This window comes from Microchirus variegatus (genome assembly GCF_963457635.1).
Source record: "Microchirus variegatus genome assembly, chromosome: 4".
NCBI lineage: Eukaryota > Metazoa > Chordata > Actinopteri > Pleuronectiformes > Soleidae > Microchirus > Microchirus variegatus.
In genome coordinates this window covers 3,024,197-3,096,285 of record NC_139805.1, presented here as the reverse complement: position 1 = coordinate 3,096,285, position 72,089 = coordinate 3,024,197, and the positions used below count along the sequence as shown (strand labels likewise).

At 40.7% G+C, this 72,089-nt stretch overlaps 2 protein-coding genes across 2 annotated transcripts in view; both read right to left on the bottom strand.

The window, feature by feature from the left end:
• Positions 1 to 8,339, bottom strand: part of gmds (GDP-mannose 4,6-dehydratase) — a gene marked incomplete at its 5' end in the record, with an annotated part of 150,298 nt that extends 141,959 nt beyond the window's left edge. Inside the window, one exon of the mRNA XM_083887734.1 lies at positions 8,229 to 8,339. Within this exon, the coding sequence (XP_083743860.1) occupies positions 8,229 to 8,339 (111 nt within the window). The remainder of the gene's footprint in view (positions 1 to 8,228) is intronic.
• A 12,697-nt stretch (positions 8,340 to 21,036) lies between these two features.
• On the bottom strand, positions 21,037 to 41,690 carry mylk4b (myosin light chain kinase family, member 4b; the record flags this gene model as incomplete). Its single annotated transcript, XM_083887733.1, has 13 exons — positions 21,037 to 21,137; positions 21,260 to 21,308; positions 25,003 to 25,234; positions 25,325 to 25,453; positions 25,546 to 25,616; positions 28,722 to 28,863; positions 28,936 to 29,045; positions 29,877 to 29,970; positions 31,391 to 31,496; positions 32,194 to 32,420; positions 32,698 to 32,989; positions 37,072 to 37,153; positions 41,151 to 41,690. 12 exons carry the CDS (start codon positions 41,688 to 41,690, stop codon positions 21,264 to 21,266), a joined length of 2,070 nt encoding a protein of 689 aa, XP_083743859.1. The 3' UTR covers positions 21,037 to 21,137; positions 21,260 to 21,263.
• Between the last annotated feature and the right edge of the window lie 30,399 nt (positions 41,691 to 72,089).

Genomic DNA, 72,089 nt, shown 5'->3' with positions numbered 1-72,089 from the left:
GCAAATAACATTTACAAAGCAAGATCAAAATGCAGAATCAAGGCATGTTTAGAATAGATAAAAAATGTGCGATTAATTGTGATTAATCGCGAGTTAACTATGACATTAATGCGATTAATTGCGATTAAATATTTTAACCGTTTGACAGCACTAGTTTAGTTGAATTTAAAAATGTTTAAATTTGAAAATAAACTCACAAATTACTTGAATACATTCTCTTTTTGAAGACCTAGTCTGAAATTTATGGATTTGATCAATTTTGAAAGAATAATAATAGGATAATGTCAACGTGGTGTAACCATAAAAACTTGGTACCAAATACTTAAACTTGTTCAAAAGGTGAAAATCTCAATAAAACACATTATCATCTAGTTTGGCATATTCCTACATTTGTGTTATTTAACAATGAATAGAATATATGGAACACCATTGTTCTGAATATTATAACGAATTTGGGGAATTTTGTCTGTCAATTCAACTTCCTAAATTGTCAAGGCGGTGTAACCGACATTCAAGGACCTTTTTTGTTCATTTGTGTAAGAAGACCATGTGGCAGGAAATGATATCACAAAGAAGGACCCCTGATGAGCCTAACTGCTGCATGTAGTGCTGAAACGATTGATCGATGAATCGATTATTAATCGATTACTAAATTAATCGGCAACTTTTTTGATAATCGATAATCGGTTTGAAGCTTTTTTCATGATTAAAATAAGATTTCTGATTGTTTTAGTTTTAAAACAAGACTTTCGAGAACGTCGTCATTTCCAGGTTTCACAAACAACGCTTTTTTTTTTACATTTTCTGACATTTTCTGGACCAACCGATTCATCGATTAATCGAGAAAATAATCGACCGATTAATCGATTACGAAAATAATCGTTAGTTGCAGCTCTAGCTGCATGAAGAGGTAAGTAGCTCTCTCTGAAATCTTGATTATGTGACATTTTTAGGGTATAGTCAGGTGTGCTTAGAGTTGCATGTCAAATGGTATGACCCTAGGAAATCATTTATAATTCATAATAACTGTAAAATAAGTATCTAATAAGTAATATCTTTCTGTGTCCCGGAATGCAGTTTTAAGATATTTTGATGCAAGAAATGTTGTCATTTAGAATTTAAAAATGTGGTTTGTGTATTAAAATATGACGTAACCGGTGTAACCGGTTTTTCGGGTGAATATTTGTTTTCTCTCCTGCTATGTTCTGGCGAAATGCATTGTGGGATACATGGCTTTTTCCGGACATGCTACCACTAATGGACCAGACTAGATCCGCGTTAGCCCCGCCCACTGACTGACGGACGAGTTTGACAGATAAAATAAATTCATGATGCTGTGCAACACAGGACCATGAAATAATTAATTAAATAGTAAAATAATTATATATGTTTTTTTACATAAACTGAATTGGTATGTTTATTAATGAATGACACATTTACTTAATTAATGACACACTTAAGTAATTATTCATTGGTGTATTTATTTATTAAATTTCAGCACTTTCCATCCTCCCTAGTTTTCTGCTCCTGCTTGTTTGATTGGTGTTTTAACTGAGTTTGGTGAACATAATGTTTTTCATAAGCTTATAGTCCAGTTTCTGACCTTTCTGTGGGTATACAACAGCATGTCTGCGTTTAAAGTTAGACATGTAATCAATCACAGTTACCGTGTATTTAGACACAGCAATCATTTTAAATGTTATGCATAATTATGTAAAAAGTATCATTCCCTCTCATGTCACTAATCATATCGCAATCGCAATTTCTGTCAACACGATCGCAATTAAATATTTATTCAATATCGTTGAGCCCTAGTCTCAACTGCCATAAAAAAACGTAAGACAATGTGTGACTGTAAAATGACCACGTCAGGCACTGTTTAAACTGGTTTAAAGCAATCATTCTGTACAAACACTGCAACAATCGTCTGAAACAGTGAGAGCAGTCGGAAAGTGCAAACATCCGCTTAGTTCACCATAAGTATACACTCCCCTAACTTAAGGCAAACAGATCCATGTCCTGCAACCGGATCTGGATCCTGATCTCCACTTCTAATTACTTTTTTCTTGGGCCATATACAGTTAGGTCCATAAATATTTGGACATCGACACCTAAAAAGTGGGAGGCACATATAGAAAGTGTTGTAATTCCTACACCGTTCACTTGATTTGGATGTAAATACCCTCAAATTAAAGCTGAAAGTGTACCATTAGAGCACATCTTGTTCGTTTCATTTCAAATCCATTGTAGTGGTGCATAGAGCCAAAATAAAGAGAACTGTGTCGATGTCCAAATATTTATGGACCTAACTGTGTAAAATCTGTCCTTCACTTTCTCAGTTATGCTCCTCACAAACAGACACACGCAGGCAAAACACAACCTTCTTGACAGAGAACGCAATGGTCAAATATGCCCCAGGGAATATATGATACGTTTATGAGTATAAAGTAGGGCTGGGTGATAATACAATAATGATATGTTTGGCGATTAGGGATGTAACAATGCATCGTGACACGATTAAAAATCGGTACAAATGCGTGACGATTTGCACCGGTTGACAGAAAAAATTAATCGCGAATGCGAGAGAAGTGGGATGTGTTCTTTTTCTTCTTTCTTTTTTTTTTTAGAAATAGGTTACGTTATCTTGAAAAAAGTCACTGGTTGGTGACTCGCGTCACTACGTAGGTACGGGGCACAGAACGAGGGAAGACATGGTGACGGTAGGCAACAACTTTGAGATAGAGGATGCACCGAGCTGTTTAAAATCACCCGTGTGGCGGCATTTTGGATTCCCTACGTACACAAATACAACCCGGTGAGAAATGGACAGACAAAACCAAAACAGCATGTAAATATTGCAAGAGACTGCTAACATAATGCTAATATTGACTGCTAATAACAAACTGCTAATATTATTAGCGGCAACATGAGCAACATGCAGCAGCATATTAGCCGCCACCACAGTGAGAAGCATAGTAACGTTACGCCACCTCGTGAGCTGCCAAACTATAATACGTCATATCTTAATACACACAGCACATGTTTAGACTCTAAATCGCCAAGTTCTCGCCTCAAATTATCTTAAAACTGCTTTCCGTGGCCAATCCACTCCTGGACCAATGTCACGTACGAATTACGCCAGACGACCGTATCCACCAAGAACCTACTACTTATTATCAACAAACTTATTGTACCATCTTCATCGTGCACACCCCCTGGATTATGCACGCTGTAAGGCACTACTATCAACTTCATTTGCTGCTATATGTGGAGATGGCACCCTGTGACATTTTATTGGTCATTATCATATCATTAATGTTATTAACAGGTCCAACCCCTGATTTTTTCTGATTATTCTTATTGTTTGTGTAGACATACCTGATTTCAGACTGGACTGAGTATTATAGTATTATAATATCTGCATTGAAGCCCCTTTAACAGCTATTTACAGGTGCATCTCAATAAATTAGAATGTAGTGGAAACGTTCATTTATTTCAGTAATTCAACTCAAATGGTGAAACTTGTGTATTATATACATTCAATATACACATACTGAAGTAGTTTAAGTATTTGGTTCTTTCAATTGTGACGATTGTGGCTCACATTTAGCAAGAACCTAAAATTCAATATCTCAAAAAATTAGAATATGGTGAAAAAGTTCACTATTGCAACTTTATAATGTCACATGCCAATCAGCTAATCAACTAAAAAATACCTGCAAAGTTTTCCTGAGCCTTCATAATGGTCTTTCAGTTTGATTCATAAGGCTGCACAATCATGGAGAAGACTGCTGATCTGACAGTCGTCCAGAAGACAATCATTGACACCATTAAGGAGGGTAAGCCACAAAAATCAATCTCCAAAGAAGCTGTTCACAGAGTGCATGTTAACAGAAAGCTGAGTGGAAGGAAAAAGTGTGTAAAAAAGATGCCCAACCAACCGAGAGAACCACAGCCTTGAGAGGCTGTTGTGTCTGTGTGTTGGTCCACTGTGTTCTTTGAAAACCAAAGTCACTGCATCTGTTTACCAAGACATTTTAGTGCACTAAAAGTTGGTTAAATGACCATGGTGTTGATGTGCTTGACTGGCCAGCAAACTCACCAGACCTGAACCCCATAGAGAATCTATGGGGTATTGTCAAGAGGAAAATGAAAAACAAGAGACCAAAAAATGCAGATGAGCTGAAGGCCACTGTCAAACAAATCTGGGCTTCCATATCACCTCAGCAGTGCCACAGACTGATCACCTCCATGCAACGCTGAACTGAGGCAGTAATTAAAGCAAATGGAGCTCCAACCAAGTATCGAGTAGATATAACTGAACACATTTTCCAGAAGACCAACGGTGGTTGTTGTTGTTTTTTTAATGGTGTATTCGAATTTTTTTAGATACTGAATTTTGCTTTCTTGCTAAAATCATCACAATTAAAAGAACCTAAGACTTAAAGGGATACTTCACCGATTTGAATGTGGCTTTGTATTGCTAGAATAGCAGTAGTATTTTTTTAGAAAATGTGCTTCCCTCCCTCAGTTTTTCCCTGACTTGTAAAAAAATCTGTTTTCCCTTATCCAAATGTGCCCTACTGTGAGTCAAATGGCGCGTTTTGCATCACAGTAGGGCAAATTTTGAAAATGGAAAACAGATTTTTTTACAACTCAGTGAAAAACTGAGGGAGGGAAGCACATTTTCTAAAAAATACTACTGCAATTCTAGCAATACAAAGCCACATTCAAATCAGTGAAGTATACCTTTAAACTACTTCAGTCTGTGTGTATTGAATTTATATAACAGTTAATTTTAATTTAATTACTGAAATAAATGAACTTTTCCACAATATTTTTATTAACTTTTAACTTGTTTTCATGATTAATGTTATTTCATTCATTTGGAATAAAAAAAATGTTTTGACTTCATACCTTTTTTGTTAGTATCAGATTATTTATAACATAATGGTGATGAGCACTGGTCAGAATAGCCCCCTGGGAATTTTTGCTTAGGACCCCAACAGACTCTAGAATTGCCTCTGTGTTGAGGTACTCTGCAACAGTGCCACATGATAACAAATCTAAACGTGACAAAGACATAACTGAGGCAGTGACTTATGACAGAGTCAATCAGTCAGCATAGTTGAGAAGTTCAGTTTTAAAAACCCAGGGCTCCAGACTAACTTTTCACTAGGAGCACAGTGGCCCCCCGAATGAACCTTTTTACGGGTGCAACCAGACAATTTAGGGACAATTTTAGCTATGGCGATGTGTAACTGAAAATGTTGCAGAGTCACAGAGTTGTTATTACGCTCCGCACAAGGAGCAAGTTGTCCAATAGTGACATGTAAATCCAATTATATGGGTTTTAATACTTTGGTACCTAAGAAACCTCAAATGGCACAGATGGCGCCAAACCCACTGCGCTTCACTTCAGCAGCATCACGCTTTACACAGCTCATGTCCACATGTTATTACATGACCTCCATGTGTTTTTAAGCTCCTACTGCATATTTAAAAGGTGATATTTGTTTTAAAATGCAAGGCGACAGGAAATAAATCCTTCAGTTATGCTGTGTTCCATGTGCACAGTGGCATCTACAGTAAAAACTTACACCTCTGGTGGAATCTCACTATAAAGTGTTATCTTTATTTGATTACCAAGATAATCCACATGGAGCTTGTAACTGCAGAGACTCTAACTCTATTTAGTTTGGGTGTGTCATTTTGGAGCAGGGAAAAGAAGGGTCAGGGAAGAAAAGGTTAAACGCCGGAAAGTTTCTTTGCGCAAAAGCGAAACTTGGCTGCGTACGGCGCAGATTATGAACTCCCAGCGACATTCACATCTCACCAGAGAAAATTCTCTCCATTTGAGCGGTTAACTAAAGAGATAAGCTCTTAAGCGCAGAAAAAAAAAACGGTCGCCTGTCTGCACCAGATGAGGGGGCACTACCACTTTTCTATTTATGTTGATTTATTTTCTTTTAAATGTGACTAGCATCGCATGGCTTGTTTTAAGATTCACTTGCTGATTACTTGATTAAGATTAGGAACAACTGATATTATTCATTTTAATTTCAACAGTGTGTATTTTGTAAGACTCTATAGTTGGTGTTTAAGTATTTTTAATAAATGTCTTACAATAACACATAATAGTCATCATTTCTAATTTCCTGTCAACTTTTAACTTTTGGCCTGAGAGGCCCCACCGTCAGGCTAAGCAGGTTTTCTGGGGGAAACCTTGCTTGCATTTATTAGTATTTGGCTTGAATAAACCTTAAGAACTAAGCAGTTAGCGAAACCAGTTACTTATTATAAAAATAATAATGCACTTCCAGAAATGCAGTTAGAAACTGCCAACTCTTTTGATTAATTAATTATTGAATTTTATTTTATATTTGGGTTGTTTTTGTTTTCATATTTTTAAGTTTTTTTTTCCAATGCTTTTAGTTCATCTAACGGTTTGTATGTTGAAAAATTGGCTTTCATACTTCATACCAAAAATGAGCGCTGTCAAACGATTAAAATATTTAATCGTGATTAATCGCATTAAAGTTATAGTTGACTCGCGATTAATCGCACATTTATATATGTTCTAAATGTCCCCCGATTTCTTTTTCTATCCTTATTTTTCCTCATTTTAATACTCTTATCAACATAGAAAGTGGATCTGTTTTGCTTTGTGTAACTTGTTTTTGCATATTTTGGCATATACTGTAGTGTAGGGCTGAACAATTAATTGAAAGTTATCTAAATCGTAACACAGCTTACTGCAATTTCAAGACCGAATAATTGTTTAAGCCAAAATATAATTTTTCAATGAATTATTATTACACATCTTATTCCACAGACTGAACCACCCTGGCAGACAAACTAATCTATGTTACAGGCTAAACCTGGTGTGTGTGTGTGAGGAGCTGTGTATGTGTGTGTGCTGTAGGAGGTACGAGACGTTTGCGTACTGCGTGTAGGGTGTGACGTCAGAGAGCTGCGTAGGTGAAGCAGGAAGTAATGTGTTCTGTGTGTTTATGTTAGCTGCAGGTGAATGTCTACGTCACCCTGCATATTTTCAGTTATTCCTCTTATTGTGAGAGTGACAGTTATAACAGAGGCTGTGTATCACCTGCAGTGCTGCGAATAAAAAGCTGAGGCTCTGGCAGTGAGTCAGAGCGCTGTAAATGTTTCTTTCACTCAGTCTCACACAAAATAAATCACTGCATTTGATACATATCAGACATAAAACACACACACACACACACACACACATACATGGTCAATTATGCAAATTATGTCATTTGGCGTCTTCCAACTTCATCGTTCGTTTATCGTTATCGACGCGAGCTGCTCAATGTATCGTGATATTGATTTGATTTGGCCATATCCCCCCAGCCCTAGTACCCGGACTAGTGCCCGGAGCAGGACGATCTGCTGTTCAGGAGAAATTATGTTTTTACGTAACCGGACCGGGTTTTTTTCAGAGCTCTCGCTGAGCCCGAGATTACAATAAAACACAGCGTTCTCAGCAGTGGCTGAACTGTTCGTTTCGAAACTTCAGGGCTTCGTAAACAAGGTAATGACGCAGATATACACTAAACAACAGCGTTAATTGGACCCTCTTTGACTCAATAAACCTAAAACTAGTCAGTGATCTGCATTGTTCAACTTAACAACTCTCTGAACAGCTTTAAGCCTCAGAGGACCTGGTTTTTCCAGTTAATAAGAACTGAAGAAGCCTTTTAGAGAGGTGAAAACGTCTTCTGTCGTTTTTAGGTGACGTCCCCTTTACAGCTAACAACAGAAAAGACACCTTCATTTTATACATTTAATGATTTAACAAGTGACCTTTCTTTATGCAGATTTGGTCCAATGCGGTCTGGATAAACAACTAAATATGCTCTTTGTGAAGTAGTGCAGCTTTTTGAGTATAATAAATGGTCTATTAACGACATTGTCGGGGTTTTTTCTTTAGGTAAACCTCATCTGATTCTGAATGAGAAAACACAATGCACAGAGAACTATTTCCGTATCAATATCAGTGTTGCACCTGCTACAGGCGTTATCTAACGACACACACACACATATATCACTTCCCCTGTAAGAACACCGGGACAACAAAAACAAAACAATAATTCGGATGCTTCCGAACAACAGCAGCTTCAACAGCAATGGATCGTTACCAAAGTGCGTGTGAACAGGTTGTTCATACAATGAATGCGAGTTAGATGAGGAGGATGGAAAGTTACCTGTCCAGTAATACCGGTGATAAGAGCCACCTTTCGCTCGCCCTGGTTCTTCAGCTCAACGTTATCGCCGGCGCCGGCGCCAACGTTAACGGTGTCGGTACTCTGGGCCATTTCTAACACGGGCGGTATGTTTTTTTTACAGTGTGAGACTAACGCGAACCGCAGACAGACACCGGCACTATAAAAGTGATTGTGTGCTGCTGACAGTACTGTGACCTGACGACACTCCTCCTCCTCCGGGGCTTCGAAAAAATCAAAGGACCAGATGAAGCAGGAAGCAGCCGCGAGAGCAGCCAATGAGAAGCCAGCACGGAGCAGCAGCTGAGGAGCGTGCGCTGAAGAAGGAGGCGCGTCCCGAGAGGACTGTGTATCTCGTTTGTTACAGCGACATCTGCAGGGTGGAGGTTGAAAGTGGAGAGGAACGGTTCTCATACACGGAAGTGTTCTCGCTGTTTTTTTTTTTTGTTTTGGTTTTTTTTCACTTTTTAAGGTTTATATCATACGGAAGCGTATTGCATTCACTTGAAAAAAAAAAAAATCCAGTTTTTCTCACTAATTAATTTTCGGTTTGATTTTTTGAATAATCTTTTGTCTGTTTTTCTGAGTAAAATTTTTTTGCCCTGTTTTTCTGTCTAATTATTTTTCCTGTTTTTCGGAGTAATTTTTTTTCTGTTTTTCGGAGTAATTTTTTTTCAGTTTTTCGGAGTAATTTAAAAAATATATATATATTAGTCAGAAAAACAGAAAAAAAAATATTAAAAAAATCAAACCGAAAATTAATTAGTGAGAAAAACAGGATTATTTTTTTTTCAAGTGAATGCAATACGCTTCCGTATTATATCATGTGGCAGGAGAAAAAAATGGAAAATCTCCAAATGAGCTTAACTCACTCTAATGTACACATAAACATAGAAAAACAGAAAACAAGTCCAAACAATGAAATAATTGCAAAATTTTACACTGAGTGTCCAGAAGTAACATGGTAAAGATGTTATGTTCACGTTTTTAAGTGTATATCATGTGGCAGGAGAAAAAAATGGAAAATCTCCAAATGAGCTTTACTCACTCCAATGCGCAAGTAAACATAGAAAAACAGAAAACAAGTCCAAACAATGAAATAAGTGTCCAGAAATAACATGGTAAAGATGTTATGTTCACTTTTTTAAGTTATTTTTACCAAGTATGCATCGGGTGGTGATACTTATTGGGAAAGCCATATATCCCAGAATGCAATTCGGCGGAACAGAGCAGGATAAAATACAAATATAAACCTGAAATAAATATTTTTTCTGTATCCCGGTGTCGTGCCAATGTAAGTATCCCCGACAGAAAGTGTTTCCCCTCGCCGCGGAGAAACAGTTGGGCGCTTGCTTTCACCCAAATAAATTAAAACTAACAACAATTGCATTGTTTAATGATTTATTTTATGTAAACTTCACATACTACTCTATAACCTCTGGTATTAAGAACAGCTTTCTTCTATTCTAGCCAAAAATATGGGGGGGAAACACATTATTTCAGACTGTTTACGTGTCTGCCATAATTTGTACCCCCCCCCCCCCTCAAAATGGACAGATGAAACCTGATCATCAAATGATTTATTTCATGTATACTTCACATACTACTCTATAACCTCTGGTATTAAGAACAGCTTTCTTCTATTCTAGCCAAAAATATGGGGGGGAAACACATTATTTCAGACTGTTTACGTGTCTGCCATAATTTGTACCCCCCCCCCCCCTCAAAATGGACAGATGAAACCTGATCATCAAATGATTTATTTCATGTATACTTCACATACTACTCTATAACCTTTGGTATTAAGAACAGCTTTCTTCTATTCTAGCCAAAGGTATGGGGGGATACAAATTGTGACAAAATTAAATAAATGAATACGTTAATAGCTCACTTAATTATTATGAAAAATGTATCCATTATATTAAATTAATTCCCTGTATTATGAAATGTAATCTTTTCCCGACTATTCTTTTTGTACTCTTTGTTGTTCTTTCTGTTTTATTTAGCTTGGATTATTAGCTTTTGTGGCTGGTTTTCCGTTCCTCGTTTCCTGCTTTATTTTGTAGATTTTCTGACTGTACCTTGTCAAATTTTACTTCAAGGCACTTTAAATGTTTGTTGTTTGTTTGTTTATTGTTTGCACTTTAATAGAACATTACAACAAGGAGCATATCACACAAAAGAAACAAAAACATAACATAACAATAGATAATATAATTATAAAGTACAATGAGTCAGTGCTGGAGAGGTTAGAAACCCTGGAACTGGCTTAACAGGAACCTCACCATTAAATAAATAAGCCATTATTTTTGATAAAAACTTGTCATCTTATCAAAACAATATGACAAATGAATTGAAATGTTATAAAATATAACCAATAAATAATTAAACAATGAGATACAAGATAAATAGGAATAATAATAATAATAATTATAATAATAATGATAATGATGATGATGATGATGATGATGATGAATCAAGAGATAATTACAATGGCAAAACAAACAAAGAAAACAAAGAAAGGAACAGAACAGAGTATTAAGACAATCCCATAAAGTACAGATGATCTTTTAATTCAATTTTCTAAAGTTACACCTTTATATTTGATGGAAAACTGTGCTCTAGTTGTACAACAAAGTGGAACATGCAGCAGCTTAGATTGCCGAGTTGTTCTGGAGTGAATGTTTGAGTTATTTTGAAAATATTGTTGGAAATGATGTGGAAGTGTGTGTCCCAGATACTGGACCTTGAAGACAAAAAATACATGTTTCCACAGTGTTAATGTTGTAGATGGACAATATCTTTGATTTGGAAAATAAAGGGTCAGATGAGGCTGTGGAGTCTGAACTGCCGATTCTGACAAAACGTTTCTGAATTAAATGGAGTTTATGTAAGTATGTAGGAAAAGTACATGCCCAAACAATATTACAATAAGTAGGTATGGATATACAAGACTATAATATGGTGTAAACAAACCAGACCTGTTAAGGAATTAATTGTTTTACGAACTTTCCTGATAATTCCCACAGATTTAGACATTTATTTTCATCTACTATTACCCCCAAGAAGCATCTAGAATAAACTCTCTGGATTTCGTTTCCTTCAATATAAACTTTGGCATTATCAAATTTCTTCTTGCCAGCAAGTATTATATAATTATATTTCTTTATGTTTAGCAACAATTCATTTAATTGAAACCATTTTGAGTAAGCCAAGAGTCCAGAGTTATAGCTTTAGAAATGAGGGTTTTAAAGTGCTTATGGGGAAAAAAAAAGATTTGTGTCATCTGCAAATAAAGTAGGTGATATAGAACTAGAAACAGCAGCAAGATCATTTATATAAATCAAAAATAATAATGGGCCGAGAACTGAACCTTGTGCCACACCACAGGTCATAACGTTTTTGTTGGATATACAGTTTTTGAAATAAACAAATTGACTTCTATTGACAACATAGCTCTTGAACCACTTGTTCACATCAGCTTGAAACCCATATCTACACATATGTTTTGACAAAAGGACCTCATGGTTCACCGTATCAAACGCTTTAGACAGATCAAGGAAAACGCTTAGTGCAAACTCATTGTTGTCTAGTGCAGAGTGGATTTGATCGGTGAGATGTAGTAAAGCAATGTATGTCGAATGGCACTTTCGGAAGCCATATTGATGGTTATACAAAATATTGTTTGAATTCATATGCTGAAAAGTCCTTCTGTATACGAGTTTTTCAAGGATCTTTCAAAAACATGGCAATATTGAGATTGGACGATAGTTCGAAAGAAATACTTTGATCGTCCGCTTTATAGATGGGAATAACTTTGGCTATTTTTAGGTCATTTGGGACAATGCCAGTTTCTAATGGAAGTGAAAAGATATAAGTTAGTGGTTTGATAATGGAGAATTTTACCTCTGTAACGAGATTTAGCACAAATTTCTTATGGAGACGTTTTTTTTTCCCTTGAAGACTTTTGAATCCCATTCGTAAACCAAGGCTTTGACAGGTCTTGTTTTCCTGCTTTCTTTACTCTTATTAGTGGAAAACATTGATAAAAAATAGAATGGAAGGGTTCGATAAAGGCTTTGTATGCACCGTTTACATCAGTTTGGGTATACACATTCTCCCACGATATAGCATCAATAAATTTTTAATGAAGTTTATTTTTTCCATTAAATTTCCTGTAAGAACTTTGTCAGGATTTTTTTTTTCTTTTTTTCCTTCTATAAGGGAGAATTGAAAGACAGGGAAATGATCTGAGATGTTGTCTATCAATGTAGCAGATTTAGCTGTCAATAGTGGATACGGTGAGTTTGTAACATATTTGAGGAGATCTATATTATAATCACAAAGTATACGTGCCATTTTAACTTCTTTATTTATTAATTCCAATGTGTGGGTCATAGTTGTCTGCATCTGGTGGGCAATAGACACATCCAATTATTATTTTCTCGTCGCTTCTGGACAGTGTTATATTAATAAATATGGACTCAATATCCTTGTTTCCTGTTTTGAGCTTAAGGTCGTCTCTCTTACTGAAGCGACTGTCTCTATGCTCTATGCTCTCCCTATTATAGTGGACAGCAGTATAATTTGGCAGGTCATATAGAGATTCTACATCATTTGAGAGCCAAGTCTCAGAGACGGCAATGACCGTAAATTCATGCTTTAAACAGGATAAGTGGTGAGTTCGGAGATCATAGTTCTTTGGTATTCATGTGAAAAGTTGAAAATGACATTTCTGGTAGGCTGCCACACAATGAGTTAAACTGAAATTTCACTGTAAGACGTACATTTTTTTGATTCTGCCTTCACTGGACAAAAAATATTTTGATCAGGGGGTCAAAACAAGCATTATACAGAAAGTCAGTTCCATCTTCATTCTCCTCCAAGGCATTAAAAACTAAGCGTCCAGGGCTGGTCTCGTGTGTGTAACTCCTGGCATTGCAATTTATACCAGTGAGTGAGTTTGAGTGTGAATGCATGAGTGCTATGAGTGTTCTTGTAATCTCAGAAAATCAGTGTCATGTTTAGGCTTCAGCTCCGTTTTCTGAAACGGGGGGTGCACAATGAGTTCATCATACCGGAGATAGGCAATCTTTCCATTAATGAAGATGTTGGTGCCTTTCAGGGTTTTGGCTCTGCTGAGGACCTCCAGTTTGTCCTTATACCGCAGAAACTTGGCGACGATAGGTCTGGGCCTGGTAGAGGACAAGGATGGAGATGGCTTTCCAGTCCTGTGGGCCCGTTCCAGCGCAAGTTTGCGGTTTCTCCGACAGCAGCTTCTTCACCTTTTCCTCACAATCAGACCATTTTTCACTCACTGATTCACCAATACCATCAATGATGATAATGGCCGCGTTTCCCAGATTCGATCTTTCTTAAGGACTTAAAGGAACAATATGTAGTATTTATGGGTTTATATAACCCAAAATCCACTTTTTTATACATATTATGTGCTCCTGCATTGTCTAGTCGCTGTATAATAGTTTTTGTTTCATTTTCGTAGTGTTTCAAAAAGTCATGTTAAATAACATGACCGTGGACCGCGGTTGCATAGCCACTGTTAGCAGCGAGACGCCATGTTTCTACCGGAGCCTGTAAGGACAAACGCGAGAGAACAAATCAAGCGTCTCTTTACTTGTAGCAGAAGTCCCGCCTCCACTCTCTCCGCTTCGTCTGCTACGGCCGCGGTAGCTCCGCCCTCTCCCTCGCCTCACGAACCTCATCTGCTGACACGGAGAAAGACGACGAGGACGACATTTGACCAGCTGAGGATACCGTAGCACTCAGGGAAGGGGGGGGGGGGGGTGAGCAGAGCAGCAGGTCTTTGTTGTAAATTTCAGCCTCTCCTCTAGATGGCACTATAAACTACTTATTTCCCCTTTAAGAAGGCTCTTAAGAAGGAATGGCTAAGAAGGAGCGCTAAGATACGGGTGTTTCCCAGACGCGTTCTTAATTGCCTTCTTAGGAGAATCTTTAAGATCAAGCCAAAGAAGCTTCTTAAGAAGCTCTTAACGAGAGCTGTTCACCACGGTGGTGCTGAAACTGAATCAATCGATTGCCAGGCAAATCGATCACCCACCGCTTTATCAGCGCATGAGTCACACACAGCGCCCCCGTGGTCCCCCCACACAGGTGCAATTAGGCTCAGGGTCGCCTTGCAGGAATTAATGCTATGGTACGCACGGCCATCAACGTTACACAGCCCTATAAAGGCTAAGTTACCTTTAGATTTGTTCTAGCGTGCCGTTAACGTATGGCGTTTTGACAAGCACACCAGTTGTCTACCTTGTTATTGCCCATCTGGAATAACTCCTCTAGCTTTACTGCGTCCATCCTCCATCCTTTCCATTGTCGTTGTTTATAAGAACTTGTGATATCCATGATGAGTACTGAGTTAGTGGATTAGCTTCACATTATGTGCTGATAACCATATATATATAAAATAAAAAGAAAAGAAAAGAAAAGAAAAAATAACAAAAAAGAAAACAACAAGTAGCCTAGTTGCGCTTCTCTCCCGCTCAAACAAAGTGTTTGCACGTGGATGTAGCATTAAGTTCATTTTTGATAACGTGTGTGTGTGCCATCAGGTGTATCCAAGTAGTAATCAAGCCCATTAGCTTAGCATATATAGCCCCGTGAATATTGGCACACACACGTGAGAATGGAAGAAATCGGCAGCAAAAAAAACCAAGCGGGCAACGTCGTTTACCGCGGAGGAGATGGGCGTGTTGTTGGTGGACGAGGTGTGGCAGCACCGTGAAGTTTTATTTAGTGGAACTAAAGGAAAGAAAAACATCACGGTGAAGAAACCGTGTATGGCAGGCTATAGCGGAGAAGATGTCCCCCTTCAGCCCATGTGGCCTGCGTGACTGGCACAGGGTTGTTGATGTTTTTTTTTATGTGTAGTACTATAAACTCATAAACGTGTAATTCAATAACAGTTTTTTCTTCTCTACTATCAGCCTATGTTTCTTGCGCCAGTGGTCCACAGCTACGAGCGCATTTCAACATTGAACAGTGTTTTATTATTTCAAAAAGTGGAGGATATCAATTTCCCTGATGCGGCTTGATCACTGTAGCCTAGAAATCTAATCGCCCCTAACGGCAGGCTATGATCACTGAACATTTGGTCGCTAAGAAGGCTGTTAAGAGTGGGTCAGCTCGATCTTACGTTTCCTTCTTAGTGAAAGATCTTCTTAAGCTAAGAGCGACTCTGGGAAACACGTTCTTCTTTCACAGCGTTCTTAAGAGCGCTCCAAAGAAGATCTTAGCGTTAAGAGCTTCTTAACGAATCTGGGAAACGCGGCCATTGTTTCTTCGAGACTGGCCCTCCATATAGTCGGTTTTGTCGTTGATTGTGGGTTTTTACAGATTGTTTCCATATCACTCTTGGTCTCTTTGCAGGAATCAACCCACAGATTACTAAAAAAATTTAAATCTTGAAATTCTTTCTGAGTGAATATACAGACTAGCTCTGAGGTCAGTGACTTCTCTCTGGAGCTCTCCAACTCTTTTAATGAATCAACAAGGATTTCAACACAGGATTTAAAGTTATTTGCCTGTTGTTCTAAAAGAGTCTTAAAAAATTCCTTTTGTTATTCCAGTGATTCACGCAAATGCTAAGGTCAAGACCTTACAATTATTAAAGAGAAACCCAACTATGGAAGTAAATCTGTGCCATCTGAGTTTGAATTCGAATTTCTAACACTGAATTTTTTTGCATCGAAATTAGACTTTGAATTTTAAAAACCATCAAATTTCAAGCACTGTTTTTTTTTTGCCATTCATTTTTTTTTTCAACGTTGAAATAAATTCAGTTGCAAAAAATTTGATGTCTCAAAAAATTCAGTTGCAAAAAATTCGATGTCTCAAAAAATTCACTTGCAAAAAATTTAATGTCTCAAAAAATTCAGTTGCAAAAAATTCAATGTCTCAAAAAATTCAGTTGCAAAAAATTTAATGTCTCAAAAAATTCAGTTGCAAAAAATTCGATGTCTCAAAAAATTCAGTTGCAAAAAATTTAATGTCTCAAAAAATTCAGTTGCAAAAAATTCAATGTCTCAAAAAATTCAGTCTCAAAAAATTGACTTGCAAAAACATCAGTTAATATCCGGGTCACCAGAGAGAAGCAATCGATCCCTGTCTCAATTCATCCAAGTATAATTTAAGTTTAAGTATAATTTGTTTAAAACACCATCTTTTTGCTACTGGTTTGTAATATCCTAATTTTTCTGTGCTGTTTGTGTAGTCAGCATGATGACATTTTGCAGTCAGCCAGGCGCTTATTGCATTTACTTAGTTCGTCTGATAGACAACAAGGAGCAGCCAGTGGTGGCGCCACAAATCAAGTTATGAGGTTTAGTATTAAACTGTAATTCATGTATGGCCAATGGAGCGTAAGTTGATTGGTGTTGGATGAATTGAGACAGGGATCGATTGCTTCTCTCTGGTGACCTGGATATTAACTGACGTTTTTGCAAGTGAATTTTTTGCGACTTAATTTTTTGAGACATCGAATTTTTTGCGACTGAATTTTTTTTGACATTGAATTTTTTGCAACTGAATTTTTTGAGACATCAAATTTTTTTACACTGAATTTATTTCAACGTTGAAAAAAAATAAATGGCAAAAAAAAAACAGTGCTTGAAATTTGATGGTTTTTAAAATTCAAAGTCTTATTTCGATGCAAAGAAATTCAGTGTTAGAAATTCGAATTCAAACTCAGATGGCACAGATTTACTTCCATACCCAACAGGAACACAATGAGCATGCACTTTTGCACAGATGGTCTCATGACTCATCACCGGTTTGGGTGGGAGAGAGAAGAGAAAGGAGGGGAAGAATGTTAGTGAAGAAGAGGAGGGTGAAACGAATAATGGAAAGGAGAAGAAGATGAAGGAGTGATAGAGAGCAGGGTTGTCTGAGCTGGAGTGCATGATGAAGTCCACTTTTTGTAAAGTGGACTCAAACACAATAAAATAGAATTTGAGCATTTGTAATTTATGGACATTTAATTTAAAAGTGAATCGAGTCTTTACTTCATCTTAATGGAAAACTGCCCGGGTTGAAACAAGTCATGAGGTCGGTCCTGACTTTGTTCAACTAGGCAGTTTGAAAGAAAATGAGCAACACATCAACATAAAAAGGCATGGTCAAAAACGGTTTGCTTCTGGTTCACAGCAACAACTGTGGCCAAAAACCCACCTGATTAAATGACCTCTGCTTTGATTTACTGCCTACTTGTTCACAAAAGTAGTCAGATGTGTTCTGAAGACACACAACAAACCAAATCAAACAACAATCGCTTCAAGACACATCTTCTGTCTTGGATTGAGATGATTATTCTTGAAATCACTTCATATAGGCCGTACAGTACATGACAGAATCTATTTTTTAACCTGAAACTCCATTGAAAAAGCAGTAATATAATAATCTCAAATAATAATGCCTTCAGTTTCAAGATAACTTTCTAATATTTCTAATAACAATATACAATTAAGGTCGGCACAAAAAATTAAATGCTCCAAAATATGCCTGGCTGGCATATCACTGTTTCAACCAATCACCAATTGAGAGAGTTAGGTGGATTTAGCATTTTGCGGAAGTGCGTCATGGGGGCTCTTTTTTAATAATAATAACTAAAATAATAATTAAAATGGTTTAAGTAAACTTAGAGTAAATAACATTAATTTTCCTGAGTAATTCAAGCATTCATAATTGTTTAAAGCAGAACTCGACCGGAAGTTCCTATTAACGCTGTTTTTTTGGTGTGTATCTGCGTCATTACCTTGTTTACGAAGCCCTGAAGGTTCTAAACAAACGGTTCAGCCATTGCTGAGAACACTGTGTTTTATTGTAATCACTGGGCTCAACGAGATCACTGAAAATCCCGTAATAGTTACGTAAACAGCGGTTCTCCTGAACAGCAGATCGTCCTGCTCCGGGCACTAGTCCGGGCACATCCGGTTGCGTACATTGAACCGCAGAAGAAGAATAACATCCGTTGTGGAGGTGTTTCACGAGCAACAGTGTCTTCTGACTCTGGGTCTGACTCTGGTTTAAAGTCATAAAAGGGACTGTGGCGGTGAGTCGTGACGAAGCTATTTTTAAACACTGTTAAAACAATGTTTTGATAATGAGGAGCAGTGCATCCACCGTTCCAGAGGGGGGCGCTGCGCTTCTGAGAGCTGATGTGCTGAATAGTACTGGCCAATCACAAGACTCTGTCTTCTGGGGGTGAGAGTTCCCTCTCACATTTAGTGCTATAGTCACATTTGAACCAACTTTGGCGTCATCTGGTCTAAACAGCGTGTTAGATGTGTTCCGTGTAACTGGTAGCGCTGTTAAGAAAATGTGTCATCACCAAATTGCGGCCTCCAGTACTGCAAACCCACGGTAGCCCCGAGGTGCAAAACACAAGCGCAAATCACAAAACACAACACAAATCTTTCATGCTTTTGTGTTTGCGTTGTGTGATTTGTGTTTGCGTTGTGAGTTAATGTTTTCGTGTTTTCTGATTTTGTGTTCACGTTGTGAGTTAATGTTTTCGTGCTTTCTGCTTTTGTGTTTGTGTTGTGAGTAAATGTTTTCGTGTTTTCTGCTTTTGTGTTTGCGTTGTGAGTTAATGTTTTCATGGTTTCTGCTTTTGTGTTCGCGTTGTGAGTTAATGTTTTCGTGTTTTCTGATTTTGTGTTCACGTTGTGAGTTAATGTTTTCGTGCTTTCTGCTTTTGTGTTCGCGTTGTGTGATTTGTGTTTGCGTTGTGCGTTAATATTTTTGTGCTTTCTGCCTTTGTGTTTGCGTTGTGTGATTTGTGTTTGCGTTGTGAGTTAATGTTTTCGTATTTTCTGCTTTTGTGTTTGTGTTGTGAGTTAATGTTTTCATGTTTTCTGCTTTTGTGTTTGCGTTGTGTGATTTGTGTTTGCGTTGTGAGTTAATGTTTTTGTGTTTTCTGCTTTTGTGTTTGCGTTGTGAGTTAATATTTTCGTGCTTTCTGCTTTTGTGTTCGCGTTGTGAGTTAATTTTTTTGTGTTTTCTGCTTTTGTGTTTGCGTTGTGAGTTAATATTTTTGTGCTTTCTGCTTTTGTGTTGTGTGATTTGTGTTTGTGTTGTGAGTTAATGTTTTTGTGTTTTCTGCTTTTGTGTTTGCGTTGTGAGTTAATGTTTTTGTGTTTTCTGCTTTTGTGTTTGCGTTGTGAGTTAATGTTTTCGTGTTTTCTGCTTTTGTGTTTGTGTTGTGTGATTTGTGTTTTTGATTTGCCTTTGTTTTTTGTTTTGCGTTTGTGTTTTTGATTTGTGTTTTGCGTTTTGTGATTTGCGTCTGTGTTTTGCACCTCAGGGCCACCGTACAAACCCCCTTCTCCAAGAAACCCCCAAAACGACTCTAAACGCTTCAGTACAAATGCCAGGCCTGTACGTAGTGCTGAGAAATACATAACAATCAGAGAAGATATCCAGCATGCTCATACGACGTGCGCTGTGTACATTTTTTTTTAAATAAAGCTTACTTTACATACATATACATTGCAATGTATACAATCACAGAAATAGAGACAGAATGCAGAACAGGGACAAAGACAGAATTTACTCAGGGGAAACCGACAATCTGAAACTGGGTGTGAACAATTTGCATAGCATTTCAGAATCTCATTTTTCATATCAATGAAATATCAGTCAATCTGATATTTTGCTAAATAGCTTGTCAAAAAAATCTATCTATCCATGTTAATATGTTTTTTTTTGTTTTAAACTATCACCATATCTTGAAAGACTCTAAATTGACTTGTATTGGACTGTATTTCTTTCTTTGTTTAACTCTATTTATTTTTTAATTCTATTCATTGATTTTTCATGACACAAGAAAAATTGATAAAAGTATCATAAATCCAATGAAACAAAAAGTGTTGAAAATCGCAAAGCTTTTGCACTTCCCAATAAATGAGTGATGATTATCCATCCAACGGACCCAGATCTTAGGAAGACTGGGACAATAAAGCACTGAGTGACCAGCTGAACTCTGAGTCTACACATCAGTAATGTGCATTCCACCCATTTGTCTCCCCTTAAAACTAAACTAAAAGATTTGCACTTCAAGTACAGTCTGGTGTTGAACCAGTAAAAAAAAAAAAAAACATGTTAGATGTATCATTCATACGTAGTATTCTGTTGATCATTATGCCTTCATGGAAGGTGACAGAGCTACTCCAAACTGCCGAAGCAAATGTGAGCTAATGGCGTGAAAGTGAACTAAAGGCCGTCTTGCACTCTATGAAGCAGCACTAGAGTACAAAATAAATTAATGGGGGTGTAACCAACTTTAAAAATCCATATTTAGCTTATGTTTGAGGATGAATACAAGTTTCAATAAGACTTGTAAATTCAAAAAAGAAAAAAAAGTCTTTAACTACAAATATATTACTTAAATAATACATTTCAAAAATTGGCCAAAAGGTGCAAAGCATGCAACAAATCAAAAAATGATTACTGTCAGTGGCAGAACAGCAATCATTTTCCTCTCGATTATCTGAAACCTGTACACATGAACGTGGGATTCATTCTATCCCAATTCAGATTCACCACTGCCGTGTGAATCCCTTTTTTTTCCCGTATAACAATAATTATTTGCGCTAGAGTCTTCTTTGGTTCCGGTGTGATGTTTTGTGTGTGTGACAGTAACCGTGACACGGGACTGTTTATGGCTGCGAAAAAACCCAAAGTTTTTCACTTCGTGCTTCAAAGCTTTCAGGTCGGAGCTACAACGCTGCAGGGCTAAGCAGATTCGAGTGTGCGAGGCAGAGCGCGGGTATCCGGTAGCCGTACAGGTAAAGCAGCATTGGTCCAGTGTTGGGCTCCTACATTGTCAGAAGGCGTGCTGAGTTCATCACAATGAAACTGTAGGAGGGAAGGAGACAAAAAAAAAAAAGCAGGTTTGATGAGGTTATAAATAGTTGACTAACCTGCACATTCAGGGAGTTGCCAACGGTCTTATAATACATCTTATCAACTGGTCTTACCAGTTTAGCTCTCTGGAGAAGGAGCATGTGTGGAGTGGCACTTGTTTTTCTGCAGAGAGAATCAGATTAGTAACTGTGGCACGGTTTGTGTCTCCATCTGCCGATTAACACGCTGAACCATGTGGAATAAATCCGTCTCAGAGTTCAACCGATTGTTGCGACGGGTGTGTGAAATTTCCGGCGAGCCGATGGATCTGAGTCGGTGATGATTGTGTCTAGGTGTGCTTTCCCTGTCTGACCCTTCAGAAGCGCTGTAACAATAAGACTTTTTTTTTTGATTCTCTGCGAGCTGAGAAGGCCAAGGTCAATTTTTCTTGACAGTTGAAATTAAAGAGTAAGTCAATGAGACATGGACATTTAAAGCGGAACTAGACCGGAAGTTCCTATTATCGCTGTTTTTTTTGGTGTGTATCTGCGTCATTACCTTGTTTATGAAGCCCTGACGGTTCGAAACAAACAGTTCAGCCATTGCTGAGAACGTTGTGTTTTATTGTAATCTCGGGGCTCAACGAGATCACTGAAAATCCCGTAATAGTTACGTAAGCAGCGGTTCTCCTGAACAACCGATCGTCCTCCTCCGGGCGGTAGTCCGGGCACATCCGGTTACGTACATTGAACCGCAGAAGAAGAATAACGTCCGTTGTGGAGGTGTTTCACGAGCAACAGTGTCTTCTGACTCTGGGTCTGACTCCGGTTTAAAGTCATAAAAGGGACTGCGGCGGGGAGTCGTGAAGAAGCTATTTTTAAACACTGTTATAACAATGTTTTGATAATGAGGAGCAGTGCATCCACCGTTCCAGAGGGGGGCGCTGCGCTTCTGAGAACGGATGTGCTGGATAGTACTGACCAATCACAAGACTCTGTCTTCTGGGGGTGAAAGTTCACTCTGAAACATCGCGGCTGAAAAACACTGTCAGAAAAGAGGATTTCTATCGGCTAGTTTACAGCAACTAGGAGGTTTTTGACCATAAAAACAAGTTAATATATGTAAGTAGACCTCCATAACTAACATTTATGTGCAACAGGACCACTCTATGTGAGCTTTAAAGGAAAAACAAACCTGCGACACACAGCTGACCTTTGGCTTTGGACCCCACCTTAACAACTGAAAAGGTATTAGATCTGAAGTGCAGTGATGTTACCATAATGTCACTGAGCAATGTAGTTAAACGAGTTAATCATAAACCTTCCCCCAGCACTGGAACTCTTTGAATTGAAATGAATGATTCATCAAAACCTGTACAGTGAAGTAAAATAAAAATCTCAAAATCTGTTTCACTATACTAATCTTTTGTGTACCGTTTGGTTAAAATATTTGACTAATGCGTCTTACTATTACATTTCATCTCATAGATCATTCATGTTGTGCAATGTTTTATTGGTCTAACTTCACACTGTTGCAACACCGGATGAGTGAGTAGCATTGTGGGCATTGCAGAACATTAATTTTGCAGCACTTACTGGGGCAATTTCACAACTTAAGTGTGGCTCCCTCTTGTCAATGTCAGACCAGATAAGTCCATAAAGGCCCTGTAGAGTCTGTGCACTCTCCATACCGATATAATCTAAAAATGGATTCCAAGTTTTGTCAAAATAAATTGTCAGAGATCCACTGAAGTAGGATACACCGTCTGGCACCAAACAGAACATCAAGCAGTCTCAGCATACAAGAATTAAGGTTCAGTGCAGGATGTAAACCAAGGATACGTGTGACGCCGCGGCTATTGTGCCTCCTCATGCGTCCGTACAATGGCCGCACCAAAGATGCCGTATTATAAAAACAATGGATTTGCGTTTAACAATGTGCATGTGTTCACCCTGTACACGTGTGTTGTTATTGACTGTGTAAGGCGTTAGGTTTAGTTTGGGTGTGGTTAAACCGATGGAGGCATACATGACGTCGAAGCACACCAAAAAAAAATTTCCCACGCGTTCACTCGCATTTCATTCATTCATTTTCATTTCACTCACTCGCGGTAAAACTCAGTTTGGTAGCGGTAATATAATGATTGAAGCGGAAACCGCAAAGCCTCTACGTACTGTCGAGGTTAAAGAATTATGCGATTGTTCATGTGTTATAGGTACAATTTCTTACCGTCGCTTTCACCAGGTATTTCCCGGTGCGTCTAGGAAGCGCGCTCTTGACACCGGATGGCTATATGGACGGGCGTGTTCGCGAATGACGCACTTGCATCAGCGCTAAATCAATAAGTTTTGTTTAAAGGTGAAGTAAGTAGTTTATAGTGCCATCTAGAGGAGAGGCTGAAATTTACAACAAAGACCTGCTCCTCTGCTCACCCCCTCCCTTCCCTGAGCGCTACGGTGTCCTCAGCTGGTCAAATGTCGTCCTCGTCGTCTTTCTCCGTGTCAGCAGATGAGGTTCGTGAGGCGAGGGAGAGGGCGGAGCTACCGCGGCCGTAGCAGACGAAGCGGAGAGAGAGGAGGCGGGACTTCCGCTACAAGTAAAGAGACGCTTGATTTGTTCTCTCGCGTTTGTCCTTACAGGCTCCCGTAGAAACATGGCGTCTCGCTGCTAACAGTGGCTATGCAACCACGGCCCGCGACCATGTTATTTTACATGACTTTTTGAAACACTACGAAAATGAAACAAAAACTATTATACAGCGACTAGACAATGCAGGAGCACATAATATGTATAAAAAGTGGATTTTGGGTTATATAAACCCATAAATACTACACAGTGTCCCTTTAACCATGTACTCTGTATGTTATGGCATGTGTCCAGACAGTGAGGTTATTTATTAGACCTAATGTGTAGTTTTTTGTGTTCAGGTACCATTTTAACTGTGTTTATTGTGTGTTTGTGGAATTTAATGTAAACGCCCCTGGCTGTTTCTTGGACAGTCTAAAAAGTATTAAAGGGACACTATGTAGTATTTATGGGTTTATATAACCCAAATCCACTTTTGTATACATATTATGTGCTCCTGCATTGTCTAGTCGCTGTATAATATTCTTTGTTTAATTTTCGTAGTGTTTCAAAAAGTCATGTAAAATAACATGGTCGCGGGCCGTGGTTGCATAGCCACTGTTAGCAGAGAGACGCCATGTTTCTACCGGAGCCTGTAAGGACAAACGTGAGAGAACAAATCAAGCGTCTCTTTACTTGTAGCAGAAGTCCCGCCTCCACTCTCTCCGCTTCGTCTGCTACGGCCGCGGTAGCTCCGCCCTCTCCCTCGCCTCACGAACCTCATCTGCTGACACGGAGAAAGACGACGAGGACGACATTTGACCGGCTGAGGACACCGTAGCGCTCAGGGAAGGGAGGGGGTGAGCAGAGGAGCAGTTCTTTGTTGTAAATTTCAGCCTCTCCTCTAGATGGCACTATAAACTACTTACTTCACCTTTAAGGGTGGGTTTCCCAAAGAGATAAATATGGTGACGCTTCATTTGGAAGGGGGCTCATCGGGGATCATTTCGAATGATACACAGATTTCTTTCCTTAGCTAACCTTTGACTTTTTGCTCTGTATTTTGATCACAAAATTGAGATTTACAACCATTTTTTTTTGGGAATAGTGATTTGCTTGTTTCCTGTGCATTGTATGTATGTATGATGAGGTATATCTCAAATATTTATTGTTATACAGTATATATGTACCATGCTGACCCTCTAGACCAATGATTATCTGAGTGCTCGTGAGTTTCAGCTGTTAGTCAGTGAACGTGATCGCAGTAGCTCTGTTAGAAGTTGTTCATAAATGAATCTCATGTCAGTGTCACCTTCTGGTTTAGTTGATAGTGCAGACTGTGATCTGACAGCCAGGGGTGTCTCAGGGACTCTGCAGCACTCATCCTCCAGCTTTTGCTTTTCACCAACAGACGGGAGATGAAATCTTTGGCCTCGTCAGAGATGTCCGTGAATTCCTCCTCCTCAAAGTTCCACTGACAGGCCAGGATGTTGTTCAGTGTCTCGTTGTCGTCGTCCCCCAGAAATGGAGACAAACCGCTGAGCCTGAACAGACAGACAGCAGAGGTCAGATAAACAGCTGATGGTGTCTTAATACTGTATGTGTGCACTTACTGTGTGTGTGTGACCACTTACAGCATGTAAGTTATGACACCGAGGCTCCACATGTCTGTTGGGAATGAAACAAACTCATAGTTGATTACTTCAGGGGCTAAAAACTCTGGCGTTCCAAAGTTGACCTTCAGCTTCTCCCTCGGTTTATACCTGTCAGAGATCGAACAACAGAACCGTGTGACATTTACAAGTACAGTATACATTTGGTACTCCTAGGAAATCCTAGTGTGAGCGATTATTACCTCCTGGCCAGGCCAAAGTCAATGATTTTGATCTTGTTGGTAGCTCTGCTGACACAAAGAATGTTCTCTGGCTGAAAAAGAAAAAAAGAGAGAGAGATTACAACAACAAACAAAAGTTCATGATAATTGCTGTTCTCGTTTTGTTTTCCACATTTGAGATTAAAATAAATAATAATAATAAAAACAGACAGAAAGCCTTGTTTTGTTGTTATACGATATTGCTTTTCTGATGGATGGATGGAGGAGCATTTTCAGTGTTTGTTAACTACAATAGTGTGCCATGAGTGATCATTCTGAAAAAAATATGAACATTTGTGCAAAAGCATTTTTATTTACTGTAAGTCTAATAGCTGTTGTTGAGTATATGGTAGTTCCCCTGGGATTTGGGCATGGGCGGACAGTGTATAGGGGCGATTTGGGCGACACACTGCCAACTAGGGTAACCAGTAGGCTACAAGCAGAACCTCGTTAGCTCTATTAGCGCTTTAACTTTGGCATTACATCACTTTGTTTGGTTCCCCTTCTTACACTCGGCAGCCCAGGAAGAACCCATGCATATACTCAATAAGATTAAGGCACTCCATTGAAAGAAGTTACAGTAGCTGTGTCTCAACAGTCAGTGTATCCTCCTGCGTGACCTACGTAGAGCCCTTTACGCAGGAGTATAAAGGCCACATTATAGCCTTTATACTTCTACGTCGTGGTGACGGATAGGCGCTGCAATATCCCGCCCGATCAGTAGGGGTCGCTGCGCAAGGTTGTTGTGCTTTTGGCTACAGTGAGCAATGGCGTCCGAGGGAGAAAGACTGTTGTTGTTGAAACAGCGGCCGTTTGTCACTTTTCCGTGTCCCGGAACGCAGTTTTAAGATAATTGGAGGCGAGAAATTGGCCATTTAGAGTCTAAACATGTGCTGTGTGTGTTAAGATATGACGTATTTATAGTTCGGCAGCGACGAAGTCGGCGGTGTTCAGCTCCGCCCTCTGTGGACGCTCGGTGCTCACTGTGAGCCGGCACAGAGCAGCTTCGCTCGGCCTGTCCTGAGGACCAATCGCAGCTCTTGCCGTGTCCGTTGTCCCTTGACGGAGTGACGGACACTTAAAAAATATTTCATGCAGACGTAGACGACGCAGAGGCTCTTCGACAGGCTCTGCGTCAACGCAGAGGGCTCTGCGTGACCTACGTAGAGCCCATTACGCAGTACGGAGTATAAATTGGGCACACTCTGCTCCTCCTCCCCCCCTGGTGCTTTATTGTCACGTGACCCAGGGAAACAAGCAAGAAGTGCTGCTGGCTGACTCACACAGATGCTGAGAGACGGAGCGGAGGAACGGCGGACATTAGAAAGAGGAGCGCTATGTGGCTTTGTTTTGAAGTCACAAATGAAACAACAGCAAAGTGTGTAGTTTGTAAAACTCCGTGGCAATACAACTCATTTATACAAACACACGAAAAACCACGCCAAGGAAAATGCCGAGCTTCAGAGACGGAGAGAGGAGGAGAGAAACCCTCCACTCCCTGGTCCAACAGACCCAGAGGCAGCGGTCATTAACAGAGGCCTTTCAGTTTGGCAGAGGATATCCAGGTTGATAATAGTGGTGAAAGTAATATTTTGGCCATCGTAATACATTTATCCCATTGAAACGTGTTATATTATTTTTGCTTCATTTTTGTATTTATTTGTGTATTCTACTTGGATGAAAATAATGTGTATATAACATTTGTATATAACAACAAGTATTTTATTCATAAACTGTCGTGGATGGATTTCTATTAACTAATAATTAATTAATTAATAATCCAAACGAAAGGACGGAGCAACGTGAAAGGAGCGCCAGAATTATCGGTGTCGGATCGATACCAAAATTTGCAGTATCGCTCCACCCCTAGTGCCTACAATCAAATGGCCGTATCTTCTTCAAATATTATCTGATTATCTTCTATTATCAGAAAGCTTAGAACTTTCACACTTTCAGAATCTGTAAACACTCAAAATGTCCCTCGGCAGAGTTGTTCCCGGTGTTGCCGTGGCTGGCCAACATGTGTAACCGTGGTATGCCGTAAGATTTAATGTAAAAAAATGTGCCATAGTTCAAAAGGTTTAAAAACGCTGACTTTAATGATAGAAAACAACAACAACTCGGCATTGTTTAATGTAAGAAACGGGGAAACTTAACGGTAAATAGGAGAGAGACAAATGTTTCCTAAATCGACATGACACGAAGGAAAAGACAGACATGTATGGAAGTAAATCTGTGCCATCTGAGTTTGAATTCGAATTTCTAACACTGAATTTTTTTGCATCGAAATTAGACTCTGAATTTTAAAAACCATCAAATTTCAAGCACTTTTTTTTTTTTGCCATTGTTTTTTTTCAACGTTGCAAAAAATTCAGTTGCAAAAATTTCACTTGCAAAAACATCAGTTAATATCCAGGTCACCAGAGAGAAGCAATCGATCCCTGTCTCAATTCATCCAACACCAATCAACGTACGCTCCATTGGCCATACATGAATTACAGTTTAATACTAAACCTCATAACTTGATTTGTGGCGCCACCACTGGCTGCTCCTTGTTGTCTATCAGACGAACTGAGTAAATGCAATAAGCGCCTGGCTGACTGCAAAATGTCATCATGCTGACGACCCTGTCATCACAAACAGCACAGAAAAATGAGGATATTACAAACCAGTAGCAAAAAGATGGTGTTTTAAACAGATAAAAGTTACTGGACTTTAATTAAGATGATCATATTTAGAAAGGAGACCACTTGGCTCTGCTTCGAGATACTTAAATTATACCTGGATGAATTGAGACAGGGATCGATTGCTTCTGTCTGGTGACCCGGATATTAACTGATGTTTTTGCAAGTGAATTTTTTGCTACTGAATTTTTGCAAGTGAATTTTTTGAGACATCGAATGTTTTGCAACTGAATTTTTTGAGACATTGAATTTTTTGCAACTGAATTTTTTGAGACATCAATTTTTTTTTACACTGAATTTATTTCAACGTTGAAAAAAAATGAATGGCAAAAAGAAAAAACAGTGCTTGAAATTTGATGGTTTTTAAAATTCAAAGTCTAATTTCGATGCCAAAAAATTCAGTGTTAGAAATTCGAATTCAAACTCAGATGGCACAGATTTACTTCCATAGACATGTTGCTAACTGTGCTTTACCTTAAGGTCGAGGTGTAGGATGTACATTCTATGCATGTACTGCAGCCCTTCACAGATCTGGTGAATAAACAGCACTGTGTCCAGCTCTGTCAGGTTGTAGTTTTCATCGATGATGCGATCAAACAGCTCCCCTCCCTCCACACTACAAAGAGAAGCAAACATTACAGCCAGAAAGAGCAACAAACACACACCATGTAGGTTTAGATAGACTCACTATTCCATTACTAGGATGATGTCATGACGAGACTCGAAGGCAGCATACAGCTGGATGAGGTTGGCGTGATTTAGCTGATTCATCACCTGGATCTCGTTCCTCACCACCTCCTGTGGAGACAGAAGTCATGCACATAGGATTTACATTTAGAATTTATAGCCTTGCCTCCCCAGCTGCCCCCCTAACTTTTGTGTTTTAAAAAACCTTTCTTGTAAAAACATCCGCTACATTGGTCCGAGTAGCAGTAAAGAACGCCTCCAACATGGCGGCCACGCCAAGTAATGACGTCACGACGGCCAAGCCCACGAGACCGCACAAAAACCGCGAGATCGCACTGACTTGCGCAAAACTTACTCTCTAAGTACTTAGAGGGACAGATTAATTTGAGAAATAAATACTATTTTTTAGAAATCTAGGGAAAACTGAGGGAGGGAAGCACACTTTTTAAAAAATAATACTGCTATTCTAGCAATACAAAGCCACATTCTAATCAGTGAAGTATTCCTTTAAGATGTTGCTGAAATACTCATCTGAACTATATTACATTTAAATTACTGCTTTACTCAGTGTCTGATCCTGCATACACAAACCAAATAGTTTTCAAATCTGATGGGCTTTGACAGATATATGATTGTTTACAGTTTTGCCCATTATAAGAGGTAATTATTGAAATGTTATCATTTGTATGCTGTCTTCACCGGTTTCTTCCCATGACCTGGACAACTAGATACAAAGTACTTTAATGTGTGTTGACCTCATCTTTCAGACGACACTAAAACAAAATCAGATTAGTGTGACTAACACGTGACATGTTTTTTTTTCTTCTCTCTAATGTAATCTATTGAGCTTCTTTTCGTTGATAATGTAAGATTGCGAAAAAAACAGAGTACATGTATTAAGTTTGACGTTGAGCTGTCATCAGCTGATCACGTTCACCACACCTTCTCTTTCTGGCTCCTGGCTTTGATGATCTTGGCGGCCAGTATTAGACCAGATGAGTTCTCTGTGCACTTGTGGACTTGCCCAAAACGCCCTCTAATGAAAGGAAATCAAACACATTTAGTGAGTCAAACACACATGCATAGATCAACGCTACATGGATAATAGAGAAAGAGTGAAGAAACAACAATATTGTAATGTTAAATAATAATAATAATAACATGCACTCTTAGTGGGGAATCATTAAGAGGAAGCTTAAATTTCTTATAGTCACTATCAAATAAAATACATAAATAAAAACAGCTGCTAGTTACAACCTCTCAAACAAATAATCCATGGCTTCCCTGCATCTGGATGATTCATTGAAGTCTTTGGACTTTGGTTTGCAAGTCAGCCAACACCTACATTTTCATGATGTCATTTTGGACTTTGCATCCTTTTAAAGCGGAACTAGACCGGAAGTTCCTATTATCGCTGTTTTTTTTGGTGTGTATCTGCGTCATTACCTTGTTTATGAAGCCTGACGGTTCTAAACAAACAGTTCAGCCATTGCTGAGAACGTTGTGTTTTATTGTAATCTCGGGGCTCAACGAGATCACTGAAAATCCCGTAATAGTTACGTAAGCAGCGGTTCTCCTGAACAACCGATCGTCCTGCTCCGGGCACTAGTCCGGGCACATCCGGTTACGTACATTGAACCGCAGAAGAAGAATAACGTCCGTTGTGGAGGTGTTTCACGAGCAACAGTGTCTTCTGACTCTGGGTCTGACTCCGGTTTAAAGTCATAAAAGGGACTGTGGCGGGGAGTCGTGACGAAGCTATTTTTAAACACTGTTAAAACAATGTTTTGATAATGAGGAGCAGTGCATCCACCATTCCAGAGGGGGGCGCTGCGCTTCTGAGAACGGATGTGCTGGATAGTACTGGCCAATCACAAGACTCTGTCTTCTGGGGGTGAAAGTTCACTCTGAAACATCGCGGCTGAAAAACACTGTCAGAAAAGAGGATTTCTATCGGCTCGTTTACAGCAACTAGGAGGCTTTTGACCATAAAAACAAGTTAATATATGTAAGTAGACCTCCATAACTAACATTTATGTGCAACAGGACCACTCTATGTCACCTTTAATGGTCGTCCAAATAACTGATATATTGCAAGAAAAACTTATGTATAATGTTAATAATCGTTAGTTACAGACGTACATACACAGATCATTCTTCAATTAAACAATGATAGGTAGTAATGACTGTGCTTTTATGTCAGTAATTTAAGAAATGCGCTTGGGTGCCGAGCAGTAATCTGTGGTTTGAGAGGTTGGATTTAGCACTGGTCTATTACATCAGCTGTGTGGAAATGGCCTCTTGAGGCTCTCAATCATCTGCCCCTTCAGGGAGTAATAATAAAAAAAAAAAGTTGGAAAAAACTATTAGGCTTTCACGGGGTGTGACATTCTCTGTTATAAACTCCACAGAGGTGCTATGAGAGCCGGACACGCTGTGGTTTCCTCGTCACTCACCCTCCGAGGACTTCGTCTCTGTTGATAGTGTAGTAGGTGGCGATCGGATGAGGCTTAGGGGTCACAATGCGATGGTCGAAAGGGGCTAAAGGTGGAGGGCTGGAGTCTGAAGAAAACACGGAGGAAAAAAAACGAACACAATGAAACGCTGATAAAATCGCTGCTGCTGAATATGAAAAAAATATGACAGAGATTGAGGATCGGCCTCAGTCCCACAGAAACAACGTGGATGAAAATAGCAACATGTCAATGTGTCATTATCTGCTCTCACAGCTGTGCCCACTGACATGTTAGTGAGGCTTGAGCAGGCATGGTGTTATGACACTGGATCTCTTTGAAGGAACAAAAAGTCAAATGTCACAAGCTAACCAGTATGGTGAGTCCACACACACACACACACACACACACAGACACACACACGCACGCACACACACGCTAACACAGAGAGAAACTGCAGTGTTTTAAATTGGTGCTAAAAAAAAAGTTAAATTGATTTGATTTGATCACAAATTCATGACAAACAGAACCGCAGCCAGGATTTTGAATGTGTTTTCATTTCATTTTAGAAAAGTGCAGGCTCACAATTAAAACATGCATTCATCTCTTTATGATTTTGGTTTTTCAAGATTCTTGAAAAAAGTATCGCTATTAAAACGGTACCGTGTGTACGACTGATTACTGTGAAACAAAAGTGTGTTACAGACGTGTCTCTGGGTGTGTGTGGTTGCTCCGGTTGACCTCGGAAATTTTCTACAAATGGAACGCACCATGATTCCTTCGTGCATGTGCACTCATGTTCTTACCTATAATGAATTCTTTCACCACTGCCTTTCTGTCTGTCGTCCCATCTTCTTCTGCTCCTCTTTGTGATTTGTCAGATGTGAATGCCTGTAGCTTGTTCTCCTCCTCCACCACCACCACCTCGCCATCTGCATTTTCCACTTTGCTTTTTTTCAAGTTGTCCTTCGCCACGTCTGGTTCTGCGACACGGGGTTTGCTGCAGGTGGCCACATCACTAACCTCCTCAGAACTGGGGGGGGGGGGGGGGATAAAATGCATACTTATAAATGAACTTTTAATTTAATTTTCCCCTGACTTAGTGTCTTCTTAGACAACAATGTATTAAATCAGACAGTTAAATAACCCCACACACAAGTCGGGCAGGAGCAGTGAGCAATGATGGATTCAGTGCCTTGCTCAGGGGCGCACCAGCCTTTGACTCATCCAGGAATTTGAACTGGAAACCCTCCAGTTCCAATTTCTATGGTGCATCTAGTGTCAACAAAGTGAACATGTCAGAAAAATACCTTTCTAGAACAGGTGGGGCCTTTTCTGATTGAAGCAACTCCTCAAAGATGTCCTCCTTTTGTTCCTCCTCGTTCCCTTTCCCCGTCTCCTCTCTCTCCCCTGACTGGGAGGCTGAGGTTTGCGCTCCATCCAAGATCAGCTGCGCCGGCTGATCCTGCCTTATTGCAGCACTGCCTCTGTCGTCTGCCTTCTGGGATTCAGCCTCTATGTCTTCGTGGGAATGCTCACAGTTCTGCCTGTTGAACTTTTCCACCTGCTCGTGCAGCACAGGCTCATTCACTGCAGATGAATCTGAGGTGGGAGCAAACAGAGAATGTTTTTAATTCTGTAATTTGTGTGTGGATCAACAACACGAGGAGAGAACGTGGAAACACGACAGAAAGGCAGCCTTTGGTTGAGAAGACATGTAGGACAACATCTACATCTTTCTGCAGTGCTTTCAAACGCATGCTCCTCATATTATCGATCCACACATGTCACTCGCTAACTGCAGGCACGTAACTGGTGCGTTCAAGGTGTCCCTCCAGCATAGGAATTTACACACACGATCAACAACAAAGGGCTTGTGAAGCTTGTGAACATTTTTTTCATAAATAAAATATATCCACTGGACACACAAATCCTCTGAGGCTAGAAGTTTGTGGGCTTCTAGCAGGCTCATTCACTGCAGATGAATCTGAGGTGGGAGCAAACAGAGAATGTTTTTTAATTCTGTAATTTGCATTGGCAGTTTTGAAAGTATTGCAATGCTTAAACATGTACACTCTCAAAAATAGCAGCAGAAGACAAGAATAATCACTAATAGAATATTGTTCTTGGAGATGCCGAAAATATACCTTTTTATTAATTCAGTCAGAAGGAGGAACACATTACTTTTTCATGCACCAATTACTTTTAAATGGTAAAAACGCTGTTCCTGCACATTTCAAGTGTATATTTCAGGGCTATTATGTATCGTTTGAGCATCGTCATCGCAAATGTGTGCATGTGCGATCACACGTCACATTGCAGGACGTGTGATGTTTTCTATTTTCTTTAAAGGTCACATAGAGTGGTCCTGTTGCACATATATGTTAGTTATGGAGGTCTACTTACATATATTAACTTGTTTTTATGGTCAAAAACCTCCTAGTTGCTGTAAACGAGCCGATAGAAATCCTCTTTTCTGACGGTGTTTTTCTGCTGCGAGATTTCAGAGTGAACTTTCACCCCCAGAAGACAGAGTCTTGTGATTGGCCAGTACTATCCAGCACATCCGTTCTCAGAAGCGCAGCGCCCCCCTCTGGAACGGCGGATGCACTGCTCCTCATTATCAAAACATTGTTTTAACAGTGTTTAAAAATAGCTTCTTCACGACTCCCCGCCGCAATCCCTTTTATGACTTTAATCCGGAGTCAGACCCAGAGTCAGAAGACACTGTTGCTCGTGAAACACCTCCACAACGGACGTTATTCTTCTTCTGTGGTTCAATGTACGTAACCGGATGTGCCCGGACTACCGCAGGACGATCGGTTGTTCAGGAGAACCGCTGCTTACGTAACTATTACGGGATTTTCAGTGATCTCATTGAGCCCCGAGATTACAATAAAACACAACGTTCTGAGCAATGGCTGAACTGTTTGTTTTGAACCGTCAGGGCTTCATAAACAAGGTAATGACGCAGATACACACCAAAAAAACTGCGATAATAGGAACTTCCGGTCTAGTTCCGCTTTAAAACATGATAACTTTTGTTTTGCTTCAGAAAAGCATCTCTGAATCGGCTCCTTGCTTTGTGCTCTCTCCCCCTCACTCTCATGCTGTCCCTCACACACCACGCTGAAGATGAGTGATAAACAAGAGGGAGAGACTGTGGCCACGTCCAGATGGAAACAGCAAAAAAGTTCCCCATAAACACGGCATCGGAACGCTGTAGTTCAAATTGTAGTCAGTTGTAGTGCAAATTTCTGGTATCTGGTATCATGGTATCTATTAATACAGCACTTTTCTAGTCTTGATGAATACTTAAAGGTGAAGTAAGTAGTTTATGGTGTCATCTAGAGGAGAGGCTGAAATTTACAACAAAGACCTGCTCCTCTGCTCACCCCCTCCCTTCCCTGAGCGCTATGGTATCCTCAGCAGGTCAAATGTCGTCCTCGTCGTCTTTCTCCGTGTCAGCAGATGAGGTTCGTGAGGTGAGGGAGAGGGCGGAGCTACCGCGGTCGTAGCAGACGAAGCGGAGAGAGAGGAGGCGGGACTTCCGCTACAAGTAAAGAGACGATTGATTTGTTCTCTCGTGTTTGTCCTTACAGGCTCCCGTAGAAACATGGCGTCTCGCTGCTAACAGTGGCTATGCAACCGCGGCCCGCGACCATGTTATTTTACATGACTTTTTGAAACACTACGAAAATGAAACAAAAACTATTATACAATGACTAGACAATGCAGGAGCACATAATATGTATAAAAAAGTGGATTTTGGGTTATATAAACCCATAAATACTACATAGTGTCCCTTTAAAGCTGCTTTACACTACAGTTTTTGCCATTCAACCATTCATACAGCTCATCAAGGTACAAAACTGTGCTTTTAGACACAGACCATTGTCTTTCGGAAAGGCTCTAGTGGTGCCATCGATGAGTCAAAGTTCACGCTCATGTGTACTAACCAAGGTTACTCTAAAAGAATATGTTAACATTTGGGTTTTATAACAAATAAAACTGAACACCAACTGTATTATTTTATTGGCTGCATTTAAATGATTGGATTTTCTCCAGTCTATCAAACTCTGAAACTGCTTTACAGTGTCTCATTAACACCAGTCACACACATCAGGAACAGTAAATGTGAAATTTTTAAATAATTGGGGTTTTAGGAGGTACATGTAGTCAGTGCTGCATGTGTCCACCCTCTGTACTGGGAACCAACTTGAGATGTACAGGATGCATGGACACTGTCAACAGGGACACCAGAAAAAACTGATTTGAGCCAAAAGCCTTATATAATAATAATAGTAATAATAATATATATGTATATATATATATATATTATTATGTATGTTTTATTATATATACAGTAGGTAAAGGTCCCATATTATACCCTATTACCCCTAGTTAAACTAGGTCCTGGTGCCCTAATGAACATGTCTGTGTCATGCTTTAGTCAAAATATCTTCAAAAGGATGAAGCACAATAGCAGTTCAATAACTCTGCCAAAACAGCCCTTTTCAGAACGCTCGGTTTTGTGCCTGGTCGTTTACATGTGAATGAGACCCAGGTAAACACACACCCACTGCTTCCAGGGGAGTGTCGATCTAACTTACTATCCACAGTCATACTGTCGCCACTTATCACCTATTGTCATGCACCGTCGTCACAACCCCCGCTCCATATACCCCATAGTAATGTCCGTTTACCCGTTGTTACTGCGTTTTACCGTAATGCATAGTGTGACCACGATTTTGGCTTCTCGGGATCATAAAAACATTAGAATCGAAGAAAAACTATTAATGCACTGCACGGCGCGGCGTGTATGTAAATTCCCATGCTAGAAAAAGACCCAGTATCACTTGCAGTGTTACTGCAGCTGCAAGTGACGTGTGTGGATCAACAACACGAGGAGAGAACGTGGAAACACGACAGAAAGGCAGCCTTTGGTTGAGAAGAAATGTAGGACAACATCTACATCTTTCTGCAGTGCTTTCAAACGCGTACTCTTCATATGATTGATCCACACATGTCACTCGCTAACTGCAGCACACGTAACTGGTGCGTTCAAGGTGTTTTTCTAGCATAGGAATTTACACACGCGATCAACAACAAAGTGCTTGTGAAGCTTGTGAACATTTTTTTCATAAATAAAATATATCCACTGGACACACAAGTCCTCTGAGGCTGGAAGTTTGTGTAAAACACTGTGCTCCGCTGTGCAGCCACTCTTCCTCCCTCGTCTGCACTCTCGTATTTCACAGGGACAAGGGGGAGCTACGGTGGAGCTGTGAAGTACTCTGCCTGGCGGGGTGCCAACATTCACGGTGAAATGTGTTGCTATGTCGTCATTCCACGGGAGGTTTAAACATCGCGTGTTTTATCGCCTATACTTACACTAAGTGGAACCACTAAAACATGACTGAGTCTTGTTTTTTCACATTTTGGTGGAGTCCCAAATATCAGTACTAAAGTGATTAAAAAGTTGATTTTGCGCAATATTGGCCCTTTAAGGACAACTAAACACATTGTGGAGGAGAGTGAACTAGAAACTTCCTGATCCCGAGGTAACTTCTAAGTCCTTCAGATAGACAGATTATACCTTTAGTATTTAGTCTGAAAACACTCTGGTGGATCATCAATAAGCAAATGATGCTGTGTAATTCCCACACAACTGTCCATCCTACCTGACATGTCCACGGGCTTCCTCTTCTTCTGAGTCTTCAAGCCCTTCAGACTCAGTTTGGCTTTATCCTTGTCATCCTTTGCCTCGTTGAAGGAAGAAAAAACAGAGGGCAGATTTATGTCACATCCAAATACATATATGTGCGAGTTTAGTGTACAAAATAAATGATAAGTGTGCTTGCTGAAAGGCAGCACACTATTGTCCTTCTAAAGTTTTCTTATTACTGGTCAGCTCCTGCTCCTAGACCTTTTGATATATCTCCACCGGTCCAACTCTGGATCATCCGGCCGGAACCGGTGTAGTGTGGAAATTGAAGATAGTGTTACTGACCCTTGTCGTTCTTCCGCCATATTGGATTGAATAGAAAGCGAAACTAAACTTTCACAGGTCACAATTTTTCGCCGATCTTCACAAAACTTGACGTACATGATCCTTGGACCAAGCCTCACAAAAACTACCAGAAGTATTTGTGATTTTTGGAACTATTTGCGCATCACGCAGTAAGATGACTCATACGTCAACCATGCATCCACATGTTGCTGGGCTTAAGGATAACAGTTATGTAGAAACATGTATTATATATACCCAGCAAATTCAATACATTTCACAGTCATGGTGTTCAAATCTAACTTGTTTCATTGTGATGATAGTACAAACGTTGATAGGAGAGTAATATTCCAATGTTTACATCTATAAAAGCATACAAATTAATATATTTACAGAAGATTATGTATTATTGTGTTGCTTTGCAGTGTTTAAAGACTAGCAATGCATTCTGGGTAGGCAGTGGCCATTTCACCGAAGCTGTAACTTAATATTACCCGTACAACCATTATTAAGTTGCTTTGCATCCGCTGGGTAAAACAGGCATATTTATATATCCTTAGACATCCTTTCCTGTTGGGCAACATTTGACATTACATGTTGAGGTTCATCACACACTTTTAATCTTAATGCATGTATACACTAGGTGGCACTGTCGTGTTACATTTCACATCTAAATACGGCTAAATCGTTACAATTACTGTAGATATTATGGTATACAAATGAGTTAAATGCACCCGAGCAAGCACACTCTGCAGTTCCCCCAGAAATCTATATTTCTCACTTGACAAAACAGTCTGGGAATAAATCATAAAGGGCCTTGTTCAAACTGTTTTTTTTTTGTTTTTTTTTACTATTTTATAGTAACACGACATGACAGACCATGTTTTTTTCAGATTTTTCCTCACTAATTAATTCAGTTCAAATATTCCACCTGACATGTTTGTCCTTTGTCTCTCTGTGGACATGTTTTCTGAAGCCATGTTTCTTGATGTCTGTTTTATTGTTGACCTCAGCCAAGGAGGTTATGTTTGCGCCGGAGTTTGTTTGTTTGTTTGTTTGTTTGTTTGTCTGTCTGTTAGCAACATTCACTCGAAAAGTCACAGACGGATATTCAGGAAATGTCTGCAATGGGACCCCAAACAAGTGATTACATTGTTGGCGTGATCTGTGGGCTGAGCTGCCTTGGTGGAGGTCTGCGCTCTCCGAGTTCTTTTCTAGTTGTTACTGTACACAATATGCAATATCGATTTACCATAGTTATATTGACTGGATATTTTCATTTGCATAATTATGGCACAGCAATGTTTGCCGATACCTGTAACTCTTATATGATGCATGATGAGGACCAGACGACACACACGGGGAGCATTTTGCTCAAACTTTTACAGAAAAAATATACGAAGATACGGGACAGTGATGACGGTAAAGATGGTGAAATGGCAATATCAATTAAAAGTACATTCTAGTCAGTTATAATTTGGTCACTTTATAATTTTGTCTGAATGCACAATGCAAAGTTGTCCATGATGTCAGTACATTGGGTGTGATGTCATTGTGTTGCAATGTTGTTTTTCCATTTTTTTAAATAGAGCAGTATCCTACTTTAACATGTATCGTACACACTCACAAAAAGAGAGAGTGCAGTAAAAGGTTTGTATAATCTTCCACATATCAAGTACACTGTAAAAAAAAACCCTGTTGTTTTTACAGTAAAAAACTGGCAGCTGTGGTTGCCAGAATTCTACCGTAATAAATACGGTAGAACCTTTTCTCACAATACGGTAAAAGGATAGAACTACTGCTGATGTTACGGTAAAGGTTGTTGATTTTTTCAATATTCTACCATATAAATAACTTTTTTTTCATTGAAAGTAACAGTGTTTTTCCCATATATTTAACGTGAAAATATTGTATAAGTAAAGCATTTCTCCATGAAATAATGTGTAATGTGAAATAAACAGCCCGTATTAACATAAAATACCACTTTATTCATTAAAAAAAAACAAAAAAACCCACTTATTTTTAACGGTAAAAAACTGGCAGCTATGCCAGTAAATAAGTAAAGGTTTTGCGTAATTAACACAATGGTTAATAAGTTTAACAGTAATAAAAATGTATTTTTTACAAAAAAAAAAACCTGCAAAAGATACAGTTTTGGCTCTTAAAAATATTATGGGATATTTCCATAATTACTACAGTGCAAGATTATCTAACAGTAGATAAATGTCATTTTTACAGGAAAAAATATGCAAAAATTACTGTTTTGGGAAATACATATATTTACGGTACTTCACTGTTACAAAAACTGTATTATAGTCTTTTTAAGTTTACGGTCCTTTTCTGTCATGGTTTGACAGTTTTTAACTGTAAAATCTACGGACATTTTTTACAGTGTATAACAAGCATACACAGCGTGCAGCAGGTTACATTCTCTACAAGAACACCACCCTGTCTAATCAATCAGTAATGCCACCATTTTAGAAACAGACCAGGCTTGTTGTTGGACTGCCTCTGTTCATCTTGGTTTGGATAAGATAACCAGTATGACTCTAATCACTTACACGTCAGAGGCAAAACACATTCACTGCACCAGGGAAAACTACTTAACATTACAGAGAATGATGCACAGCAGGACTAAAAATAGTGTTTCAAAGAACCTTATCACAACAACGGAGTGGAGGAGAGGGACTTGCACTAAAGTAAAGTCATTCATCATTCATACACCACTCGAAGATATACTGTACATGTATTTTACCATCAAAATCTCATTTTCATCCTTTAAAACAGCACTGCTGTCAACACAATGGTACAATGTTAAATGGTCTGTATTTATAAAGCACTTTTCTAGTCTTCATGAACGCTCACACTTGCTTTACACTACAGTTTTGCCATTCGACCATTCACACAGCGCATCTATGTGCAGCATATTTCTTTCAGTCACACGGTGCACAGCTGTCAGGAGCAACTTGGGTTAAGTGGAGCTGGGAATCAAACCCTCAACTCACTGTACCAATGAGCTACTGTCGGCCCAACAATGCCATTAGATCTCTCCCTAAGTTATGGTAAATAGTCTGTATTTTTGCAGTATTTTCTAGTATTTAATGACCACTCATAGCTGCTTAATACGTGAATTTCTGTTCAAGTCATTCATGCTTGCCAGATCATTTTCTGCTATTTTGGCGAAACTGACTCTTTTTTTTTCTCTTTTTATGTAGATAAAACTTCTAATGTCATTGAGCTCTGGATGTGAACACACAGAGATGATACGTTTTTCATCCATCTTGAACTAAATGAGTCTGGCCGGTCGCTGGACACAGATGTGGCATCAGTCAGAGAATCTTGAAGTGAGTCTTCTTGTGTCTGTACATTGACTTACTGTACATTTGTATCACATCTGCAGCATTACTTTTCAAGTTTGCATTTCACCCATTCACTCACACAGTCATACAGTGGATCTATGGGCTATTAATTTTCTATCGCACATTTTTCATACCCATTCACAGGTTACCAGCACAGCCATCAGGAACCACATGGGGTTTTTAGCATTGTTATTGTTAATGCATGCCCAAGGACAGACACATCGACTGTGTCGACTAGTGGGGTCGGGAATTAAACCCATAAGTGTCCAGTTGAAAGACCATTTGCTCTTCCCTCTTACCTACTGAACATACTTAAGTCACAAACTTCACATTTTGTGATTTTGAGCCATGTCTTTCAGTGAAATCTAATTTGCACCAGAGTTAAAGCTCTCACCTTCTTGTGTGACTTGTTTCCAGGCTGTTTGAAGAGCAGCTCCATCAGCCTGGAGCTTTTCACCACCTCCCCAATAAAACTGATCACCTGCTGAGTGCCCTCCACCAGATTCTCGACCCCTTCCAGCCTGAGGCCCTGACTCTCCAGGCGCTCACTGGTCCTCTCCACTGCGCTGTGCAGTCCCTTGCACACCACTTCCACCCCTGACCAACGTCTTTCCCCGCTGAACCCTTCGCGCATCGAGGCCAGATCTTGACCCATGTCCCTGATGTCCTGGGACAGGCCATCCAGCCGGGTCAAGACAGTTTGCTGCATGTTGAGCAAGTGCTCCATCTGATTGCTCAGGGAGTCCATCCGACTTTCCACACGGTGCAGGGCAACATCGCGCGAAAAGGAAGCAGGCGGTGATGACGACGAGGAAGAAGACGCTTGATAATTGTCCGATCCATTAAGAGACGGTTTTCTTCCACCGAGTTTCTGACCATGAAGAGGCTTCGGGTCGTAAACCTTGGCTAAAGAGTTGACTAGACTGGAGGTCATGACTGATTTACAGGAGACAAACGTGTTTTTTTTTTCCCCTTCACTAAGTCCATTCACTTTCATGTAACCTTAATTGAAATCATAATAAAAAAAGTATATTACGAGGCAAAGCAGCAAAGATTGAAAGACGTGTAGCGAGAACAGAGAGCTCTGCACCAATGGAGAGTTGAGTTTTAAGAGAAGCAAATGGCTATCCTGAAAAATTAAAGTGCAGCCCCCCTTAGGACGTCAGGAATGGAAGAGCCAGTGATAAGAGTGGAGGGCTCGGGTGTGCAGGCAAGGATTGATGGGGGGTTAGGGGCGGATGCTGGAGAGGATTGCTATGTGACATTTGAGACACTTGAAAAGCCCTTCAGTCAGGTGTCAGAATCCAGGAAATCTTGGACTGAAACATGAGTCTGTGAACAAGACTAAGCCAAATAAAAATGTGCAGATAATAAACAAGAAGAACAACACTGGTTAACATTGTTTAACTTTATCTGACATTTTATGGACCAAATGATCATGAAAATAACTATTAATTGCATAATATCTGTACATTTTTATTTCTCTTAATACTCATGGACTCTTTTGAAGTGTCTCAAACTGTGGCGGGTCCTGAAGAAAATCTCTTTAGAAGTGTTGCTAAAAGCATCTTACAATACTCTCTTACACAATACACGTCCGATTGTCTGATTTGCGTGAAGTTTAAACCTGCAGTTAAACCCCGAGCGATACAAACATCAACCGTGTTAGCAAACAAGCTAACGAACGTCCCCTCAAATGACTGCTGTCCGCTGCTACGAGCCATAAACAGCTAACACTTGTGAAGGCGTGAACTCCGTGGCACTGGTCAAACTACGTGTACTTATCAGTTAGTGCTGGGACCGGTTATGTTGTGTAAGGGGAACTAAGTTGAGGTTGTCACACGGACCTGTGTGGACCTAGTGGCCAAAGCTTTTTTCCCAAGATAGTGGCCCCTTAGAGAGTACCTGCCAAATTTCATACTTCTATACCATGGTTGTCAAATTAATTTTCACTGAGGGCCATATCAGCATAATGGTTACCCTCAAAGGACCAGATCTTCCGTGAATACCGCCGGCTCCCAAGGCTCCGCGCCGCTGCCGTAACGCGTCCAGTGGAAATGTAACTAAATGGGTTAGGGTTATAACTTTCTGTATTTATTACTTATTCAAGTTACACATATGATGCGTTATAGATGTAACCCGGTCCGCGACGGTGTTTCTTGTAGTGATGGGTCGGTCACGAACGACAGCCCGATTAGAGCCGCTCTCTTTAAAGTGTGAACAACGGGAGCCGGCTCACAAATTAAAATGGGTCTTTTTTATTTAAAATGTTTTCATGTATATGTTGTTATGTTTATTAATAAATCCATATAAATACTATACATATGTTATATTGTATGTTTGTTTTTTTTACATTAGTTATTAATTTTACACATAATTTGGCAATAAATTAATTTAAGTAACAAAAAATCTGAGGAGCCACACATTTTTAGTGAGCCGAGCCAAAAGAGCCGGCTCTCCACCATCAGAGCCCGAATTCCCATCACTAGTTTCTTGACAAATGAACAGTAAGTCTGTATCTGTGGGGGCCACATAAAATGTCGTGCCGGGCCACATCCGACCCCGGGGCCTTGAGTTTGACACGTGTTCTATACCAAAGTAAACGTTTTTTTTACTGATCATGCGCAGTGCTCCTCTCCCCCTTACTCAGGTTATTAATTTTTTTGTCCCCCACCTCTACTCTGTCCCCCATTTTTCCTTTCATCCCAAACAGCCAAGGCAGATGCTGCACATCTTTGAGTCTGGTTAGGGTTAAAAGGTGAGAGCTGAGTTGATGAGAAGAGTTTAGGAATGGAAAGGTTCCAACTGAGCCACGTCTCCCATATATACACTGTACTTGTGAGTTACTGAGCAGGAAGACTCGGACAATAAATAATGCTTATTTTAGTGCCACAGACTGTCCAGTAATCCTGCATCACTACAGCACAAAAGACTGAATGTGGATGGCACAAGCTTTAGTCCAGAACTATAATAACAGACTGCATGACATATGACTAATGTCTGCTTCAGCCCAGTGGCTGATGAACCTAAATCCACATTTAACAATACTGTAGTTTAGCGAGCAAAACCAGAGGTGGAAATTGGGGGAGAGCAGAGAACCGAACATACATTATTTCCAGTACTTTGTATTTGTACTTTGAGGGTTAAAACTACCTTAAACCTGTTGCTGCTTCCACAAATGAGACATGTTATGAGAGCGGTCTAGTAATAGACCAGATATTTTGGCTCCTCTTACAACAGCCCAGTGACAGCGCTCTGATCCTGGGTGTGTTCCAGGGCCTCGGTCCAGCCCTGGAGCCCCTGAATTATCCAGGGTTTCCCTCTTAGTTGGCATCCCTGTCCATACAGGAATCACCATACCATCAGCATGACTCACCTCCCCATCCAGAGACCAGACAGAGTTTTATTCAAATTAATCATTGTAAATGTATACACAACGTTGCATTCATTGCTATTTAATTGATATACCGTTAATATATATATATATGTATAGGTATAGGAATTAAGATGGCATTATTATATGTGTGGGGATGTATGTGTCTTGTGGATATTTATGTATGTGTATATTAATATATATCTAAGTATGTGTATATTATATATTATATGTTATATGTATATGTGTTGTGTATGTGTATGTGTATGTGTATTAAACATATATATATATGTATATGACAATGGTAATGGTGGTAATGATAGTGATGGTAATAATAATAATAATAATAATAATAATAATAATAATAATAAATAATATTGGTGATAATATGAGCAAAGACTGAATTTTAAGTTGACTATGAATGAGGAGCAGGAATTAAATTTAAATTAAAGTGTAAACTTAATCCTGCTCCTTTTCAGGCACAGTTACTGACATATTTATGATTTTGTTGCTTTATATATATATATATATATATATATATATATATATATATATATATATATATATATATATACATATATATATATATACACATATACATATATATATATATATATACATATAAACATTATTTACTCTTTGTTTACTGTGTGATGACTCCCGGTTCAACCAAGGGCCTTTCTGAGTGGAATTTCCTTATAGAGGTCAACACCAAGCATTGCAAACGTATGTGTGCAACTACTATACACAAATGATGTCAATTCATTTGAAACCACAAATATACTTTAGCTCAGTCCCAAAAAGTGCTCAAAATGAGATCACCCTCATAAATTCTATGAGCCATACACTAAATCATGGATGTCAAACTTATTTCGAAGTCAGAGGCCACATACAAAGCAGTCTGATCTCAAGTGGACCGGACAACTAAAATAATAACATAATAACCTATAAAGAACAAGAACTCCAATGTTCCCCCCCCCCCTTTTTTTTTTTACATTTAATGAATCTTTTCACAAAACATATTGTGATAAACCTGAAAATGTAATGCTTAAGTTTACCATTTACACATGTGCATTGCAACGTACAGATCACATAGTGGCTCAACAAAGGTACAAAACGTTAGGTATCTTTTCACATACAGCGCTGAAGACTGTATCATGGAAATACTACCGCCTTCAACACGGTCATCCCCTACAAACTCACCCACAAGCTGTCCACACTTGGTATCCACCCCACCCTCTGCGACTGGCTCCTTGTCTTTCTGACTGGCAGACCCCAGACTGTCAGGATCGGCAATAGGACATCAGCCAGCATCATAACAAACATTGGCACTCCACAAGGATGTGTCCTCAGCCCCATCCTCTACACCCTGTTCACACATGACAGTGTCGCCTCCCACAAAGACAACACCATCCTGAAGTTTGCTGACGACACTGCAGTGATAGGATGCATCACCGCGGCGGACGAAGCGGCCTACAGGATGAAGGTGGCCAGGCTGGTTTCTTGGTGCGAGGACAACAACCTCACCCTAAACACAGACAAGACGAAGGAGATGATAGTGGACATGAGGAAGGAGAGGAGACCTCACCAACCACTGTTTATCCGGGATCTTGTAGTGGAGCGGGTGAGCAGCTTTAAGTACCTCGGGGTCCACATCACTGACGACTTAACGTGGACCACCAACACAACACAGCTGGTCAAGAAAGCACAGCAACGGCTCTATTTTCTGAGGAGGCTGAGGAAGTTTGGCATGTTGACAAAGATCCTCAGCAACTTCTACAGCTGTGTCGTGGAGAGCAGTCTGACCAACTGCATCACCGTGTGGTATGGCAGCACTACAGCCATGGACCGCAAACGCCTGCAGAGAGTGGTAAAGACAGCCGAGAGGATCACCAGGTCTCCACTGCCCTCTCTGCACAGCATCTACCACCGCAGAGTCCACAGGAGAGCTGCCACCATCATAAAGGACAGCACCCACCCACAACATGGACTGTTTACACTCCTGCCCTCAGGACGGAGGTACAGGAGTTCCAAATGCAGGACAACCCGTCTAAAGAACTCGCTCTACCCCACTGCCATCAGAATCCTGAACAGCTGAGCAGGACTACAATTGACACTTTAAACCTGACACATGTCACTTTAAATCTGTTGCACAACATCTTGCACAACCAGTGTGCACTTTATGTACAGTTCTTCTTACTCATGCACATGTTTATACTTATTTCATGCATATATATTATTTTAGTTTTTTGGTAATATTTATTTTCTATTTTTTCTTATGTATATTATACTTTTTAAAACACTTCTTTACTGTGCATATGACAATAAACACTTTGAATCTTGAATCTCTTGAATCTTGAATCTATTGCTCAAGCGGGGGGAACATTTTAAACCTGCTGCCACAGACAAGCAAATTAGTAACCAGCATTATACTGGCTAGTGTGAGGAGATTTTCAGAATGTATGTACACATTAATATCTATTGTTAATGCAGTAATTTGTATTCCAAGGTTTTGAAATATTCTAGATGCATGTTTAGAGAGGAGGTGCCATCACTGTCTCAGCTTTGAGATGACAGGAACCTTGAAAGTCTCATCCCTTCCAGACATAACTAATGGTGAAGTAGATTACTTCTTCTTCCTCTAAGGTGCAACCTAAAGCTCTGCTATTGTACTTCAAGGTTTCTTGGACAGTCTAAAAAGTATTAAAGGGACAATGTGTAGTATTTATGGGTTTATATAACCCAAAAATCCACTTTTTTATACATATTATGTGCTCCTGCATTGTCTAGTCGCTGTATAATAGTTTTTGTTTCATTTTCTTAGTGTTTCAAAAAGTCATGTTAAATAACATGGTCGCAGGCCACTGTTGCATAGCCACTGTTAGCAGCGAGACGCCATGTTTCTACCGGAGCCTGTAAGGACAAACGCGAGAGAACAAATCAAGCGTCTCTTTACTTGTAGCTGAAGTCCCGCCTCCTCTCTCTCCGCTTCGTCTGCTACGGCCGCGGTAGCTCCGCCCTCTCCCTCGCCTCACGAACCTCATCTGCTGACACGGAGAAAGACGACGAGGACGACATTTGACCGGCTGAGGATACAGTAGCGCTCAGGGAAGGGAGGGGGTGAGCAGAGGAGCAGTTCTTTGTTGTAAATTTCAGCCTGTCCTCTAGATGGCACTATAAACTACTTACTTCACCTTTAAATTCAAATATTGAGATAACTATTCAAACAATAGTATAGACAAATGTGAGCACTAATGTGTGTGTTTCTGCATCTGCAGCAGTTACTGCAGTGCTCACATTGACTCTCTCCAAGCTGCTGAATTTGGTTCGGGTGAGGGCTTTTCTGTGTTGAGTTCGTCAGTTCACCCTATGTGCGCATGGGTTCTGCTCGGGTACTCCAGCTTCAGTCCAAAAATCAACAGATTGGGATTCATTTCATTGGACATTCATTGGTGTGAGTGTGAGTGAGTGGTTGTTCACCTCTAAATTGGCTCCAGACACTTATGTGGAGGACAAAAGAGTAGACAATTTTATCACTGCTACTGGAGCTGAAAAGGGCACAGGATTTACTAAAACAAAGACTGAAGCAGAAAACGGTAAAGAATGTATATGTAAATAACTGGTCTGAAATGAGTTTAAAGCGGAACTAGACCGGAAGTTCCTATTATCGCTGTTTTTTAGTGTGTATCTGCGTCATTACCTTGTTTATGAAGCCCTGACGGTTCGAAACAAACAATTCAGCCACTGCTGAGAACGTTGTGTTTTATTGTAATCTCGGGGCTCAACGAGATCTCTGAAAATCCCGTAATAGTTACGTAAGCAGCGGTTCTCCTGAACAACCGATCGTCCTGCTCCGGGCACTAGTCCGGGCACATCCGGTTACGTACATTGAACCTCAGAAGAAGAATAACGTCCGTTGTGGAGGTGTTTCACGAGCAACAGTGTCTTCTGACTCTGGGTCTGACTCCGGTTTAAAGTCATAAAGGGTCTGCGGCGGGGAGTCGTGACGAAGCTATTTTTAAACACTGTTAAAACAATGTTTTGATAATGAGGAGCAGTGCATCCGCCGTTCCAGAGGGGGGCGCTGCGCTTCTGAGAACGGATGTGCTGGATAGTACTGGCCAATCACAAGACTCTGTCTTCTGGGGGTGAAAGTTCACTCTGAAATCTCGCAGCAGAAAAACACTGTCAGAAAAGAGGATTTCTATCGGCTAGTTCACAGCAACTAGGAGGTTTTTGACCATAAACACAAGTTAATATATGTAAGTAGACCTCCATAACTAACATATATGTGCAACAGGACCACTCTATGTGACCTTTAACTTGTCTTAATCTGGGCTCACTCTGGAAACCATCGGGTTAGGATATAACAACGGAAAGAAGTTATCGCTGTGATTACACCTGCTGTTCTCTTCTACCTGACAAGCACACTCGTGTCACCACAGTGTGACGACAGTCTGTACTTTCTCAGTTCAACTTCAGCGATAACACAGGTGCTGCTCTTTCACTGTGACCTTGAATGAATTCTGTAGAACGCCTTCAATGGACACAAGAGGCACTGTGTCGCACCGGCAACAGTGTTACTAGTGTGACACCGTGGACCCAGGAGAACTACATGCTAGGACCAATAATCCCCATGGAGACCAAGGGCCAATTCCAATTCCTATCTTAACCCTCAAACTCAACCCTTAATCTTAACTGGTCCTCAAAACCAAGTGTTGAGGGTTATTTTGTCACTTAGAAATGGGACACCCCTTAAATGCAGATACGTCTTCAGACTGTGGGGGGCAGAATAACGCGAAAGCTGCGTCCAGTCAAAAAAGAAGAAGAAGAAGAACACATTTACGTCAGGATTATTTATTTATTATTTTATTTCAGTCAAGTTATTAGGTTGTCAGTTAGTTATAAGATGATACTCATACAAATACCACAACCACGGACATATTCAGCTGACAGTTACCACACACCACGACTTATTGAAAAGTAAACCATAGCAAACGATCGCTTGTCCGCACCGGCCGACTATTGACAAAAGATCGTATAAAAATAAATGTTACGCAACAATGACGTCAGTAATCCATAATATGGGCCTAAACTAAGATAATACAATGGTTTTCATCATTTTTATATCTCTATTAACAAAGAAAATACTTCATTTGTATCGCACTCGCTTCGCTGCTTTCGACGCCATCTTTCTTATGTGAAAACACGCAATGCATTCTGGGTAGCCCTTGCTCCCAAGGGTGGTGTGGGAAAATCTCAATATTGAGGGCGATACAGCCCTTAAACTTGCCCCTCAACTTAATTTTTCTGAGAATCGGGACAGCACTTGCACTAGAGGGAGCGTGCATTTTTGAGATTGAGGGTTAAGATTTCGGGTTAAAGGTGAAGTAAGTAGTTTATAGTGCCATCTAGAGGAGAGGCTGAAATTTACAACAAAGAACTGCTCCTCTGCTCACCCCCTCCCTTCCCTGAGCGATACGGTATCCTCAGCCGGTCAAATGTCGTCCTCGTCGTCTTTCTCCGTGTCAGCAGATGAGGTTCGTGAGGTGAGGGAGAGGGCGGAGCTACCGCGGCCGTAGCAGACGAAGCGGAGAGAGAGGAGGCGGGACTTCAGCTACAAGTAAAGAGACGCTCTATTTGTTCTCTCGCGTTTGTCCTTACAGGCTCCGGTAGAAACATGGCGTCTCGCTGCTAACAGTGTCTATGCAACCGCGGCCCGCGACCATGTTATTTTACATGACTTTTTGAAACACTACGAAAATGAAACAAAAACTATTATACAGTGACTAGACAATGCAGGAGCACATAATATGTATAAAAAAGTGGATTTTGGGTAATATAAACCCATAAATACTACATATTGTCCCTTTAAACTTGGCCCTCAACTTAATTTTTCTGAGAATCGGGACAGAACTTGCACTAGAGGGAGAGCACATTTTTGAGATTGAGGGTTAAGATTGAAGGTTAAGCAAGGAATTGGAATTCACCCCAAACCTAGTCAGAACCTCATTTCTGAGGAACAGGTTATGTTCAGGGCGAAGATTTCAATTGTGGCTTTGTTAAGGTTAGGGTTAGGCAGTAACTGGTTATAGTTGGGGAACACTGCTTTGTCTAGGCTCTCCAAATGAATGGAAGTCAATGTGAGACCTTAAAAGGATAGCTTCCTGGAACTGTTTGCGTTCTGCACACATGCGTATGCACGTGTGCATGTGCACGTCACAAAAGGGTGTGATTTTATAAATAGACGCGCACAAACCGGCTTATTGTGAAATGGCTGCTCTGCGTCAGCAGACGTTACGTGGCCTGCAGACAGCTGGGCGTGATGAGAGGATTCAGGATATATTGTGACCTCTGACCCCACACTGTCCATCCTACTTCCCCCCCAAAAAACACACTTTCACATTCACACACAATGCAGCAGTTGCTTAGAGTAAAACGTGAGCTCGGCTCTGGCTTTTCACTCTGTTTCTATATAAGATCTCATGGTGTGATCTTACAGTTATTTTAATGAGGCAAACAAGCATTGACTTTTAGGGGGTTGTGACTATGTAAATGTGATGCAAATGAGCAGCTATTGGCTCCTCACTGAATTTCTCCCTAAAGGCCACATTATACTTCTCCGACTGCGTATGCGTTATCCGTCTGCGTCACCACGGAGACGCCTCGAGCCTTTATACTTCTGCGTCGTGGTGACGGACACGCGCTGCAATTTCCCGCCCGACCAGTAGGGATCGCTGCGCAAGGTTGTTCTGCTTCTGGCAACAGTGAGCAATGGCGTCCGAGAAAGAAAGAGAGAGAAAGACTGTTGTTGTTGAAACAGTGGCCGTTTGTCACTTTTCTGTGTCACGGAACGCAGTTTTAAGATAATTTGAGGCGAGAAATTGGCCATTTAGAGTCTAAACATGTGCTGTGTGTGTTAAGATATGACGTATTTATAGTTTGGCAGCGGCGTTATCGGCGGGGATCAGCTCCACCTCTGTGGACGCTCGGTGCTCACTGTGAGCCGGCACAGAGCGGCTTAGCTCGGCCTGTCCTGAGGACCAATAGCAGCTCTTGCCGTCTCCGTTGTCCCTTGACGGAGTGACGGACACTTAAAAAATATTTCGTGCAGTCGGAGACGACGTAGAGGCTCTACGACAGGCTCTACGTCGACGCAGAGGACTCTGCGTAACCTACGCAGAGCACTTTACGCAGAAGTATAAATTGGGCTTTAGGCAGTTTGAGAAGTGCCTACATTCAAATCTGTAAATAACTCAAAGTGTCCCTCAGTAGACTTGTGACCGGTTTTGCCATCGCTGTCCACATATGTTAGTTATGGAGGTCTACTTACATACATGAACTTGTTTTTTATGGTCAAAAACCTCCTCGTTGCTGGAAACGAGCAGATCTTTCCTCACTGAAGCTCTCGTCAGTTGCGCTGTTTCAGACTGGAATCTCACACCCAGAAGACAGAACTGTGTTGTGATTGGCCAACACCTGGAAGTGATGTAATCAGCACACCTGGTGAACTGATTCACCAGGTGTGCTGATTAGCTTTTTATGGCTTATAAAGAAGCCATAAAAAAGTGTCCGCCCACTAATTGCTTGGGTCCAAAATTTCACCACGCTATCAAATAATTTCTTTGGAGTAGTAATAAGTGTGTGGAAACTTTTTTTTTTTATCTGATTCTGAACTACATCCAGTGTTTCTTTAGTTTGAAACAGACTTATCGTCTTATCGTTCCACTCACTTTGATGATATCATATTGATAATGATCATGTTAAATTGCAGAAAAATCAGATTAGGATTAAGACCTGCCATCATGAAGAGACATATGGCATTTAAATACAATTATAAGCACAATGCACTATGCTACCACTAGATGGAAGTAAAGGGCTATATAGACTCCTGAGACCATGACCAGCTAGAAATGATGGTTGTAAGGGGACAAGATTATTGGTCAGCATTTTCTCCATGTTCTCTGGTTACATTGACCTCTGACACACTAAATACAAACACCACACGTGTGTAAATACACATTCAACAAGTCGTGGTTTGAACATCGACTCAATAATCAAAAAGGCCCAGCAGAGGTTGCACTTCCTGCCACAGTTCTAGTTCTACACAGCAATAGTCCAGTTTTTTTTTTTTCTAACTAGGTCTATAGCACATCGTGATTAACCGTTGACTGTTACATACTGTTTAAACTCAACGTGTACGAAAAAGGTAAACCATTGCATTCTTTGTGATCTGTCTTTAAAATCTGAAATTGCCTTTGTCAACACAACACAAACAATCGTTCGTCAACACAATCAAACACAACAGACAGTTCCTTGTGTTTCAATGGCTCTCTATTCTTCTGTCCCTCTAGAATAACCCTAACCCCCAAGTTGGTCTGAGCTATGTGATGAGTGGGAGAATGTGAGCCTGGAGAAGTCCTTCTCACATTAGTTGCACTCACACATTATCACAAGCTACAATTTCCTCTGTACACAGACCTCATAGAAAATCATTAGGTTGATTACAGTGTGTGAATGTCAAGCTCAGGATGTAACCTCTAAACTCATGATGCTCTATCAGTTTATGAACATGTCATCAGTGTAAATTCCACGTATAATGAAAATTAAACATTTCAAAGCATTCCGGTTCCATTGCATGGCTTGCAAGATTTTAGAATAACAGTACTTTACTTTCTACTTCGGTCTTCCATTTAACAATTTTAAACCCATCGTTGATCAGTTTATCTTGAAGAGTTGAAAATATATATCGACATATTTTATATTTTATTTAAAGGGGAAATAAGTAGTTTATAGTGCCATCTAGAGGAGAGGCCAAAGAGAGAGAGAACAAATCAAGCGTCTCTTTACTTGTAGCAGAAGTCCCGCCTCCTCTCTCTCCGCTTCGTCTGCTACGGCCGCGGTAGCTCCGCCCTCTCCCTCACCTCACGAACCTCATCTGCTGACACGGAGAAAGACGACGAGGACGACATTTGACCGGCTGAGGATACCGTAGCGCTCAGGGAAGGGAGGGGGTGAGCAGAGCAGCAGGTCTTTGTTGTAAATTTCAGCCTCTCCTCTAGATGGCACTATAAACTACTTACTTCCCCTTTAAGGCGGACATGATTATGAATCTAATTGTCACAAGTCCACTGTCAGCAGCGTTCACCAGACTGAAGCCCAATTTATACTCCTGCGTAAAGTGCTCTGCGTAGGCTACACAGAGTCCTCTGCGTCGACGCAGAACCTGTCGAAGAGCCTCTGCGTCGTCTCCGGGTGCACTGAATATTTTTTAAGTGTCCGTCACTCCGTCAAGGGACAACGGAGACGGCAAGAGCTGCGATTGGTCCTCAGGACAGGCCGAGCGAAGCTGCTCTGTGCCGGCTCACAGTGAGCACCGAGCGTCCACAGAGGGCGGAGCTGAACACCGCCGACTTCGTCGCTGCCGAACTATAAATACGTCATATCTTAACACACACAGCACATGTTTAGACTCTAAATGGCCAATTTCTCGCCTCAAATTATCTTAAAACTGCGTTCCGGGACACAGAAAAGTGACAAACGGCCACTGTTTCAACAACAACAGTCTTTCTCCCTCGGACGCCATTGCTCACTGTAGCCAAAAGCACAACAACCTTGCGCAGCGACCCCTACTGATCGGGCGGGAAATTGCAGCGCCTATCCGTCACCACGACGCAGAAGTATAAAGGCTCGAGTGGTCTACGTGGTGACGCAGACGGATAACGCATTACGCAGTCGGAGTAGTATAATGTGTCCTTGAGTGTAATGGAGACACTGACAGGCTGTAACTACTGAAAGCACCGTAGCTCTAACACTTTATGAGGAGTCAGTTACATTTGCTTCTTGGTGGATTATGTTAACATAATAAAACTGGTTCATCCTGAATGTGGTATGTAACACACGCAGCGGGGATTGGTTTGCCTTGTATGCAGTGAAGCACTGACGCAGAGAATTCAGATGTCAAGTGTGCGACGCACGTCGAACGATGTTATCTTTTCCACTCGCTGACGTGTGCTGCTCCCAGAGAAGACAGCGAGGAATGAAATACGGCTTTGTTGTTGCATTGTTTTGCCATAAACAACACGGTAACATGCTTTTGATCTCGGGGCAGCAGGTTACTCAGGTTACACATGCGCAGAGATACATCCACCGATTAGCAGTGTCTGGTAAATAGCTGTGCTGTGTATGTAAACACATGCATGATTTATCAATAATGTTTTTACTTTATCCAGGGGAAGACCAGCCGCTGTTTACATCACAACCTCCTATTTAAAGGGATAGTTCAGTCTTTCAAAGAATTTTTAGCATGAAGCACACACACATAGTGAGCGAGTGCTAACAACCCCCCGCGCCATAACCCAGTCTCTGACACAGAGGCTTGCTGTCAGTGAGATTTAGGGCGGTTTCGTACCTGTATTTCTTTCCGATACAGGGAGTAATATGTTCCAATCGGCGCTTTTCCACAATACAGTTCCGGCACAACCTCGGCTCGGCACGGCTTGACTCTACTCGGTTTGGTATCATTTTCCATTACTATAGTACCCCGTCAATGTGGGCGGAGTCATCATAGCGAAACAAACTAGTGACTTGTAACCCTGGATTTCCACTGGACGCGGAACGGCCGCGGAATGGCAGCGGCGCAGAAGCGGCTCGCCGCGCCGCAGCGCTATCGATAGGAATCAGTTCTATTTTTTTCGTTGCCGCTGCTGAACCTCGTAAATTTCAACCAAGCAGATCGCACAAGACAGGAAGTCCGACACAGAATCAAAGTAAAACACTTCCGCCCCCCTTTCAAAATAAAACACAATACGCAGGTCATACAGCCTGTCACAACTTCAACATAACGTCGTGACCGGTGCTGCCAGGTCAACAGTCAATTAATCAGAGCGTCTCTCAGAGTCATAATGTACGACGAGAGACTGATTGTTGAAGTGGAGAAACATAAAATCATTTATGACACCAGATCAACAGTTCTTCCACGTCGGAGAATGAAAAGAAGCTGTGTTGTTGTTGTTGTTTACTTTATACACACAGTCTATCGCTGGATCTCGCGAACTCGCGTCCGTTCGAGATTATCGCGCGATCTTCCGCGAATACCGCCGGCTCCCAAGGTTCCGCGCCGCTGCCGTAACGCGCCCGGTGGGGATTGACGCCGGGCAGAGGACGAAGCAGAACCGCGCCGCTGCCGTTCCGCCTCCAGTGGAAATCCGGGGTTACACAGCTCTTTTCAGTGTACTGAATCATTAGAATCAGTCAATTTTATCCACAGTTTAGTTCAGTACTTCCTGCATGACCGAGCGCAAACTGAAATAAAACTTATGACGATAAGAAGACACACTGTTGCTGAATACAGACACTGACCGAAGCAGAAGACAGGGGGGGGGCACATTTGAAGGCCTGAGGGTAAAAGCTTTTGTTGAGTGACCTATAGCATCTTCCAGAGGGGATGGGGACAAAAAGGCGTGACCAGGATGCAAGGGGTTTTTTAATGGTGCTACTGGCTTTCCGCTGGTGTCTGCCAGTGTAAATGTAATTTGGGGGGTTAGTGTGGTCCCAATAACCCACCTGTTTTAGGTCCTTACCGCCATCTGCAGTACAGTAGCTGAATCACACTGTGCAGTAATAGGTCAGGCTCTTGAAGTTGGTCAGCAGGTGTTGTGAAAGGTGAAGACACATGTTTGTGTCTTCGTTTCCTTTGGCAACACTTAGTGGTGATGCTGGGAAACTGTTAATAATGTGAAAACAAGCAGTCATCAGAGTGATGTGCACATCAGAGACACACTTATGAACAATGAACACGTTGCAAATGGTGCAATCCGACGTGAGCGAGTATTTCGGGGAACGCGAGGATTTACTTGCAAACGATGATAATTGGCTCATAAGCCGATTTCGGTCAGGAGTGAGCCAGTCAACCCTGAGCCGAGCCATGGCAGCTGTGTGGGACGGAATCATCCGAATGTCATCCAGGTTCATCACACTCCCATACGATGCTGTTAAACAGGCCAACATTAAAGTGCAATTTTCAGCGAGAGCCGGTTTCCCTAATGTAATCGGAGCTGTTGACTGCACACACATTGCTATAAAAGCGCCGTCACAGGATGAATTTGTTTACGTTAATAGGAAACATTTTCATTCCATCAATGTTCAAATCATAATGTGATGCACAAATGCAGATCACTAACACCGTGGCAAGGTGGTCTGGTCCAATGCATGACTCATTCATTATGACTAACAGCATGGTGGGAACAGGCTGGAGGCTGGAACAGTGCGCGATGGGTGGCTTCTGGTTGAGTATAGTTTATTATTTTAATTGTCCCGTATGTAAACCAGCGCCGTGCACATTTGGGCATGTGCGCATTCAAATATCATGTTTTTGGTTTTCTTTATTTTCTGCTGGTGAAATTAGAGCTACAGAGCTTTAATCTGTGTGTGTGCGCTGCTCGGATCCCACGGCATTTACAGACTCCCACGTCTTGTCATATTTATCCCTGTTGACAGGGAACCAAACAAAATCTCCCACCGTGTCTCCACTTCATTCACTAGAATCTCTTGCTCAGACTGTGTGAATCTCAGGGCCTATTTAAATTGATTTGCATATGTAAATGGGGGCGTGGACAGGGAGGAGTTTGGCACCTCTGCATGTGCGCTCAATTCCACGTTGATTTGGGATGTACAAAGAGAACGTGCTTGGATCCATCAAACGCACACTTTGATTCATCTGAATTTATTTGCTAGACGTCAATTCCATAACCGATCGTTCACTGCCATTGACGTCAATTGCATTTCCCACCGGAGGGGGGAGTGAGACACGAGACACTGGCGGAGTTTGTCCCTCAATAGAGAAGAAGGAAAAGCTTAAGCCCAATTTATACTCCTGCGTAAAGTGCTCTGCGTAGGCTACGCAGAGTCCTCTGCGTCGACGCAGAACCTGTCGAAGAGTCTCTGCGTCGTCTCCGGCTGCACGGAATATTTTTTAAGTGTCCGTCACTCCGTCAAGGGACAACGGAAACGGCAAGAGCTGCGATTGGTCCTCAGGACAGGCCGAGCGAAGCTGCTCTGTGCCGGCTCACAGTGAGCACCGAGCGTCCAAAGAGGGCGGAGCTGAACACGGCCGACTTCGACTATAAATACGTCATATCTTAACACACACAGCACATGTTTAGACTCTAAATGGCCAATTTCTCGCCTCAAATTATCTTAAAACTGCGTTCCGTGACACAGAAAAGTGACAAACGGCCACTGTTTCAACAACAACAGTCTTTCTCCCTCGGACGCCATTGCTCACTGTAGCCAAAAGCACAACAACCTTGCGCAGCGACCCCTACTGATCGGGTGGGAAATTGCAGCGCCTATCCGTCACCACGACGCAGAAGTATAAAGGCTCGAGTGGTCTACGTGGTGACGCAGACGGATAACGCATTACGCAGTCGGAGAAGTATAATGTGGCCTTTAGGCAGCTCACGCTCGAACAGAGCCTGTTTCGTGGAAGCTGGGTGACGAAGAGTGTCGCGAATGTGAGCGGTGACGAGGGAGATCATGGCAAATGAAAGGTGGGAGTTACGGAGCCGTGTGGTCTCCAAAACAGCAATCTGGGAAAAGCAGTGAGCCGGATTTCTCGCATGTCACGCGTCTCCAACGGCCAGCTCAACTGAGAATCTTGTGAATAAGTTATTGTTATGCCATCAAAAGCCCTTTCTGAGAGTTGAGAACACATACACAAACACACATGAACATACTAAAAAGGTTTTTTGTCAAATGTAAAAATTGTTGATATAAAGTACATTTGTAAATAACTTGTGTGTTGTTTTATAGAAGGAAAACACTGTTCAGATGTTTGAGGTGTCACTAAGGCAAAAAAAATATTAGCCTCCAAAGTCACTGCTCTGCTTAAAATGCTTCTTTTCACGAAAAGCTTGTTTTCTCCGTTTTTGGGTCAAAAACTGTGTTTTTGTTGAAATCCGCCATTTTCTAATGGAACAAGTTTACATAGTCATAGAACACGATATTATGCTCGAAAACGGCTGGCAGCGAAAGAGTTAACATGCTTTTTCATTTCACCAACAGAGTTTACACATTGCACCATTTTATTAACTATTAACTAGCCTTTTGTGAAGTGAATAAAATCAGTTTTTTATGGTGGCCATGTTCTCACTGAGAGCAAGGGCAACAGCACCAGGGAATGAATTAAATTAACCACTATTGTAAAGAATCCTTAACAATTCATCCACATACAATATAGTATTGGGCCGCCTACTTAGCTCTTCTTTAGCCAGATTAAAAAAAAAATGAAATCTACTATTTCATTAGCTATATTGAGGGATCTTATGTGTGTTCATCTGGTAAAACATTTTATAGCCAAAATTGGCCCGAATAACAAATATTGTGTCAATGAAATCTGGCATCACTTATATAAAAACAAAGTAATAATAACATGCCATATCAGGAAATTCCTGAATCCAGATGGAAACTAAAAACCTGATCGTACACTATACTCTCCACTGAAAATAATTTGTATCTTCTGACTGTTTTGTTGACGTTACTTTGAGGCAGTGTAAGTTCTAATATGACACACATGGACCACTTCATTCATTACTTAATTTGTGATCCACGTGGACCTAGAGCTTGTCCACCTCTCTCATAATCCACAAGAAGATTTATGTGTACACTGTTGTTATTTTTTTGTTTTTAGTCACAGACAGAAACAATATTTAACCCGTCCCAGATTCACTCGTTCACATTTTTACACAAGTGCACCGAACAGCTTTTATTACCTGTGAGTCTGACGGCGTTGTCCTTCCCTTCTTCTTGATATAAAATACATTCCACAGCCATGGCCAGAGGAAAGTGGCTACCAGACACACACTTCCAAATATCCAAATGTCCTTATCCCTGAGGAAATTCTCCATGACTCTCCAAGCCTGCCTTTCCCTGTCCATGCTGTCCACCTGCACACACTGTACTGTCTGTCTTATGTCAGTCGCCCGTGGCAAAGGAGTCTCTGGTGGTGGCAGGCGACCATTCAGCGAGTCAGCGGGCGTTGATTGTCAGGTTCCTACAGGTCTGTACTGAATCTCTTGCTAATCTATGGACCTGAGCAAGAGCGGAAGATCTCTGCCGTCAAGCCACCCGTTCACCCAGCGGACTCCCTGCCTCTCACCGAGATACCTAAAAGGAGAGAACACGCTGTCTCTGAGACGAGAGTGGGACAGGTGGTGTTGGGTTCAGGGTGTCATTGCCGTACGCAGAATCAGACGCCTACTGCTGCTGCTGTTGGCATGTTAGGAAGACCCCTGTGGTATCCTTTAACTTCAGACACAGCACTTCATGCATGCGTACTCCTAAGTATAACTGCTCGGGAACTACTGCGCTCCTTGTACCTCATGCCTCAGAAACAGGTACATTTGAGCACATGCGCGAACACAGACGATGAAAACGGAGGCAGAAGATTATAGGCACACACTCACACTTAAAGAACTAGAAGGTGGTCTGTATTTATGTAGAGCTCGATGACAACTCAAAGCTGCTTTACGCTGCAGTTTTGCCATTCACTGACTCATAGTCACTCGCAAATTCATACAGCACATCTACTATTATGTGTAGCACAACCCACCACCTTCCAGCTGAAAGACGACTTTACTTTACTCGCTCTGCCGCTGAGCGACTGCCACCCCACTTGCCCAACTCGCCTGACTCGCCTCACCCATTTCCAGTTGAATGTGGAATATAAAAGCCAGGAATCGAACCCACTAATTGCTCTGCTGCTGAGCCGCTGTCACACCAACAAAGATAACACAGTAAAGCAAACAGCCATATTATGTTAAAGAAGACTGAAATAAATAGGTAACCCTTTATTTTACAGACCGTTAATTACTCTGGTATTTACTAAGGAACTAGATGGTAACAGAATGTAGTTAATAGGAAAGTTCCAAAAATAACTTTATGTAATTACTAAGTTATTACCTAGTAAGTACATGAACAACTACCAAGAAACTAGAAGTAATACAATCTTTGTATTAAGAAAGTACCCATACAGAAAGTATAGTAAGTACTACTTAGTAAGTACATGAACAACTACCAAAAAATTAGAAGTAATACAATCTATGTATTAAGAAAGTACCCATACAGAAAGGATAGTAAGTACTACTTAGTAAGTACATGAACAACTACCAAGAAACCTGAAGTAATACAATCTATGTATTAAGAAAATACCCATACAGAAAGGATAGTAAGTACTACTTAGTAAGTACATGAACTACCAAAAAATTAGAAGTAATACAATCTATGTATTAAGAAAGTACCCATACAGAAAGGATAGTAAGTACTACTTAGTAAGTACATGAACAACTACCAAAAAACTAGAAGTAATACAATCTATGTATTAAGAAAGTACCCATACAGAAAGGATAGTAAGTACTACTTAGTAAGTACATGAACAACTACCAAGAAACTAGAAGTAATACAATCTATGTATTAAGAAAATACCCATACAGAAAGGATAGTAAGTACTATGTTATTACTTAGTAGGTACATTAAAACCTTCAAGGAAACTAGATTGTATGTACTGGAAAAAGTGCCCCATATTGAACGGATGTAAGTACTAAGTTATAACATGCTAAGTACATGTAAACATACTAGAAAAGTAGATGGTATTTCAATATACATATTAGCAAAGTACCAGAATGAAAGATTAAAGTACAAAGTTATTACCAAGTAAATAAGTAAGTACATGGAAACGTACTAGGAAATTAGATGTACAATACACATGTTAAGATACTAAGTTATGACCTAGTAAGTACCTACAATACATTGGTGAGTTCCAGTTACTTCCCTTTAAATAGCATTTACTGTCAATCTGAAAGTATTGTTCTGGCTTGGTGTCATGGGTGCTTCATGAACTTTCAAAGTGCCATGTTCTTTCCCAGTACTAAAATACCACTTTTTGTGTACTTAACTGTGTACTAGGACTGTAAAATAAAGCAGTGCATATTTCCCTGTAGATACTTTCGGTAACGCTTTCTTTTACAGTCCCCTAATTACCTGGTATTTAGCTGGTAAATTCATGGTAACACTAAAGTGTTGCTAGGTAATTACCAAGGGTAATAAGATAAGTAAATACAGTGAAACCGTTGCCAAAATACTGGGTAATGCACGGTAATGTACTCGGTAAGTAAAGTAAAACTGTACTGTAAAAGAAAGCCAAGCTTGTTTCCATGTAATTACACACATTTTTAGGGTTAGGTTTGTTAGATTACCCCTTGGGTAAATAGCTAGTAATTAGGGGACTGTAGGTACCTGCTTATTACCAGTTTATAACCCAATAATACACTTACATTTACCATAGTTTTGCCATAGTTTAGCTGTACATACCTTCTTATTAACAGCAGTAATAACACGCTATAATTAACTATATAGTTACCAGGTAAATGCCCAGTATTTTGGCAACAGTTTCACTGTATTTACTTTCTTATTACCATTGGTAATTACCTAGTAACACTTTGGTGTTACCATGAATTTACCAGGTAAATACCTGGTAATTAGGGGACTGTAAAAGAAAGCGTTACCATACTTGCTTACCAAATACACAAAATCAACATTTAGTTATTATACCCCGCATGTACATGATACTTACTAATTAACACCACAATACGTACATGGATATACCATAGAAATGTCCAACTTAAAAGGGTTGGATTACTTCTTTAACAAGTTATTCACTAAATCACCCCTTGTTGAAGGTCACAGATTTAAAAAAAATAATAATAATTTTACATTTACATTTATTAACAAATCAACATTCAAGCTTCACTGGCTTGAATTACATATTATATTTTGAATACAGGGGGAGAGAATGTTATTATTTCTTGAATTTTTTTTGGGAAAATCGATTTTGTGCTACCCTAACCCTAGCATGCCCGTATCTCTTTAAACAGGGGTCCTATAATGCCAACCCTGTGGTTCCCGCTTGATGAAACATTAATTAATTTTCAAAGCTTTTGGAGTCAAATTCCCCCTGAATCGATATATATGTCTTCCTTGTAGGTTCTCTATGCTCGCTCAGTGTGCTGTGTGTGTGTGCACCAGTCTGTGGATGTACAAAGTGCCTTCGATAGGCACGCCAAGAGTCACTTCACTCCCAGGTTGCACATGCCTTCTTATAATAGGCAGTTGCTCTCTGCTTGACCTCTGTCTGATTAGTCTCAGCACTGGTCTTCTTCGCTGCCCTTTGACCTCCAGCATACCAAAAACTCATGACTGTCTCCTCCATGTTCCTCCAAAGTGTCCACGAGCATACTGTATACAATAAAAACACAATTTGTATAACTAGACAAATCAACATTAAATAAGCTAATATTCTCATGACGTGAAAATATCCAGGTGTGGTATGAACTAAGAGTAATAAAGTTACAAAATAGTACATTTACGTTCCTTTTATCCCTGAATTCACTCTCATCAATAACTATTAAAGCTCTTCTCCCTCCAATCCTCATGGCACGTCGCCTCTCCAGACGTTTGATTGCTTTGACACAAATTTTACGCATTCACTGTTGTCATCTTTGTTATTGAGTTGCATCTGCCACAAACACCATCCTCTATCATGTCCACTTGTCTTTTCCTTAAACCCTGAGCTAAACTGTTGGAACAGTTTGAAATATAGCATATTATCACCTTACTGTCATTTCTCTTGCATATGATATGTATTCAAGTTTTAAAATGCTTAATGGGTGAGTGTGGAAAGGTTCAACAGCTGTATGACGATGACATCATCACACGGTCACAGCTCCACAGTCCACACCGTCATCAGTGTCACGATGACATCATCACACGGTCACAGCTCCACAGTCCACACCGTCATCAGTGTCACGATGACATCATCACACGGTCACAGCTCCACAGTCCACACCGTCATCGGTGTCACGATGACATCATCACACGGTCACAGCTCCACAGTCCACACCGTCATCGGTGTCACGATGACATCATCACACGGTCACAGCTCCACAGTCCACACCGTCATCAGCGTCACGATGACATCATCACACGGTCACAGCTCCACAGTCCACACCGTCGTCAGTGTCACGATGACATCATCACACAGTCACAGCTGCACAGTCCACACCGTCATCAGTGTCACGATGACATCATCACACGGTCACAGCTCCACAGTCCACACCATTATCAGTGTCATGATGACATCATCACACGGTCATAGCTCCACAGTCCACACCGTCATCAGTGTCACGATGACATCATCACACGGTCACAGCTCCACAGTCCACACCGTCATCAGTGTCATGATGACATCATCACACGGCCACAGTCGACACCGTCATCAGTGTCACGATGACATCATCACACGGTCACAGCTCCACAGTCCACACCGTCATTGGTGTCACGATGACATCATCACACGGTCACAGCTCCACAGTCCACACCATTATCAGTGTCATGATGACATCATCACACGGTCACAGCTCCACAGTCCACATCGTCATCAGTGTCATGATGACATCATCAAACGGTCACAGCTCCACAGTCCACACCGTCAACAGTGTCACGATGACATGTGGACGACCAGAGAATTGACAGATTTGCACTGACATTATTGAGCTTGCTGCACTCTTAACCACTCTGTCCAGTCTGGATACTTCACACACCAATGCACGGCACAGAAATTATTTTCCAGACTGGTAAAAATAATGTGGAAGAGGTGTAGCTACATGTAGGGGGAAAATATCAACAATATATGATATCAAAAGAAAACAACATTTCTTTTATAAAGCCAGTATTTAGGAGCAAACTAGTGACTAGACCAGGGGTCAGCAACCTTTACTATCAAAAGAGAAATTTTTGGCCCCTCTCCCCAAAATAAAATTAATCTGGAGCTGCAAAACTTATTTGACCCTTAAAATGAAGATAACACAGGATATAGTTTTATATATAGTTATAATATATTCAGAGGGATTTGAATCTATCCAAAGGCTTATTTCTAGTAAGTTTGACAGAAGTTTTTAATGCAAAAGGAGGTCATACTAGATACTAATTACATTTTCATTTCCAAGTTTCTTTTGTCATCCACTGTAAACGAACTATAGTTTGTTGCATTTATGAAATTATCAGAACAGTGCTGCAGCACCCCCTGCTGATGACCCCAGAAGGTAAATTGTCGCAGAGAGAGAACATTTCCACTCTGCACGGCATGAGGACATCATGTTCAGAGGTTCAGAGACAGTGTGGTGTTGGTATTGCATGATGGAGCCTTACAGAGGAAAAGGGCAGGGACAGAACTTTTTTTTTACTTCACTTGAGTTGGCAAAAACATCACAAGTCATGAAAACAAGCCTGGTTGGTAGAGTCAGAAGATAGAGCTTCTCTCGCGTGTAAAGACGCAAATGCCGCTGTTCACCACACAGGTGCTGAAAAGTGACAACACATCACTCAAAAAAACAAGAAAATGCAAAGGCAAAACAAAAAAAATAAATGTCTGCATTTTGATCACCGTCCACACAGCTGTGACCATCACGGTTTACAATGCTTTCCCTTCAGCAGCCACGTGCAAATGTCCAGTAACAGTGGTTTGTCTGCAACAAATGCCTCAGTTCTTCATATATATATATATATATATATCAATAACAAACGTGTGATGACATGGAGAAACTTCATCGTGCGCCTCACAACTGAACCCGCGTTCTGTCCACATGAGCGCAAAAGTCCGAAACGTCATGGTAAATAATAAACAATAATAAATAGTGGCTGTGTAAAAAATAAACATTTCGAGCGATACGCCACTCGAAATTGGTGGCGTATCGGCATCTGTGAAATAGATTTATTTGTGTCACACAACCCTCAGATTAATGTGCAATATAATGTGCTTTTTACTGTATAATACACTCACTGTGCAATACCTGCAATTCAACTTGCCCTTTACCCTAGTTTATAGCACCTGCATTGAAAACTGTGTGCATATCCCACCTCTCTGTATAGCGTTTTATATTTAATATATATATTTTCTTTTTTTTATGATTATATATATACATATTCTCTGTATAGTGAATATGTATATATTCTCTGTATATTCTCTGTATGTCTCTTGCACTGTTTTACTGTTTAATATGTATTATTATACTGTCTTATACTGTCCTTTCACTTTGATGTTGGTTCAGAGAACTCCACAAAATCATTCCAATGTGCCTTGACTGTAAGTTTATGTTCTACACCAACCATGTTGCCCCAGTCCAAAAACATGTAGAGGTTAATTGGAAACTCTAATTTGATTGTCTCTGTATGATGGACTGGTGTGAACTGTCCAGGGTGTACCCTGTCTTTCACACTATGGCAGCTGGGATTGGCTCCAATGGCCATGTAAGCCCTCATGTGGAGGAAAAAGTGGTAGACAATGAATAAATTACACACTATACGCCAAAGGGGAAGTAAGTAGTTGTGTTAGTTTTGTGTGTACCAAACTACCCTTTCATTAATTTAATGTATGAGAGAGTTGAAGCATCAAACAAGCATACAAAGATCAGCAGCTCCCTCTGGTGAGCATTTTGAGTTTCACTTGCAAGGACGTCTGCCAACAGGTGCTGAGAACCAGAATGACTTATTTCAGTTCAGCAGAAGACTGATAACACTCCAGTAAGAGCCATTTTGATCCAGAGAACCCTTTAAAACCCCTTTCCCTGAATAAAGTATTTTAAAAGGGTTCTTGGTGGAACACTCCAAAAGGGATCCAGGTGGAACCTTTTGAGGACAAGCCAAAGAACCTTAAATGATTCTACTTAGCACTTTTATTTCTAAGAGTGTACCCAAAGTTGAGTCAGTTCACCTGGCTTCTCTGAGAAGTCTGAAATTAATCAAGCATAACATTCAACAACAATAATATAAAACTAGGACTGTACGGAGTCATAATAGTGCCCTCGCCTTCAGATGCAAGCATCCCCACACAAGGGTGGAGGGGTGTGGGGGGCTGATGACGTGAGGCATAGTATAAGAAAACTTGTGCAGCCAATATGCTACAGCAGGAGAACCGAAGAGGCTTCTTTGGTTCTCCTGCTGCAGCCAGGCTCCAGGGACGCTAACGTTGCTAACGTGGTATAGTTTCTGGCTTTTTCAGCCATTTGCGAACACAATATACAAAAACAAACAAAAAAAAAAAAAATACAAACATTTTTGACCATACACTGAAAGAGAGTAAAAATATGGATTACAACAAAAAGTAAAACATTGCTACATATGTAATGCCTAAGTAACATGCTGGGCCTATTTAGGCAAGATACGGCCTCTGCCATTCGTGGCTCGGGCCCTAATAATAATATATTTTAGCATTAAGACCGTAATCATGTGGTGACACTGTAATATAGAGTTGTGCGTCATCAGTGTGTGAGTGGCAGGAGATGTTGTGATACTCCTTAATCTTGGCCAGTGAGACCAAATGTGGCCCAAGAATGGAGCCTTGAGGGACCCCACATGTCATCTTTGTTCGCTCAAATTCACATTTCCCAGTGAGACAAAGAATTCATGACCTTTTAAAGGGACAATATGTAGTATTTATGGGTTTATATTACCCAAAATCCACTTTTTTATACATATTATGTGCTCCTGCATTGTCTAGTCGCTGTATAATATTCTTTGTTTCATTTTCGTAGTGTTTCAAAAAGTCATTTAAAATAACATGGTCGCGGGCCGCGGTTGCATAGCCACTGTTAGCAGAGAGACGCCATGTTTCTACCGGAGCCTGTAAGGACAAACGCGAGAGAACAAATCAAGCGTCTCTTTACTTGTAGCAGAAGTCCCGCCTCCTCTCTCTCCGCTTCGTCTGCTACGGCCGCGGTAGCTCCGCCCTCTCCCTCGCCTCACGAACCTCATCTGCTGACACGGAGAAAGACGACGAGGACGACATTTGACTGGCTGAGGATACCGTAGCGCTCAGGGAAGGGAGGGGGTGAGCAGAGCAGCAGGTCTTTGTTGTAAATTTCAGCCTCTCCTCTAGATGGCACTATAAACTACTTACTTCACCTTTAAGTAAGATTTGAGCCACATTAGCGCCGTACCAGAAATTCCGATCCACTTCTCTAATCTGTGGAGCAGCACTTTGTGATCAACAGTGTCAAATGCAGCACTAAGATCCAGTAACACCAACACTTTTTTGATGCATCATTATTAAGACGCATGTCATTTAAGACAATAATAAGTGCAGTTTCAGTGCTGTGGTGTGGTTGAAAACCTGACTGGAAAGCATTGAAGAGATTGTTTTGGGTCATGAAAGAGTGAATTTGTTGATAAACAACTCGTTCAATGATCCTCGACGAGAAATTCAAGGTTTGATAAGGGTCTGTAGTTACTTATTAATAAGGCATCCAGAATAGGCTTTTTCAAAAGAGGTTTGATCACTGCAGTTGTATCACTGCAGATAGAAATCTGTCTTTTCTGACGCTGTCCTGAGCCGCGATAGTTCAGACATAAATCTCACACCCAGAAGACAGACTGTGTTGTGATTGGCCAGCCAGCGAAGAGCCTTCCCAACTGTCCCAACGGGCTTCGTAAACAAGGTAATACACAGATACACACTAAAAAACAGCGTTAATTGTAACTTCCGGTCTAGGTCCGCTTTAAGAGAGAAGGATCAAAGATAGACACATATTTCTAATATCAAATCAAACTCCCTTCCTGCCGCAGGCAGTAATGAAATACATTGAAGTGGCTCTGTGGTGTAGTGTGGATGGATCAGTCTGTTACTGAATGAGCTGATGATGTAACTCTCAGCTAGTTGCTAAATCATTAGCATCACAGTCAAATTCAATACTTCATACACAAAGCTGTGTCATTCACACATGATACAAGCACATCAGCACGTTTGTGCCGGCTCTGCAGCTAGTTAATAACAATGCATCCACATAACGTTCTGAAACGAACTCTGGATTATATCTCACATTATATCACATTAAAAGAAAAACGTCCCTGTATATGACTGAACACTAACGTTACGTAGATTAACGACGTTAATGAAAACTCACCATAAGGAGATCATCTCAGACAACTACTGTGTGTGTCCTGCTCTCTTTCGGCCGCTGAATAATTGTCGTTTTTGTGACGATGAAGTCTGCTAACATGTAAGCATAAAGATCGCTAGCTTAAAATGCTAACGAGTCCACTCACCGAGCAGAAGTGAGATCTGTGTCTGTCTTTGTTAAGAAGTTCAGCCACAGTTTAGTTATTGACCGGTTTTCCTTATCTTATTTTATTCCTTATCTTCATTCAACTGTGAACACACACACTCTCACTCACTCTCTCTGTTCGTGCATATTAAGTAGCCATGTGTATTCTCCGTGACCGTCAGCTGATTGGCCGAAAAAACAACAAAAGCTCTGCAATGTGAGATCGCCACACCCAAACTAGGAATGATTCACTAAATATTGCATATGCAGAAAGTCAGAATATATTATATATATTTAAAAAAAAAAAGCAGTACTGCGGCAGCATCAAAACAGTGTGAGCTTGCGTGGGAGAAAATTGCTCACCGAGACAATGCGTGAGTATTAATTGGAGAAAACAATTAATGTTTTGTCTTCATTAGTCAAGTCAAGTCAAGTCAAGTCAACTCAAATTTATATATATTTGTGTGGTTTCATGTTTGCTGTTTAATTTGAACTGATCGTGCACTATTGTTTAAATAAAGTTTGTGGTGTGATTATATCTGTGCTTTTAATTATTTTTTACAATGTAATATTGCCTTTGCTAGTCTGCGCAGTTTTATATTAAGATATAGAAACCGTACCGATACCGTGGCCCCAAAACTGTGATACGTACTGAACCGTGGGCCGTCGCAGCCCTAATATATATATAAAGCATTTCTGCTGCAACCATTTTGAAATGGCAGGTGAGCTGGACTTGGTCAAAAGAGAGGGTGTGGAGATGTTATACGAGTTTTACCTTAGCATTGGAATTTTGTGATTCTGTTTGTTTACACTAAACGTATTATTTTTGTTAGTACATTAAGTAAATCCATGTGTAAAGATAGAGAAAACATAATTGTTATTGATCTGCTGCATTGCGAGTTTCGGTGATCCAGTAGGACTACATGTCAGGACCAGTTCTAATGAGGCAGAATCTAATTTCTATAGGAACTGGTTAAGATTAAGATTTGAATTGTGGGTTAGGGTTGAAATTGGGGATAGGGATTCACTGGTTATGGTAGGTAAGTTAGGGATAAGTTTTGGGGCTGAGATAGCAGCGGCCATTACCTGATCTTTTCCTCCCTCCAGCTCGACAAGTTTGAGCTCCCAGAAAGAGCGCATGGTCTCCACCTTCTCTAGGTGGCGGTAGAAGGCCAGATGACCCAGACGCAGGTCGTTGCTGCGGTTGCAGATGGCCTTCAACCCCTCCATCTTCTCAACTATAGGGGACATGGGCATTGGCGGTGGTATCGCGGACGAAAAGAGTTTTCCGCTCTTCATAGAAGCAAATGCATTACCTGAAGTCTTCTTGTCTGACCTGAAATGACAAGAGCCTTTTTTGAAATGAACCAATGCTTGAACGGATGCCACTGTAATCATCAATCAGTCCGTGGATCAGCTGATACTGTGCAGTATGGATCAAATCTACTGCAGAGCTGATTATTAGTTAATCTTCACTGTGACATACCTGTCTATCAGAAAATGTAAAATCAATATGCAGCCATGAAGGGTGCGAAAGTCTGCCCAGTGCAAAAACGCGAAAAAAAAAAGAAAAAAGTTTCAGTTTTTTTTCAAAATGACATAACTACAGGCCTCAAATCACAGTATTGTGGGTCTGAAAACCCTAAACTTTGTATTTGTATTAGGGTTGTTTTATTAGCGATCATGGATTCCTTGTGAGGGTGTGGTGATACAGCAGTAAATTAACATACTGAGTTTCGTTCTTTGTTCATTCAAAGGCTTTTGTTGTTTTTCGGCCAATCAGCTGCATGTTAAGGAGACTCCTCTCACTGTTAAGGCCACATTATACTTCTCCGACTGCGTAGACCACTCGAGCCTTTATACTTCTGCGTCGGTGGTGACGGATAGGCGCTGCAATTTCCCGCCCGATCAGTAGGGGTCGCTGCGCAAGGTTGTTGTGCTTTTGGCTACAGTGAGCAATGGCGTCCGAGGGAGAAAGACTGTTGTTGTTGAAACAGCTGCCGTTTGTCACTTTTCTGTGTCCCGGAACGCAGTTTTAAGATAATTTGAGGCGAGAAATTGGCCATTTAGAGTCTAAACATGTGCTGTGTGTGTTAAGATATGACGTATTTATAGTTTGGCAGCGACGAAGTCGGCGGTGTTCAGCTCTGCCTCTGTGGACGCTCGGTGCTCACTGTGAGCCGGCACAGAGCAGCTTCGCTCGGCCTGTCCTGAGGACCAATCGCAGCTCTTGCCGTCTCCGTTGTCCCTTGACGGGGTGATGGACACTTAAAAAATATTCCGTGCAGCCGGAGACGACGCAGAGACTCTACAACAGGTTCTGCGTTGACGCAGAGCCTACGCAGAGCACTTTACGCAGGAGTATAAATTGGGCTTTACTCCTGCTTCGAGAAGCTGCGTGTGTTTTTATTATTGAATAATTCACGAGGATAGATGCTTCTGGTCACCGTGACCTTATTACACTGGAGAACATTCCTGATCTACAGTTAACTTTAGCTGAAGACGAAGACGACGAAGAATCGTCGAAGAAGAAGAAGAATTGGTCTTGCGGCGAATGAGCTGGAGCGTAAGATATCTGAAGCTATATCTACGGTGACGTTTGAAGACAATAAAGAAAAAAAAAAATTGAAAAGATCCATAATTTTGACTGCAAATGCCACGAAGAAGAAAGGAGAATTATCTGTGCGGGACACAGTCCTGTAGCCGCAAACTTTCTCCAGATCTTAACACAATCAGACGATCGTACTATGAGCTACGATCATGATCACACATGAATCACACATGTGATTAACACAATGTGCGATGAACATGTGTTAATTACACGTGCGATTCACTCACATAAAGGTGTGGAATTCACACACCAATCGAGCAATGCCACTGATCGATCTATACCGATTCAGATTCAGTTTGGATGGACACACCCACACTGAGACGATAAAGTGCCTGTTAGAATGAACCATGATCTGAAACAAGTATTTTCTTTGTTTTGTCAGAATTGGAAAAGGCACTGACATAATCAAACACTTTGATGAGAATGAGGCAACACCACGGTTAAGGAAGAAGAGCTCACAACCACGGCCTCACAGTTGCTGTCAACCCATGTGTCCAAGGCCTCAGTGTGGGGCGTCTATACATGAGGTCGGCTAAGGTTCTTGGTATGTGTATAAATTGATTTATATGCAATAGCCAAATGCTTATATTGACCAGTAACACTATGAGCCATTAGTATAAACGTAAACATTTGTCTTGCATTTACACATGTCTTCAATCCTCATAAAAAGACATTAACACAGCACATAAAAAACATTCCCACAACATTTAAAAGCCCAAGAGTCCATACACACAGATACGTCCATACGAGTCAGGGGTCTCACAGTTCAATGAATTAAAAAGCCATAGATGTCTCTGGGGGTGTGTGAAATGATATTGGAAGTGTGTAGTGTGTTTGCATGTGAGGTGCATGTGGAGTCTACTTTAGGTAACGCTTTCTTTTACAGTCCCCTAATTACCTGGTATTTAGCTGGTAAATTCATGGTAACACTAAAGTGTTGCTAGGTAATTACCAAGGGTAATAAGATAAGTAAATACAGTGAAACCGTTGCCAAAATACTGGGTAATGTACTCGGTAAGTAAAGTAAAACTGTACTGTAAAAGAAAGCCAAGCTTGTTTCCATGTAATTACACACATTTTTAGGGTTAGGTTTGTTAGGTTACCCCTTGGGTAAATAGCTAGTAATTAGGGGACTGTAGGTACCTGCTTATTACCAGTTTATAACCCAATAATACACTTACATTTACCATAGTTTTG